This window comes from Panthera onca, chromosome B3, assembly GCF_046562875.1.
Source record: "Panthera onca isolate mPanOnc1 chromosome B3, mPanOnc1 haplotype 2, whole genome shotgun sequence".
NCBI classification, from domain to species: Eukaryota; Metazoa; Chordata; class Mammalia; order Carnivora; family Felidae; genus Panthera; species Panthera onca.
The window spans coordinates 52,803,367-52,874,060 of record NC_138344.1 but is presented as its reverse complement, the minus strand read 5'-3'; the positions used below and the strand labels follow the sequence as shown (position 1 = coordinate 52,874,060).

Genomic DNA, 70,694 nt, shown 5'->3' with positions numbered 1-70,694 from the left:
AATGCTCCAACCAAAAGACATAGGGTATCAGAATGGATAAAAGAACAAGGCCCATCTATTTGCTGTCTACAAGAGACTCATTTTAGACCTGAGGACACTTTCAGATTGAAAGTGAGGGGATGGAGAGCTATTTATCATGCTACTGGAAGTCAAAAGAGAGCTGGAGTAGCCATACTTATATCAGACAAACTAGACTTTAAATTAAAGGCTGTAACAAGAGATAAAGAAGGGCATTATATAATAATCACAGGGTCTATCCATCAAGAAGAACTAATAATTATAAATGTCTATGCACCAAATACGGGAACCCCCAAATATATAAAACAATTACTCACAAACATAAGCAACCTTATTGACAAGAATGTGGTAATTGCAGGGGACTTTAATATCCCACTTACAACAATGGATAGATCATCTAGACACAAGGTCAATAAAGAAACAAGAGCCCTGAATGACACATTGGATCAGATGGACTTGACAGATATATTTAGAACTCTGCATCCCAAAGCAACAAAATACACCTTCTTCTCAGGTGCACATGGAACATTCTCCAAGATAGATCACATACTGGGTCCAAAACAGCCCTCCATAAGTATACAAGAATTGAGATCATACCATGCATACTTTCGGACCACAATGCTATGAAGCTTGAAATCAACCACAGGAAAAAGTCTGGAAAACTTCCAAAAGCATGGAGGTTAAAGAACACACTACTACAGAATGAATGGGTCAACCAGGCAATTAGAGAAGAAATTTAAACATATATGGAAACAAACAAAAATGAAAATACAACAATCCAAATGCTTTGGGATGCAGAGAAGGCAGTCCTGAGAGGAAAATACATTGCAATCCAGGCCTAGCTCAAGAAACAAGAAAAATCCCAAATACAAAATCTAACAGTACACTTAAAGGAAATGGAAGCTGAGCAGCAAAGACACCCCAAACCCAGCAGAAGAAGAGAAATAATAAAGATCAGAGCAGAAATAAACAATATAGAATCTAAAAAAACTGTAAAGCTGATCAATGAAACCAAGAGTTGGTTTTTTGAAAAAGTAAACAAAATTGATAAACCTCTTGCCAGGCTTCTCAAAAAGAAAAGGGAGATGGCCCAAATAGATAAAATCATGAATGAAAATGGAATGATTACAACCAATCCCTCAGAGATACAAGCAATTATCAGGGAATACTATGAAAAATTATATGCCAATAAACTGGACAACCTGGAAGAAATGGACAAATTCCTAAACACCCACACACTTCCAAAACTCAATCAGGAGGAAATAGAAAGCTTGAACAGACTCATCACCAGCAAAGAAATTGAATCAGTCATCAAAAATCTCCCAACAAATAAGAGTCCAGGACCAGATGGCTTCCCAGGGGAACTCTACCAGACATTTAAAGCAGAGATAATACCTATCCTTCTCAAGCTATTCCAAAAACTAGAAAGGGAAGGAAAACTTCCAGACTCATTCTATGAAGCCAGTATTACTTTGATTCCTAAACCAGACAGAGACCCAGTAAAAACAGAGAACTACAGGCCAATATCCCTGATGAATATGGATGCAAAAATTCTTAATAAGATACTAGCAAATCGAATTCAACAGTATATAAAAAGAATTATTCACCATGATCAAGTGGGATTCATTCCTGGGATGCAGGGCTGGTTCAACATTCACAAATCAATCAACGTGATACGTCACATTAATAAAAGAAAAGAACCATATGATCCTGTCAATCGATGCAGAAAAAGCATTTGACAAAATTCAGCATCCTTTCTTAATAAAAACCCTCAAGAAAGTCGGGATAGAAGGAATATACTTAAACATCATAAAAGCCATTTATGAAAAGCCCACAGCTAACATCATCCTCAATGGGGAAAAACTGAGAGCTTTCCCCCTGAGATCAGGAACACGACAGGGATGTCCACTCTCACCGCTGTTGTTTAACATAGTGTTGGAAGTTCTAGCATCAGCAATGAGACAACAAAAGGAAATCAAAGGCATCCAAATTGGCAAAGATGAAGTCAAGCTTTCACTTTTTGCAGATGACATGATATTATACATGGAAAATCCAATAGCCAAAGTAATTTTGAAGAAGAAGACCAAAGCAGGAGGTATCACAATCCCAGACTTTAGCCTCTATTACAAAGCTGTCATCATCAAGACAGCATGGTATTGACACAAAAACAGACACATAGACCAATGGAATAGAATAGAAACCCCAGAACTAGACCCACAAACGTATGGGCAACTAATCTTTGACAAAGCAGGAAAGAATATCCAATGGAAAAAAGACAGTCTCTTTAACAAATGGTGCTGGGAGAACTGGACAGCAACATGCAGAAGGTTGAAACTAGACCACTTTCTCACACCATTCACAAAAATAAACTCAAAATGGATAAAGGACCTGAATGTGAGACAGGAAACCATCAAAACCCCAGAGGAGAAAGCAGGAAAAGACCTCTCTGACCTCAGCCACAGCAATTTCTTGGCGCATACCCAAAGGCAAGGGAATTAAAAGCAAAAATGAACTATTGGGACCTCATGAAGATAAAAAGCTTCTGCACAGCAAAGGAAACAATCAACAAAACTAAAAGGCAACCAACGGAATGGGAAAAGATATTTGCAAATGACATATCGGACAAAGGGCTAGTATCCAAAATCTATACAGAGCTCACCAAACTCCACACCCGAAAAACAAATAATCCAGTGAAGAAATGGGCAGAAAACATGAAGAGACACTTCTCTAAAGAAGACATCCGGATGGCCAACAGGCACATGAAAAGATGCTCAATGTCGCTCCTCATCAGGGAAATACAAATCAAAACCGCACTCAGATATCACCTCACACCAGTCAGAGTGGCTAAAATGAAGAAATCAGGAGACTATAGATGCTGGCGAGGATGTGGAGAAATGGGAACCCTCTTGCACTGTTGGTGGGAATGCAAGCTGGTGCAGCCGCTCTGGAAAACAGTATGGAGGTTTCTCAGAAAATTAAAAATAGACCTACCCTATGACCCAGCAGTAGCACTGCTAGGAATTTACCCAAGGAATAAAGGAGTACTGATGCATAGGGGCACTTGTACCCCAATGTTTATAGCAGCACTCTCAACAATAGCCAAATTGTGGAAAAAGCCTAAATGTCCATCAACTGATAAATGGACAAAGAAATTGTGGTTTATATACACAATGGAGTACTACGTGGCAATGAGAAGGAATGAAATATGGCCCTTTGTAGCAACGTGGATGGAACTGGAGAGTGTGATGCTAAGTGAAATAAGCCATACAGAGAAGGACAGATACCATATGTTTTCACTCTTATGTGGATCCTAAGAAACTTAACAGAAACCCATGGGGGGAGGGGAAGGAAAAGAAAAAAAAGAGGTTAGAGTGGGAGAGAGAGCCAAAGCATAAGAGACTCTTAAAAACTGAGAACAAACTGAGGGCTGATGGGGGGTGGGAGGGAGGGGAGGGTGGGTGATGGGTATTGAGGAGGGCACCTTTTGGGATGAGCACTGGGTGTTGTATGGAAACCAATTTGACAATAAATTTCTTATGTTAAAAAAAATGAGCAACTTAGCTAAAAGATAGGTTTTGTATATGTTACATATTACAGGAATAATTTATGTACTAAATGTAACAAACATTATTTTCCTCACAAAGAATAGACAATATTTTCCGTAGAAAGTAAAACCCAAGTTCAAAGTATATGTGGAGAAATTCATTTTCAAAAAATAAATTCCATGTTGTTTACTCTAGTTTTTAGGATCACTGATGAAAGTGTTTCATTAGCTCTAGGTTTTTTTGATAATCTTATTTTATAAAAATAATTTAAAATTTTCTACTTTTGATTTTAGTATTTGTTTTATTCCCAAATCATACATCTTTTGGTCTTGATACCATGGTCTTATTTACATGGAAATGATTGATGCTATTTGTTGGGGCAAATGTGGATGTTTAAAAAAATGTTGTTGGATGTTTCAGAGTATTTTATATATCTCATCTTTCTATTGGATCAGAATAAAACATACTTCTAAATGAAAAAAAATATTTTTTCCAGTCTGATACTCTTTGGACGTCACCGCCAATCATCGTGTTATGAAAAGTTACCTAAGTAAAATTCTGACACCTGGCAATTCTCTGACACCAGCTGGGTGTCCTACAATTTAATTCAATTCTGACACTGTCCACCTGGAGATAACAGATTCCACAGGTTAAGGGCTCATTCCTACAAGGATGCTCCCGGCCCCAGCAAGGCCAGATTGTCACCTGTGCTTCTGACCACCTGTCTATCAAGAAACAGTATAGTTGCTGGATTACTGGTTTTCTATAAAGGGATGTAATTCAGGGACAGCCAGATGAAAGACATGCATAGGGTATGGTATAGGAAAAAGGCATGGAGCTTCCACACCCTCTTCAAGAGTGCCATTTCCCCCAAATTTCCATGTGTTCACCAACCAAGCAGCTCTCTGAACCTTGCCCTTTTGGTTTTTATGGAAGCTTCATTACATAGGCATGACTGACTAAATCATTGGCCATCGGCACTCAATCTCCAGCCCTTTGCCCCTCCCGTGAGGTCAGGGTCGGGGGGGACTGAAAGCTCCAATCTACTATCCCTGTGGGGATACTATCCAAAAGTCAGCCCATTAACATAAATTCAGGTGTGGTTGAAAGGGGTTTGTTATAAATATCAAGACACTTTTATCCCTCTTATCACTTAGGAAATTCCAAGGGTTTTAAGAGCTCTGTGCGAGAAATGGGATAATTAAAATATGTTTCTCATTATAAATCACAATATCATACCAGGGTATTCTGCTATTCATCTCTTCACACATCACATATAGTCCCACCAAAATCTCTATTTTACAGACAGTCTATCCATCCCATTTCTAGAATTTTCTCACTAAGGCACTGTTGGTATTTCCAAGCCATACATGGCCAATCTATGTGTCTGGAAAGGATGGAAAGGAAAGTGCTTGGTATTCCTGAGTAAGATTTCAGATTCATGCTTTAGAAACAAGAGCTGTGATGGAGGAGGGCTGACCAGTCTTCAGGGGGTACGCTACATGGCTGAGCTCAGGGAGACCTGGCCTGGCAGTGCACAAATATGAGAAACAGATGACTTTGCCTGTGGTCTTCAACTTCTTTTCTCCTCAGATTGCCTGGGCGTCTCTAAAATCTCTGTCTCGTGACTCTGTGGTTAATGAAACCTGCATGTGCTGGTTCTGTTCCAGGGCTCACAGAGTTCTATCTGTCCAAGACTGCCTTTTCCTCTGGCTCCTCTGTCCTTGTCAGGCCGAATGAGCTCTACCCCTCGGAGGCCCTCTTGATGGCAGCTGGACCTTCTGGTAGCTTTCCACACACTCTCCAGCTGTTCTAACCATCCACCCAGAGCCCACCATGCCATTCTTTACATAATGGGATTGCTTTCTTAATGTGAAATCCCAGTTGGGTTCTCCAGTAAGCATCACTGCTTCTGCTTGAAGACCCACAGTTGCAATCACATTAACTGCCCCTAAAAATGACAATTGTGGAAACAGCTCTTATTAGCCCATACTTGCTTACAGTGTTAGAAACCACAGCCAGATTCCCACAGTAGTAGTAGGAGCTGCCATTTATAGAGAGCTCATGATGCGTTAGGCATCAGTGTTTTATATTATTTTAATCTTCAAATTAACTATCAGGTAGGACCCACTATTTACAGCTAGAGAAATCGAAGGTCAGAGAGGTTAAATAAATTACTGAGTGTCACACAGTTGATAAATGGTGGGGCAGGACTGTCTAACTACAAAGCCAATATATTTCCCTCCCACTGCCAGAGCCACCATGCTATATAATGTCCCACTGCTGCTATCTGTGATTGGATTCCTCTTCTGGGCAGATGGAGGGATGCCCCCGACACATGGGATTCAGCATGGCTATGCACGGGAGGATGAGAGTCCAGTTAAGATCAGCCCAGGGAAAATTAATGTTAAGAATCCTCACAGGATCTAGAACACCAGGCCTGACTGGTGGACCTATTCACACCGCCATCTTTCCTCTCCCTGTGTTGGCCATTGGGACAACGAAATGCAAGGAAGAAGCAATGGCCAGGGTCTACTTGTGAATGAAAGTTGGCCTTTCTGCCACCCTTGGCATATTGGTACAGTTTTTCAACCCCTAGTGTAGGCAAAATTGTGTTGCGTTTGGCAGTGGGGTGTGAGGGGGATTTCTCAAAGAGGCAGAAAGTAATGTGAGCCTTATCTTCAGAAGCAGCCACCATCTCTTGCTTTCCTATCAGCCTGGCTTTGCAGCCAGCCTGTGGCTAAAGGTGTTGCTCAGGCTCTTGAAAATAAGGCTTGTCCAAATAAGATATGGGCTGGCTGGAAGGCATATTTCAAGAAAGAATTGCCTATACTTTATAATTCAATATATACGGTAATCCTAGTAACTGTTCTGTCTTTACTAGAGGGAGGAAGAAGGAAGGTTTGTTAAACTTTCTCAAGAAGTGAACTGCAGCATGGAAATCTATTGACCTGTGTCCCATTCTCTCTTGAAAATTCTATGCTGTCAAAGGCAGATAGCTTTTCCAACACAGCTGCATTATCCACAACAGCAGCACAATAACTCCCGCTGCCCTGCCTATATTGCTTGGGGGATTTTTTGTATGTGCATGTTTTTTATTCTATTTTTCCATCTGGTGACTTTTGTTTTCTTCTAAATGGTGCTGTTTAAATGCTTTCCACAAACGCAATCTTGAAAATAAACACATTGAATAGATAAGAACAAAAGAGGATCCATTCTCGATGCTGCTCACTGCTGAGAGGTTCCCTCAGCTGCAGGGAGATGAGGGCCAAATGGATGAGTGGATTGTCAGTGTAAAATGCTACCCAAGGGTGCTGCCAGGATTAGAATCTAATCAGAACCACATTAACAGTGTCATGACACACACACACAGATAGAGATATAGAGATAGAGATAGAGATAGAGATAGAGATAGAGATAGAGATAGAGATAGAGATAGAGCCTTACCAACTGAGCACTCATAATCAACCAGTGGGCCTTGAAAACTTAGGAGGCTCATCTCCCAATTGGCAATTCTCAAAAGCCTTGGTTTTATGCCTCCAGCGCTTCCCAATAGAGAGAAGACTGTGGCTAGGTTGCTACTTTATCCCTCAGGGACTTCCCCTCCACTTCCTTCCCCACATTCCCTGACCACTCCCCTGTGATCATTGCCTTAGTTTGGGCTCCCCCAGAACAGATGCTGAGACAAAGATTTGGGCACAGGTAATTGGGAAGGACTAAGAACTCCGGTAGGAAAGTGATTCAGGGAAGGAAGGCAGTCAACAAAGGTTGTGTTGCCACACTAGCCATCACAGAGCTCAGTCCTGTGAAAAACAGTGTCAAACACGCACCTCAGAATGCTTGTGCCCAGGGCAAGAGAGCCAGGGCATTTGTACATAAACTTCCAGACCATATGCTGAGGGCTGCTCCTTGGGGTGTTAATTCTGGGCACTAATGAAACTTGCTTGCATGTGAGCTGAAGGGCTTTCCACAGTTCTGAAAAAGAGCTCCAGGCACAGGTGTATAGACTGGCAGTTTGAGGTTGGCTGGAGTGCACTGGACGGTGCAAAGGGATGTGTCTCGGGCACTTGTAGCATCTCTTGTCATCACACATACAGCTTAAGACAAGCAAGTCCCTTGGAGTCAGTGGCAGAGCCACATCTGAAGGATTTTTAGGGTGTTTTTTGTTTGATCCCATAAAGTTACCCACATCAGAACTATCCTGCTTTCCCCCTCCTGCCCCTGAGTGTAAGTTCTTGATAATTGCAAGAATTGATTCCTTGCCTTTACGGATGAAAGTGCCAAGCACCTGAACATGGCTCAGAGACTCATGGCATAAATGGACAGAGGGCCCCAGGCTCCAGCTGGGCTGGGAGGCAGCAGCTATTTGCTGGAAGCAGAACTTCGGTTGTCCTTGGTGGTGACTCCAGCTCCCGCTCTCTTTCCGGGAGTGTGCAGCCCACCAGAGGAGTGGCAGATATGGAGACCTGATTCAATGATGCTGCCTTTAGCAGCAACAGCAGAAAATCTCAGTTCAAACTGGTTTAAGCAATATGGAAAATCCATTTTATTTCGCTGAATAGGATGTTTGAGGTAGAGTGCTCTAGATCAATTCAGTGGTTCAGGTTCTTTCCAGCTCTGTTTTGCCATCTTCAGTGTGCAGAACTTGTTTTGGGGTATCTCCCTTCCTTACAAAGTGGCTGCTGCAGGTCTAGGTCTCATGCATGTATACACACACCACTGTAACCCACCGCCATGATGTGGAAGCCCAAACCATGCCACACAGATATACCGCAGGGAGAGGCCATGTGGAGATGTTCTAGCTGAGGTCTCAACCAACATCCAGGCAGAATGTGAGGCAGATACTGTGGTATTATCCACATTTTAAGTAGGAAGAAATGAAACTTGGGGAATTTAAATAATTTGTCAAGGTTACAGATCTAGGAAATGGGCAGAGAAAGACTTAAACCCCTAAGGGTTCAGAATTCAGTGGTTTTGCCTCCCAGTCAGACCCATTTGTTTCTTTTTTACAGTCCCCTGAGCTACTAGGCAGCTTGGGAGGGTGCCTTGGCTTTGCCAGAATCCATCCCCTCTCAGCCTTCATTGCCAGAGTTTATTCCAAGGTACAGCGAGGCTTCCATTCTCCTTGCCAACCTTGGCCAGGGAGCAGAGCACAGGGCCAAACCTGGGGCCCTGGCTTCAAACCTACCCCCTGAGGGTGATCTAGTCTCCTGCTGGCAGATTTCAGTAGAGCAAAGAGTGGATCTTCCTCAGGAAATCCTGGGGCCACAAATCTGAACCTGTTTTCCATGTGTTAGAGAACTAAAAAAAAAAAAAAAAAAAAAAAAAAGGAAAGTCATGATTCTCATGCAAACATAAAGTGAACACATGTCAAAGATTTTATTTAAGTCACTAATGGAGGGAATTGGTTAGATGTAACTGGTTCAAAGGCGAAGTCAAAAGAACCACAGATTTGCAAGGGATAAAGGAATGTTGAAGTAACTTTATATATGGACTTGAAACTTGATTTATTATGTTTTGTGGGGAAGTGGCAGAGTTTATTTCCATGTCTTCAGACAAGAATTCTTTGCATTGCTATCCCTTGTATGCAATTTTCAGAGTTGTAAAGTAACTTGAGAGCAACAAAAGGCACAGAACTCCCATAGAATCAGATATGCAAAGGCTCCAACATCCCATTGGAAGGTTTTCCAGTAATCTCCTTTGCTTATTCCAAAGTCTTACATTTTTCCTTGCATTTGAATGATTTTCCTTGGGCCATCTTCCCTATTTGTGGTTTCTGGGTGAGAGCTGTCCCTCTTTTTCTTGGGAAGCCTTACACTGTGGGCTTTGGAACCAGGCAGACCTTGGGTTCAGATCTCCATTTGCATTTACTAGGCGTGGAGCTCCACTGAAATCACTTAATCCTAGAGTCTACTTCATATGGCAGGTGTGAGGATTAAAGTGCTTGGCACTGTTGCAAATTTAATGTATTCATCCTATCATCCCCTCTGTTTTATACATATGGAAACTGAGACACTGGGTTTTTAAGGCACTGACCTAAGGTCATACTACTGGGTCATATGGTGGAGCTGGAATTCAAACCTGGGCAGTTTGGTTCTGCTGCCACACTCAAGCAGTCATGAAATGGCAGGTGCCAGGTGCTTCTTAGCCTCTCTAGTGTGACCAAGTTGTGATGTCTGCTTGAGTTGGCTGACTACCCTAAGAAGCCAGCTACTGGGTTGGTGGTCACTCCTCACTGCCTGTTCACCTTCTACTCCTGTTTGGCACCATAGTGGGGTGCCATAGGGTCCACTGCTCTCCTTGGGACCTGCTGTGCTCATGACCCCAGGTTCTTCTTGTGTGGTTGTTTGTTCTGATATTTCATTGAAATCTAATATAGAAAAATGCACAGCTCAATGAATTTTCAGAGTGAACACATATGCATATAAACATGTAAGAACATGGCCAGCACCCCAGAAACCAACTTGTGCCCCTTTCCAGTCAATGCCCTCAAGGACAGCTACTGCCTTGACTTCTGTCACCACAATTTTGCCTGTCTTTGTTCTTTATGTGAAGGCAGCCACAAAGTCAGCCACAAAGTCTGCATTCTTTTGTGTCTGGCTTCTTCCGTTCAACATTTTGCTTATGAGGTTCACCCATTTTGTTGTAAGTACTTGTAAGTTTATTCATTCTTGTTGCTGTATGAAAATGCAGTTCATTTCTCTATTCTATACTTGATAGGCATTTTGATAGTTTCCAATTTATGGTTTCAGCCCATACCTTTTGGCCCACGGAGACACATGTTTTTTGTGGGCTGTGCTTAGTTTATAAAAGTAACGTTGTGAGTTGGATGGTCCTGACATTTTCTTAACAGATGGGTCAGTCTGCTTCTTCTTTGCCACAATCAGCAACTTGGCTTTTGTTCCTTTTCTTCCTTCAGGTCAAGTGTGCTGGCCCATCTGCGGGCCTGTTCAACACGTGCTGAGCAAGGCCAATGGCAGCCCTGCTGTATTTCTAACATATGTGGTAACTGGCTCCTTCTGTGCATCCTGGTTCATGGAAGGAGGGGAGGGTGGGAGAGCCTGGAGGATCAGTGATCTGAGGCCATCTCGCAATCACTGGGGAGTCTGGAGACTCAGCTGTGGGAGGAGCTGAGCCCTTCAGGTCTTTGTTCTTCAGGGACAGTGATTTCTGCTCCCCACTCTTCTTTATCTCTTGATGAGAAACTTATTGCTTCTTGTCTACCCCTTTCGCCTCCCCGCTGAAATGCATACAAAGGAACTTTTCCCCAAACTTGTGCTTGTTAGTGTGCACCTCGGGTGGCCTTCCCTTCCCCCTGTTTTCTGCCACACTAGGAGGTGGCCCTGGGTGGTGTGCATTTTGTATTGTTACCCACTTTTTTCCCCTCCTATAAGGAGACCAGACCCTGTCTTTCTCAGAGGTGTTTTGACTGTTGCTGTTTCTGCTTCATCCCCCTTTCTCTCAGGCCTCATTAGCCACTTCCTTACCTGTAAATAAGGATTTTTTTTTTTCCAGGCTGGCACCCTCCTTTCCCCAGAGTGCTCCATTCTCTGACCAGAGCTTCCTGTCAGCAAAGCAGCAAGCCCACACCCTTAAACGGAACAGGCCAGGTCAAAGATTTATATGGTGACTTAGTAAAATAAGAATATAAATAGAATGTGAGAACCAAACAAAAAGAAAAATGCACATCTGCTGGCCAGTGGGGACAAAACGGCAGGTTGGTCTTCAGATCTGGTACTGAGCTTCCTTACAACAAGGACAATAAAAGAAATCAAAGAGATTATAGAGTTACTGTGAAGATAATAGAAAAAAGATAAAATAGATAAGAGATAATAATTGTGATATTTTTGAAGAAATGTCTTATTCATTATTCTATCTCCTAAACACCTGGCTTAGGGCCTCATGCATAGTAAGTGCTTAATAAGTATTTAAGGGCTAAGTTGATAAAGTTACATCACTATTAGCTGCTGGCTAATACACCTGAGTGCTTGACTATGTGGCAGGTAAATTCTAATCTGTGCCCATCAACAACTCCAAAGGTGGGCACTGTGGTTCCCTTATTTTTCTTTGTTAAATTATTTTTAAAAATCTTTTTTGTCCTCCCTTCATTTTCAAATGTGGAAGTCAAGTGTAGAGAGTAACTCCCCCAGGTCACAGCTCTTCTGTGGTCTGGTGATGATTTAAAATCAAGTGCCCTGTCTGGAGCCAGCCAGCTTAGGCACTAAGGAATCTGAAATGATAGAGCAAATGAACATTTATGAATATTTTCATTTTACTAGACAGTAAAACCAATCATACTGGCCTTTTTACTACTGGATCCTGTCTGGGAGCCCCATTTGGTGAGAGGCCCTGCTGGAAACCAAGGGAGGCCGCCCTCCCGTCTAGGGGAAGCTGCCAAACTCCAAAGCTGACAAACCTTTTCCGTGTCTGCCCCCTGCTGGCAGACATGAGGATAACAGGGCAATCCCTGCAGCTGGCTATAGGAGGTCTTTGATCAGAGTGAGGCCCTGCGAGCGCTCTTCTGCTGGTGTTGGGGAGAGGGGGTATGTTACCCAAACCTCACACTGGGACCTGTGCTCTGACAAATTGAAATGTCTTAGGATAGGCTGTTTAAAATTGGTTGCTGTGTTGGCAAGTCTAGTCCACCTTGTCTCTTGATCTAGGGTGGAGGCAGCATGGAGGAGGTAAATGTCAGTTTTAGAAAGCGTTGGAACAAGAGTCAGGAGACCTGGGTTCTAGTCTCAGGAGGGCCATTTACCCAGAGTGGCAGGTGTCCTCTCCGGGGCTGTTCCCTCATTTGCAAAACAAGGCATTGTATTACTTGGCTCTAGTGGGCCTTTAGTCGTAGATCTCCACCTCCAAGTCCTTTGAAGATCTCCCTCAGTCAGGTCTTCTTGGATCTCACCTCCTAACCCTAAACTTCCTCCACAAACCCTATTCCCGCTCTCTGGCCTGCATCCCTCTGTGGCCAGATAACTTGCATTCTTCCCTACCCTGAGCCAAACCTTAGCACCTTTGTATGAGGTCTCCAGGCTCACACTAACTGAAAATGGGAATCTTATGGTTCAGAAAGTAAACTGGGCTGTACTTCTTGGCATTCAGTCCAGCTTGTCTTCCTCCTACTGGCAAGACCAAATTCAGGATGGAGAAAGAGAGAAGTAGCCGAAACCAACAACTTATATGGGATTTCTTTGGGCACTAAAGATGGCGTCTGATGTAATAACCAATCTTTGCACAATGTGATAATTTGCAAAGCATTCTGAGTCATAGAACAACTCTGTGAGGAAAGTATTTCTATCACCCACATGCGTGTGAGGGAATTGAGCCCAGAGATCTACAAGGTCCACGGTCACTTAGCCAGCATGTGGCTGGGCTGGAACCCAGGGTCAGTCAGGTCCACCCCAGGCTCAGGATTTACCCCGTCAGAAATGTGCAAGGCCTGAGAGTTCAGACAGTGGTCATTAATTCCAGAAGAAGGCAGTGTCAGGCAAGACAAGCCCTCTCACCCCTTCTTTCTGATGGAAACATTTCTTCTCCTTCTGGAATAGTTCTGTACTGGATTTCTTACATATGGCTACATGTCCCTTACTCAAGCCTCTTGGTGCAGACCCTAGTCTAAGCTGGCACTGGCTTGTTCTACACTAACTGGTCTGTACCTGTGTGTATGTGTGTGGCATATTTGGACAAATCTTATCGTCCCTGAACCTTATCTTCCCTGAACCCACTGAGGTGGGGATGGTAATAGTGAAGAATAAAAGCAGGATGTGTGGGAAAAGCTTTTTATAATGTGCAGAACCACAAAGCATTAGAACTTGCTGGGGAGGGAGGTAGAGGAATTTACCTGCCAGCTCCCTTCTGTCTCCTGTTTTACCCTTGTACTTCCAGGTTGGGTCAATGATCTTCTCCAGCAGCTTCTGGGGAAGCCAGACCCCCATACCTAAGCACAGTGCTTCAAAGGATCCAGAAGCAGTGAAAGGGGCCAGAGCCCCATGGGTCAGGTTGGATGACCCGGCATCTGGGTGCAGGGCTGCTGAGGCTCTGGCTGTGGGCAGGAATGATGGGGAGTGAGCTAGGACCAAGCCCTCAATCCAGGGGAAGCTGAGACAGCCAGCAGTATTAGGAAATGAGGAGATGGAAGCTTCTGGCACTTTCCATTTGAGCAAATGGCTGACGTTCTGGGGAAAGCTGGGGTCAAGGAAATCTGGAGAGACACATAAAAGTTGATGTGGTCCAGTGGTGGATACCTAAGGAGCCCTGAAAGAAATGTGGGGGCTGGAGTTCCTGTAGGGCAGGAGTGAGAGTTAGAACCACTGGATGTGGATATTGCTATGAACATGACCTCATGTTCAACCCTGGTAGTGTCTGGGGTAATAAGAGCTTCCAAAGGATTTTTGTATTTCCTTTAGAGCACACAAAGTATACATATTGATTCAGCCCCACATAGGGTCTAAAGCAGAGCTTTTGTGGTGAAGGGCAAATTATTTTTCTTAATTTTCAACCCATCATGAACTGACACCTAAAAAAATGTGATAAGATAAAATACTAGAAAATGAAATTAGAAATGCCTAAACCAGTTCCTACAATATTCATTGAGATGAATCCTCTGATCGTGTATTTGGATAACGTGGTGCTATAAAATTTTTAAATGCTGACTCTCCCTATCCATGTTTATCTCATCATGAGCGCCACTTTGTAAATTCTGATTTCTGGATTCCTTGAAGATGAAATCAGTCTTTATAATTACAATAGAGATAGTACTTTTTAACAAATGGACAGTTTATACAGGGAACAAAAAGGAAAATTCATAGCACTTAGTTTGTCAACACCACATTTACCAAAAGAACAGTCACAGTCACATTAAAGATACATTTGCGTGTGCTGATGGCCATGTACATTGAGGAATGGTATTGAGTACCTCAGTATCAACAAAAATATTGCTTTCCTACTTTAAACTGGAACATATTTATGATACCAGATAATAAAAAGTAGAGGAAAAATAGCACACTACTACATCTTAATGAAACTCTGCCATACTTAGTGTAAAACTCAGAATCCACATGTGGTATTCAGAAAAACATGTCCAGAAATGGGAACAAACAGGAGCTGGCTCTCCTGGGAGAGGGCAGGACTGGACATTGGCCAACTCTGGGACTATCTTTTCTGGTTTTCTGGTTATTTTCAACTTTGGATCTTAGTAACTGAATTTAATCTGTTTCTATCTTGATTTCAACTACAAAGCTAATGACACTTGACTCAGTTGAAAAATAAAAATTGGCACACTAGTCATCTGGTGTCAAAATTATCCTCTTGTTAGGAAATATCCTGAAAATATTTTAAAAAATAGACAGTACTAAGCCCCTGAAGAAGATGTAATTTATAGGAATGAGACTGTTTTTCAGTAGACATCCGAAACATCTATATTCAGCTTGAGGATCATACTAATGATGATCTAATGATGCTGTCACTGCTCAGAACATTTTTGGAAAGCTTTCTTTAGAATTGTGTTCAGAGGACAATACTCTTGGTATTGGCATACATTAATAAACTTTTTCATTACAGTGTCTAATAACTTGAAATTTAGGGAAATAATTCAAATGGAATCTTCTAGAAACATCAACTAACAATATAATTTTAGGGTCTCCCTCAGATTATGTCAATTCAAGCATAGATAAGGGAACCCCTGGAAAATTGTGTGGAACAAATAATTGGAAAAACATATAATTTTTCAAAATCTATCCAAGACCTCTTAGGATAACTGGGATTTAAAATAATGTCATTTTTACTGTTTTATGCTTGGGAAGCACTATAGTGAGGGTGTAGCTTCCATATACTTGTCTGTGTCACGTAGACAGCCTGGATGTCTAGAAGTCCCAGCTCACGTGTCAAATCTGAGGGTCCCAGGGGGCTAATCTGTGTTAGCCAGCACTTTTTTTTTTATCCCTTCTTGTGTCATCACACAACCTACTGCCATCCTCTCATCTGCTTTCCTGTATGCAGAGTGCCTTCTAAGTTCTTCATTCCTTGCCCTCCAGCTTCACTGAGCTAATTTCCCCACCATGGTCATTCCACATCTGCTGCCCTGAGGTAAATGTTCAAATCAGATAGGTAAACCTTTTTCTATTGAACAAAAAGCTGATGTTTGTGTTTGTTTAACTTGAACTCCATAGACTAGATACCAACATCCATCAATAGATGAATAGATAAACAAAATGTGATATATCCATGCAGTGGAATATTATTCAGCCTTAAAAAGGAAGGAAAGTCTGACATATCCTACAACGTGGATGAACATTGAGGACATTATACTAAGTGAAAGCATCCAGTCACAAAAAGACAGACACTGTAGGATTCTATTTATGCGAGGTACCTAGAATAGTCAAATTCATAGAGATGCAAAGTAGAATGATGGTCATCAGGGTCTGTGGGGCAGAGAGAATGGGAAGTTATCATTAAGTGGATATAGAGTTTCAGTTTTACAAAATGAAAGAGTTCTGGAGATGGATGTTGGTGATAGTTGCACAACAGTGTGAATATACCTAATACTACTGAACTGTACAATTAAAGATGATTAAGATGGTAAATTTTATGTTATGTGTATTTTATGATGATAGTAATTTTTTTTATAAAGAAGAAAAGAAAAAGTTTTCAACTCATGTCTCCCCCATCTGTGCATCTCATGACTGTGTTTTTACTGCAAGCTTGATGCCAGACCCTTAGAAATGCAGGATGACTTGAAAACCTCATGTGCCAATACATTTTCCTCAATTTCCCCCATAATGAATAGAACCATAATTCATGGTGAAAAAGCAATTTGAATATGGGCCAAGTAGACTAAGGCTGGCCCACATCCAGACCTTGGTGGAATGAAGCATTGAAGCAGTCAGCTGCATTCATTAAGGGGAAAGAGGTCTTTTTCCATTTCTGCCATTGCTGTGCACAGCTAGTCTGAGGCATAGTCTTGCTTTATGCATTAGGAAGGCAGGGCCGGGGCCAGGCTGGGAGCAGAGGTCAGGCAGTACCCTGCACTGGGAGGTGGCCTCTAAGGCTGAATGAAATTTAGACCTCATCCTTGGGTACCACCACAGAGGCAATGAACAGCCCTCCATGCTAGGCAGAGAGTACCCTGAGCCTTCTGGAAAGGAAAACGAGAGTTTAGTAAGCGTGCACTGGACTGAAAACCAGGAGTCTGAGCATCTTCCTCATCTTGCTGCCTAGGAGCTGTGAGGCCTTACTTAGGTAAAGTTTGTAAACCTCTAAGCCTTCAAGGTTTATAGGTGGTGGATTGTGTCTGCTCCACATTCCATGAAATCTTTGAAAATAGTGAAAATCATGTAATGAATTTCTCTTGAAACCTTGAGATATGATTAATTCCTAACAAGAAGAGATGTAAATGTTTCATCCAAATGAACTTAAGTCACTTTTATTTCCATAATCTATCATTGCAAGAGCTTTTGAAAGAGGTGGTAGATTAACTTATTTTCTTTCTTTTTGTGTGTGTATGATTAAAAGAGGGAAGCTTCTTTGATTGCCTTTATGGCCACTTTTAAATTATCTGAATTTGTGTCATAAATAACTAGGAGCTTTGAGAAGGTATCAGCATTGAGGGTACATCTTCCTAAAGCTGAGTGAAAAGCAGGTTATTCCAAGAGCTTTTTCTTGATCTGCTCTTGTTAAATGCTCCTAAACCAAGTGGTCTTACAGGGAACATGCTCATAAAGGCTTCAGAGGGTGCCTAGCAGGAAGTGTGTCATCTGAAAACATAGTTCATGCTGTGTGCCAGGCACTAAGATGAAGAAAATATGGATGGCTAGAGAAAATATATCGATCAATTTACTTTGATTCCTTAATAGAGCCAAATTAATATAACTGGTTTGACTCACTATTGACTGGTGGTTGGAGAGACAGGACAAGTCCCCCCTCATTGTTTTTGGAATTATCCCCATAGTAACATGGCTGGCCAGGGCTCAGATAGGGGCAAAAATTCATCAGTATTCTCAAGACCTCATTTTCTGCCACCCCATCCCCCAATGTTAATACTTATATCAATGAAAACTTACTATATTTGATTTTAAAAAGGATAAAATCCCACTTTTAGTAGATGTAGCACACAGGAAACAATCATAGATTTTGGGATAAGTCAGAGGGTTCAAATTTCTAGGTAAGAGAGTGTGGGCAAGTTACTCTTCGAGAATCAGCTTTATCATTTGCAAAATGGGGAATAATCTCTTGCATGATTGTTGTGAGGTTTAAATGATATAAGCTGGACATGGTCAGCACTTGGAAGAAGCACTTGTTAGTTGTGGCATCTTAATGATTTATAACATCTCTTTGCTCTTCACACTTGCCTGAAGGACCACACACAAAGGTGTGTCAGGCACTCCTGCATTATCGCAGGCAGAGATTTTTCCAAAGTGAGAGTTCATTTCTCTTGCATGTTTTTGGTTTTTCCTAGAGCTATACAAGCAGTAAAAGCAGCAAGCTGCCTTTGGGAAGGGTGGTAGAGATGCCAGAGAGAGCATTAATTTCAGGAGGGAAGGGAGGGACTGTTGATCTTAGTGATCCGTTAGTTTGAGTATGAAACCAAGGCCACTCAGGAAAAAACTATTTGTTTCAGTAAATGTATTGGTTTGCCTGTGAGTTCCAGTAGGGCATAAAGTGTGAGTGAAATGTGTTCCATGAATATCCCATGGCCTGGCAGCAGTAAGTTAGGGCAGCATTCAGACTTATTAGTGTTTTGGGGCTTGTACTCTGCAGTTGATGTGCAGTGGATGCCCAGATCATCCCTTCAGTGACCAATATGCTCAGTTTATTAGAGCTTAGACATAAAGGCAAAATGGTGTTGTTTATGAAGCAAAGAAACAACTTAGAAGGAAAGCATTGGAAATGACTATAGACTTCCTCTGGTGTAATCCGTGTTTACAGATGGTCCACCAAGGTTCAGATCAGCGAGAGGACACTGAGATAATCTTTAGGAGATGCCCAGCTATGAAGGGGCATTGGGCTGGGTGACTTCAAACAGCTCGTAGACTTGAAGCTGGGATCCCTGGCGGGGATCCTAGATGTGACCCTTACTGTGTGACATTGGACAAACCACATGAACTCCCTGTGCTTCAGTTTCCTGATCAATGAATGAAGTGGAGACTTCTTGTCTTCCTCATTGGATGGCTGGGTGGGTAGGGAGTGCTAATAAAATGATGGATGTGAAAAGGATTGATGTTTCACGCCTTAAACAATGGGCCTGATCCAGCTCAAGGATGACTGGTTTGGCTGGCACTGTGTTTTAAGAACTTTGAACTTGAATACCTTTAGGGGACCCATTCCCCTTTTCTTACACAAGCTCTACTTAAAGCTAGCCCAATCATCTGATTTATGTTACCTGCCTGGCTCCTCTAGACATTCTGATTCAGGACCCCTTACAACCTAGATATCACTGTTTAGGTGAGACCAGCTTCATGTGTGGGTGAAGTAGGTGCTATCATTTTTAAGGGGTTCTTGAAGGTGCTACCTTCTTTTCCCTCCTCTCCTTCCATAAGCCCATCTTGCTGATGTCTGTAATTCTTTTGGGAAATCCTGTGGACAAAAACCTATGTTGGAATGGAGGATAATATTTCAAGCCTTAGCTTTGCTTTACCATTTATAACTTAGGTAGATTTAAAAAGCAGATTAGAGGGGTGCCTGGTTGGCTCAGGTGGTAGAGTATGTGACTCTTGATCTCGGGGTTGTGAGTTCAAGTCTCATATTGGGTGTGGTGATTACTTAAAAATAAAATCTTTTTAAAAAGCAGATTAGATAAAAGCAGACATAAAAAATTTTTTTGAGAGCAGGTTTTGACAAGAGAATCTAAGACACTGACCATGTATGTTGAGGTATGTGTGGGTGTGAGTGAGAAATTCTGGCAAGCAGGTAGCAAGGGAATGTAAATGGATAGATGGGGGAATTTATCTGAAAATGGGAGTAATACCTGCCTCATAATATTGTTGGGAGAATTAAGTGGAATGATAAAGGGCTTAATAGAATAAGAAAGTAAATGCAGTCATTATTGTTTTCTTGGTCTGAAAAATCAACACACTTTCACAATTAACTGGAGTGGGAAGGAGGCAAAAGGGCGATGTGCTCAGCTACTTATCCATCCAAGCTTAAGGCTTGGAAGAGGCTGGAAGAGGCTGCCTCTGTGCCCTGTGTCTGATTGTATCTCCTCCATGCCAACCTCTGGCTACTTGGAAATAATGAGAGAGTGGCTGAATATTTCACTCATACCAGGAATCTTTGCCAAATGAAGAAATTGCTTAACAGCTGTTCATCATAATGGGTTTCTTAGCATTTTTGAATTTGGCCAAAATAGAGGTGATTTTATGGCCATTATAAGGTCTGGTTTGCCCATGGTGTATTTATAGTAAGTTACTATTTTGTCCTCCACTCTCTTATTTTTTCCTATAGTACCACATCTGAAATGAATTGAAATTGTGCAACACTAGAAGTGTTCCTAGTGGTTAGGGACTAGTCTAGGGACTGATAATTTTCTGTTGAGGCAGATGTTGGCATCCACATGTTAGATCCCGCACCTTATACTAAGTGAATTTTTATAGCATTACTTTTTTGAGAAAGATCCTCCAAACATACCTATGTGGGGGGGTGGGTAAGGCAGAATCATCCGATTTTATGGATGAAGAAGCTGAGATATTTCCTGCTTCAAATTCTGTGGGTAAGGAGGCAAGAATTGAGCAAGTCTTGAAAGGGGTTTACCTGTCATCACAAGGTGGAAGAGCTGAGAAGCCAGGACTGGCCTCTTCAGCCTTCCAGCGATGAGTCCCGTTGCAAAGAAGCAGCTTGATGAAGCGGCCAAGGCTTTGGAAGGAGTGGTGGACTTGAGAGCAAGTCTCCCATACTCCCTGACTCTGTTTTCATGGATACAATGTGGGGCTTACTGGGGCAATCATACTAATGTGAGAGTTGTCATGAAGCTTACAATGAGATAATGGATGTGGAAGCATCTGGCACATCTTCTGCCATCTCTACTGCATGAGAAAAGGTTTGAGAATGTCATGAGTCAGCCTAACTACTGAGCATCATCATTATTATTCCTATGCATAGTGAGAGGTTGCCCTGTACCAGACACTATGCCAAGAGCTTCACATGAATCTTCCCTTGTAATCCTCATGGCAACCTTATGAAGTAATTATTATCCCCATTGGATTGATGAGAAAACTGAGGTATGGTGAGATTGAACAGCTTGCTCCAACTATACATTTACAAAAAGGGTGAGTCAAGATTCCTTGTAAAGACTCCTTATAAATAAGTCACAGAGCTGAAAGGAACCTAAAAAAATCACCTGGGTCATAGGCTCAATTTCCATGTCTTGTAACTTAAGATCTTCATTGCAGGAAATATTTTACTAATACAGTAGTCCACCTCATTCATGAGGAATATGTTCTAAGACCCACAGGGGATACCTGAAACGATGGATTGTACCAAAACCCTATACATACTGTTTTCTTCCTGTACAGACATTCCTATGATAAAGTTTAATTTATAAATTAAACACAGTAAGAGATTAAAACAATAGCTAATAATAAAATATAACAATTATAACAATAGACTGTAATAGAAGGTTTGTGAATGTGGTCTCTTCCTGTCTCCCTCAAAATATCTTCTTGTACTGCACTCACTCTGCACTCACCCTGTACTGCACTCACAACTGCACTGTGTTGATGTGAGATGATAAAATGCCTACATGGTGAGATGGATTGAGGTGAATTGATGCAGGCATTGTGACCTAGTACTAGGCTACTATTGACTTTCTGACAGTAAGTCAGGAGCATCATCTTCTTCCTGACCGCCATTGACCGTGGGTCACTGAAACTGCAGAAGTGAAGCTATGGATAAAGGGGGGCTACTGTAAATAAAAATACTGAAGTTTGTGAAACATTTGCTTTTGGTTATGATTAGAGTAGATTCAAGCTTATTCTTTTTTTAAAGTATTTTTTTATTTTATTTTAGAGAGAGAGAGAGAGAGTGTGAGCAGGGGAAGGGCAGAGAGAGAGAGAGAGAGAGAGAGAGAGAGAATCCCAAGTTGGGTCCATGCTGTCAGTGCAGAGCCCAACATGGGGCTTGATTCCACAAACTGGGAGATCATTGACCTAAGCTGAAATCAATAATTGGATATTTCACCAACTGAGCTACCCAGGCGTCCCTCAAGGTTATTCTTATAATATTTTTTATAATTATAGTCTTGTGATAATTCCCATTTGTTTTATGCTTTAAAATAATTTCTTGGGAGAAGAGAAAGGGGCAGAGTATCCCTAATGGGCTGGACTTGTTGACCAGGTTGACTTGTGTAAATGCATTCTGCTTGTTTGATTGGCCTGATGGAAATAGGGTATGGCCGTTGGCTCTCCAGACATGGGCCGACATCTGTTAAAAGCTGCAGAAAGCAAATGAGGGAGTTCACTCAGCTACGCCCTATCTGTTGAGCCCTGGAGAGTTCAGCCCTGACTTTGCTTTTTTTGAGCTAAGTCCAACTGAAAGTACCACAAATTCCATTCCACTTATTACTTTGACAAAATTTAACTTAGCAAATCCTTCTGCAAATATGGGTGAGAGATTCAGTCACAAAGCCCAGCTGATACAGGAGATTGAGGAGGTTCCAGCTAGTATTCTTTTTAGTGGGCAAAGGCCACACACTTACTAGAATATTAGCACCACGACAGGCAAAAGGTGATGTTTAGAAATAAAAGTGACAACTTCCAACTGACATTTCTTGATATGTGGGGCTTTCTGTATGTGATTGTTTTCCACTTGGAGTAGGAAAAAGTGGGAGGTCAATAAAGGCAGAGGGGGATGTCCAGTACACCTGAGGATGGGAGGGCACAATTGTCCTCACAATTTTACAATAATAGAGCCCTTATAATGCATGCATTTCACTGACAATTTATATACTCCAGTTCTTTGAAAACTGGTAAAAACAGAATCCACGGCACATTTAAGAGTAACAAGTACAGGACAATGAGGCAAAATTCTGAAGAGAAAACAGGATTTTCAAATATATGTTGATAAGCCTAATGAAAAATCAACAGTATTCCAAATACTTTAGGCCAAACCTGTACAAACATATGGGATTTGTCGGTACAGGCTAAGCAGAGAGAAAATTTGAATGATTACCCAGATAATTTGATTCTGGAAGAGTTTGCTTGGATCATTCGAACCAGCATTTGCCCTCTTCCTATTCTTCCCCTGCCCCCACCCCCACCCCTAGTTTTTCCCCAGAATATTTTTGTATCCACAATATTGGTATACAACTATATAAACCCTCTGTTTGACTTTGATCATGTAAACGTAGGCCTTGGATACATATATACATACAAAATACAATAGATGTTCCAAGGGAACTGGATGGGTGAAGTACACTAATCTGAAGTCTTTTCCTCTACTGTGAAGCTCCAGCCAGAGGCAAAGTGTGTTAACAGTCATCAAGAGAATTAACTTAGATACATTAAAATCTAAAATCCTGGCCGTTATTTCAGGGGGCTGAACTATTTGGATGATTGTCCAGACCCAACTATGGATATAGTCAAGTACATAGGCATATTTATGTGTATGTTTAGGCCATATGGATGATCCAAATAATTCCAAGTTCAAATATTTTCCTCTTTACTGTTACCTATCCTTGAAATCTTAGAATACCTGACTTCTCTTTAGTTGAATTCTGGGGTCAGTTAGGGGTTCTATGAGCAAGAGTGTCTATTCAGTGCTATCCTTCCTTCTGGGGAGTCAGAATGGGGGATTGAGATGGATTGTAAGAGAAAGAAAAGAGCTGCTGTCAAGGAGCTTACACTCTCATTTTATACTCAGTTGTTATTTTATTGCCAAACAGGAGGATGAGGAGAATATTCAAATGTGGAGTTGGTGGTTGACTCAACGGTAATGAGCTTAATTTTTGCAAATGATGTTTAATTTTTAAATGGCATTCAGCAGATAGAATCATATTGGCTATATAACACAAGTAAAGTGGTATTTGGAAAATTAACTCATCTACTTGATTCTCTTTAAAGAGCTAATTATAAGGTGTGCATTTTATCCATGGCTATGTGTAATGATTCAATAAACTCAATAGCTGTTAAATCTCTAAGATAACTATTAAATCCGAGGTAGGATAAAAGATGATTGCAGGCGTTCTACCCTGACCATATTCTCCACTGATCTGTTGCTATTGACTTTGGGATAAGGGAAAGAAAGAGAAGGGAAGACTGTTGAGGGAGAAAGAAGATGGAATGGGTTTGAGCCCACTGGGTTGGAGAATTAGATATAGATATAGAGGACTTTTCCTGCCTCAAATCACTGGGGGCTGTTATAAGAATTAACAGATGCCATTATTTAAAGTTATCTCTTGGTTAGCACTAATGGAGCTAAGCAAGGATGCAAACATGAAGAAAATAATTTTTATTTGAATTTGAAATGCATTGTGTGATTTTTTCCCCCCTATAACAGATGGGTGGTCCTAATTATATTTTACTTAGGCTATTATTAAATTACTTTGTATCACCCAAATTGATATCTATTGTAGTGGAGGTAATTGGCTGAGGCATGAATTGAGAGACTGGGAAAGGAGAGTCTCCTATTTAACTTTTGCCACAGACAAGTCACCTGTGGATAATCAAGAGTTTATTTAATAATTCATAGGAAAAGTCAAATGCTGAATTTGTAAGCATTTCTCCAAAGAATATGAATGTTGTAGACCCTACCACTAAAAACTAAATAAAAACACTTTTATTCACATTAGCAGGTATGTTTGGCCCTAAATACCCAGACACCAGCCTGGTCTTTCTAATGGACTTGAGTGCTTCCGCCCCAGACATTAAAATGTTCTTGGGGCAGGGCAGTGGGGATTTTGTGGGAAGGCGGACATAAGTTTTGCTCATGGCCTATCTTTTCCAAAGCCTGTTTTGTGGAATTGACCATTTCCCCTGCAAACTGTTGGCCTCTATTTTCTTTGGAAGTCTGTTTCTCTGGTTTGGACAAGAACAGACAACCAATGTTTCCTGGCTTGCTGACAGCCCATATGAGGTATGCCTATAAAATGGCACAGGCCACCAAATGTCCACTGTGAGGATGATACTACCTGGTAAAGACGGGCGATTTCCATGTGAACTACTGATGAGAAATGCTCCAGAGTAGGTACTGATCAACCTTCTTTAGTGTTTGAGGCACTTTTCTGAATGTCTTGGGGTAAAAACCATTTCCAGCAAGTTGCCAGTCTCATCTGGGTGTAAGGACAAGCCATGTTTTTTCTGCATATTTTCAATACACTCTCCTTGCAAAGTCTGCACGTGGAATCGTCTCAGAAGTGTAACCAGGATGACTTTCAGCATCACCATGGCGATGTATTTTCCTGCACAGCTACGGGGCCCAAAACCAAATGGCTGAAAATACCTGTAAGGAACCTATGAAAATGATCAGACAGTTAGCCAGAGTATTAAAGGCTAGAGTTATGCAGTCTCTGATTCACCCTGAAAACACTAATCAGTCAGAATGCTATTTCAGGGTCTAAACGATGAGTGACTGTAACTCAAGTAAGCTCTTTTCTCCATCCAATGTGATTCACCCTCTGTGACATACACCCAGCCTTGGACAGTCCCCACTTTTGCTCTTTATGTTAATGTCCTGGGGTAAAGCAATTACGCACAATCTTATTACAGCCAGTGTTAGCATACTCAACTATCTCTGAGGGATGGTCACAGCTTTACTACTCTTCTGCATGTCACCAAGACAAAGATTGTTTTTGTGCAAAGATGTTGACTCCTGGCATATTAGTGCCAAGCACCTAAATATTTATAGTTATGCAAAAAATTAATGGAGATCACATCTGTCTGTCTTGTTCACATCTGTACTTACATAGTACCTGGCATTTAGTATATGCTTAATGAGTTTTTGTTGACCAATTGTCAACATAGCATGGGTTGTTCACATAGAAACAGAATGACCTAGAGAACTGGATTAATTAAGATCACATTTCTACATCATATGCAAATGGAAAAAGAGGACAGTGAGGGAAATATCTGGATAATTTAGATTAATAAACATCATTGCCTAAAACTGGACATAATAGAAGCAGAATCTACAGTTTCCTTCAGTGAAAGGTGAAGCTCTTCTAATTACTGAGTTCTATTTAGAATGGGAACTACTGTTCATGGGGCCATTTGGTGAACCAAAGGCAGACTGCAAAAGCTAAATCTTTTAGTCTCATTCAATTTCCAACTGAGGCACAAGTGGACTTTCCTTTGCTTAGTTGGTGCCAGAGCTGAATCTATGTGATTACAAAGGGACAGGTTGAAATGGACAAGGTTGTTTGGGTTAAACAAAATTTGCTTCATTGTAGCCAAATTAAGGGCCTGGATTTTTCAAGTTTTGACCCATTGTGTGGCTACATGTGGATACTTCTCAGAGCTGGTGACCCAGCATCTTTGGCTTAAGGATGAATATGGTAGGCATGTTCTAAAGTAGGGGAAACGTGTGCTTCTGGTGAGGCAATACAGGGGAACAGTAAATAGGATGAAATGTACATGGTACAAACAGAACCAGAAAGGATTTAACGATTGACATTTTTAAGAGTGGCACACTCAGTTTTAAGGAAGAGTTCTTACATTCTTTGCAAAGTTTTCAAGAGTAAATTCATTGGGCTTGGGGAAAAACTCAAGTCTATGCATTCTTCCAATATTCAGGATAATGTTAGTCCCCTTTTTCACTGGATAGCCATCTATGACATCATCCTGTAAGGCTTTGCGCATGACCAAGTTCACAACAGGCTGGTACCGCATGCTTTCATAGATAAAGTTTTCCACCACTTTTAATTTTTGCATATCATCAATCCTTATTTCTCTTTCACCTGTGGGAGCAGATAAACAGGACAAGGAGTTAATGATAGTTTCAATATGTGTTGGGCATTTAAACTCCCATAGTTTCCACAGAATAGTTTGCTCCTGGTTGAAAAAAATTTCTTTCTATAATTCTTTTTTAAATAATTTTTTAAATGTTTATTTATTTTTGAAAGAGATAAATAGACAGAGCATGAGCAGGGGAAGGTCAGGGAGTGAGGGAGACACAGAATCTGAAGCGGGCTCCAGGCTCCGAGCTGTCAGCCCAGAGCCCAACGTGGGGCTCGAACTCATGAACCATGAGATCATGACCTAAGCAAAAGCTGGATGCTTAACTGACTGAACCACCCACATGCCCCAAATTTCTTTCCATAATTCTAATGCAAATCAGCAAAAATGGCTTGGGCCAAATATGTCATGTTTGGTTCACAGAGTACTTTATAAAAATTCATATTTGAGGCCAATTACTGTAAAACCTAGGAGATTTCATAGAAAAGCCTGGATTTCTAGAAAAATCAGGAAACCTGATTATACTGGTCTCATATCCCCACATGGCAATGACAGAACTTGAGTGGCCAATAAACCTTTAGAGGGGTATATACCTGCAGTATTTTAAAATTTTTATTTATTTTGAGAGCACACAGTTGGGGGAGGGACAGAGAGAGAGGAGAGAGGCTCTGAGCTGTCAGCCCCAATGCAGGACTCCATTCCACAACCATGAGATCATGACCTGAGCTGATATCGAGTTGGATGCCTAACCCACTGAGCCACCCATGTGCCCTTACCTTCAGTTTTATGTAGACCTACACAGTCTGCTTCGAACATTTGTCTGCCTGGCCTCTGAGGTCCTCAAATTTTGTCTCCTACTCTAAATTCTAGGGGACATTCACTCCTTCTCTAGTCAAAGTGAGGTGGTGAATTTAATCAGTTTCAATGACATTTTCTCCTCTGGTTACCTGTGCAGTCATCTGCCTGGAACACAAAACTGATAGTTCCTCTTCCCATCTGATCAAGAACAATCTATTGTGGTACAGAACCCTTCTCCCTGCCACAGCAAAATAGGTGCCTCAGCTGAGCTCTGGCTGTGCTGGGGATTGACAGATACTCCCACTGTTTCAGATTGGCCTGACACTGGTCAGAGAGGCTTAGATTACTCCCCAAACTGGCAAAGCTTCAGAGTGTCCTCAAATGGGTTACCACTTTTACAGAATCAAAATCAGCCCAGGGTCCTGAGGCAGCTCTCTGTCTTATACAGCTACACCATTCAGGAAACGTCTCTTTTGGTCAGAGAACTCTAACTGCCCTGCCCCTTGCCTCTGGCTCTTTGTACCCTCCAGGGTCTAATGGGGTACATTTATCTGGGGTGGAGAAGTAGAAAGGAAGATGACAGAGAAGGCAACCAAAGGCATTCCCTAGGAAGTAATTACTATGTGAGTATGTCTAGAGGGAACACGAACACATGTACAAATGGTTCAGCTGTTTCCCATCTTTGCTGAGGTTTGTTGAAGCGTCAGGGAGACATCATGAGACACAAGCACTTTTCACATCTCAAGGAAGTTGAATTAAAGGCTCATGGTTTCAAGAGCAATTTGCCCCTTGTTGCCTGAACTCCATCATTCTATGGCTCTCTCTTTAGTCCACTGGGCTTGCTTGTTAAGTTCTCTTTCTCCTGCCAGCCTGTGAGCCCCATAAGTGTAGGAAAGCTGTAGCTTATTCACTGTTGTGCCACTTCACCTGACCCAGAACCCATAACCTGACAGGGGGCATGTGAGAAACCATTCTGGAATTTGGAGCTTGGATGTTATTCTGGCTTCCTGTTACCTATCTTCCCAGGCAATTTCCCACCTACTACAACGCATCTGTAGACCCCTTATTTCATAAATTTAACCCTTTATGAAATTTCCCCTTACTGTCAACTATTTCAAGCAGCACTCAAATGGCTTTAAAAAGATGGTGCCTCTCTACAACCAAATAAGTTGCTTCACAGGAATCGCTTAAGGTCAAGAGAGAAAAGTGTCATTACTGATACTTCTTTACATATGTCAGAAATGTGTTCTTTAAAAGATCATCCATGCAAAGGACATTCCAAACAAGGAATTCTGTTGTTGTTTGTTTGTTTGTCTGTTTGTTTGTTTGAGGGGGGAGGGCCGAGAGAGGGAGAGAGAGAATCCCAAGCAGGCTCTGCATTGTGGAGCTCAATTCCACAAACTGCAAGATCATAACCTGAACCAGAATCAAGAGTTGGAGGCTTAACCAACTGAGCCACATAGGTGCCCCAGGAATTCTGTTTTTCCCCCGGAAAGCAATTCTGACTTCTTTCAAATGTGACACTGTTTCTGTGGAAGGGTGGTGGTGTCAGGATCAATGAGCAGAATGATGCTTAAGCAAAAGCAGATCAGGGAAGACTAGTGTAGGGAAGAGCTGAGCAGGGACCTGGTGGAGGAGGAGAGAGCAGGGAGAGGAAGGGTCCAACATCACTGGATTTTGGGGGAGAAGGAAGCTGATCAGTCTCCTGCCTTTGCTGTCATCCTTTCCTTGTCCTTCTGCCACTGATTGTAAGTTCATTTGTGGACAGACTGCTTGAAACCCAGAAACACTGCTATAGATGATAGCCGTTTCCCTGGGTGAACTCACAAAAGCCTTTTGCCACTGATAAGGTAGGCAGAACATTGTACTTGGTCTTTAAGCAGATACCATGTATCATTAAGCAGACAAATACAACCATACAAATGTGTTTACGTGCAGGTTAAGAAAGACCTTGAAGAACACACAGTAAAGTATTAACAGTGGTTTCCCTGGGGAATGCAAATGAGGCTGGGGAGGAGAGTGGGAGGGATCAGGGAATGTCACTTTCTGCTTTTATATATCTGTTATTTAAATTTTTTCAATGAGAATGCATTATTTTTATAATGAAAAAAAAAACACAGAAAGAACTACCTTTTCAACCTATCTGGCATAATCAAAGTGTGGCAAAATGGCTACTTTTATTGTTCTTTGGGTGGATTGTAATATTTTGTTTGAAATCTGACACTTAGGACATAAAAAGCTGACATTTAGAAAGAATTATTTTCTAAGCTCTTTTATTATTTGACCAGTTCTTACCAACGACAGTCTGTATTTCCTTCATTATTGCCTCTTCAACCTTAGGGTGCTTTGCAATGAGAAAAAGCATAAAAAACACAGAGACAGACATGGTGTCTGGTGCTGCGATCAGCATTTCCAGTATGCATTGGTTCACATTCTCTTTTGTCAGGTCACCACGTTTCTGAACAATTGGAAGAAGGGGAAAAAATTGGAAAAGTGAATCAAAGCTTCAAAAAAGGAGGGGAAGATACAGTTAGGATCAAAAACCATCAACAAAATGAAGTCATAAATATTATGTCTCTGTAATTGACTATGGGCATTTTTCATAAAAATCTTCAGCCAAAGGTTAAAAATTTAACCAATTATCTGTGTGTTTACTGTCTTTGGGCTCCCCCATTTTCATATTTTGTATTGTGCACACATGTAGTTTCAGTCTTAAAGGTCAGTCTTACCAGAATGTTGAATGAGTGGATTGTTTGGGTTATCATTATAGAAGTATTAGAGCAAATACTTAAAAGCATAAGTATGCAACAATTATAAGAGGGAATCTCTACACAGCCTATACACAAACAGTCATACACATATGTTAACGTGGGAATTATGGTTAGTCTGGGTCAGTACCTCAGCAAAAATCAACTCAGTGGCGAAATCCATACAGTCTTCCAGTTTCTCTGCTGTGGAAATTCTGTGTCTTTTCTCTTCTATCAGAATTTCCATGGCATCTTTCAAATCCTTGCTAAAGAAAAAAAAAAAAAAAGAAAATATAATCTATTTGTACTCGGTTAAGACATCTAGGAAAGCAGATTCATTTGCCATTTTTTTAAATAAAATTATCTGCTTAAGTTGAAGCCATTAGCGCTAATAACTGAATTTAAACTTAATTCTTCATAAATATCCTTAAATTGCGTATTCATTATACTTCATGTTAAGGAACCAAATTTAGCTAAGATGTCTAGGTACTGGTAGCAAAATTAAGGCTGTAACCTCTAGTTAAATGTTAAAAGCTGGTACCAAAATGGTCAATCCAATCATGTTTTCTGATCCTTGACTTGGCCAATGCAGTGTTTAAATTGAAAACCAAAACTGAAAAACAGTGAATGTCTTTAGTAAGGGCATGCCCTCTCCAGTTTGGCTACAGGTACCTTCACTTCCTGTTGACTTGTATCCACCCGGCCCACTTCTATTTGCCCAGCCCTGGGAACTACCAAGTTTGAGACTTTCTGTTCTAGCAAGAAAACACAGGTGATCAAGTATTATTCTTGATATTTCTTCTCATACTTTCCAGTTTCTGTCACATAGTAAACATGAAGTAAATGCTTACTGACTGACTAGCTGCATAAGCATGTATAGTACATGCATTTTGACAGTGTGGTAGAGGGAAGAGCACTTTGGAAAGAGAGGGCCAGCTGCTAGTCTGGATTGTTCTCTTTTTATGGAACCTACTTTTAAGTCTCTTAAATCTCTTTTATTTTTTTTTTTTTACTAAAATTTTTTTTTAATGTTTATTTTTGAGAGAGAGAGAGACAGAGTATGAGCAGGGGAGGGGCAGAGAGAGAGGGAGACACAGGATGCCAAGCAGGCTACAGGCTCTGAGCTGTCAGCACAGAGCCCGACATGGGGCTCAAACCCACAAACTGTGAGATCATGATCTGAGCCGAAGTCAGACAGCCAACCAACTGAGCCACCCAGGCACCCCTCTTATATCTCTTTTAAAGTGAAGAGCTCAGACTCAATGAACAATAAGTCCATCTTAAGATCTAAATGCTGTTATTCTGGCCTTTGTCTTGAAGTGTATGTGTCCATGTGTAAGTGTATTGTTCCCCAACCTCAGGGAATGGTATTCTGCCTTACATTAAATATACAATAAATCTTTCTTTCAAATTCTTGTTGACATGGTCACCTGTACACCCTGTTGATGATGCTGACATAAATAGCTGTGTGTTTACTCCAGCTCAGCAGGAAAAGTAAAGGAAGATTCTTTAAGATCCCTCCCATTTTTAAAGTTTTTTTGGGGCATCTCAAAGAAGGTGTTTAAACATTTGAAGAGGTATTCTTCAGGCTAGTAGAGTAATTGTGTCATTCTAAATGAGGATGCCATCTATTGTGTATCTCTGTAAGTGTGCCTATAGATACACACATACCTCCAGATATACACCAAGGATATATTCACATTCATTTATTCATTCATCTACTAATCCATTTATTCAGCAATATTTTTTGAGCAACTCTTACAGACTAGAGACAGATATTCACTTAGTTGGTGAGCTATAAATGCTCATAGCATTCCTACCTGAGCAATGGCCCCCAAATATTCTGGGAGTTGTTGAAATGCCCTTAGACTATGAATTCATAGAGAATTCCTTGATGGAACTGCATCCACTTCTGAACATATGCCTCCACCTGGGGCCAGAATCATGGGCCTGTGAATACTGTTTGGGATCCTTCTTATTCAGGTTAAAAGCTGACCAGCTTTTACATAAATGTAGGCATATGAATTTATATACCCTTAAAAATTAGGGGAATTGTGCTCAGTGACAGTTTTCAGGGAATAGGTAATCTCTGACTTACAAGCATATATTAAAAGAATATATCTGTGAGTCTGTGGTTTGGCACTCTGAGAATATTTTGTGCCAAAACAAGGGTGGCTAGTTTATCAGTCCAGGCCACAGCACCTACTTAAGATATTCTGTGGTTAAAAAGCCTTAAACTTGCCAGAATAAGAAGTAGAAAACAATACTTCTGTAATATTGGAGATTAAGATAAGCAGAAATATAAACTTGAATAAATAGGGATGGGAGTAGATGTCCTAGAATCCTTTCCATCAGTATATTTCTAAAAAGTATTGGCATGACAGAGAAAGACAAATATTATATAATCTAATTCATTTCTGTGGAAAAAGAGGCAAAGAAGGGGAGTGACATAAAGCATGCTAAAGGAAATAATAAGAGAATAATAAATTCATTTATATGTGGAATCTTAAAACAAAAAAAAACCCATAGTTCTTAGATACAGAGAAGAAATTGGTGGCTACCAGAGGTGAGGGGGTAAAGGTGGGCAAAGTGGATGAAGTGGGTGAAAAGGTACAAAGTTCTAGTTATAAAATAAATAAGTCATGGAGATGTAATGTACAACATGGTGACTATAGTTAAAAATACTGTATTGCATATTTGAAAGTTGCTAAGAGAATAGATCTTAAAAGTTTTTATCACAAGAAAAAATTTTGTAACTAGATATAATGGTGATTATTTCACAACATATACAAATATTGAGTCTTTGTGTTGTATACCTGAAAGTAATATAATGTTTTATGTCAATTATACCTCAATTTAAAAAAAAAAGCACTGGCATTATTGTAATGGACATGGATGGGGGAGAAGATTAAAAGATTTCTCTAGGTCTTTACTGCTCCAGGACATAGGATATATAGATGAATACACTAACCATTGGCAAATATTACATAGAGAGGGAATGTTGCTGAGCTAATTTCTGTAGAAAACTCTGAGAAACCATTGTACAATTTCATGCAATATATTTCTATGGCCTGCTGGCCAAAACCAAAGCTAAACTAATGACCAGGAACTATGAAAAGAGACTCTTCAGACCACTGGCAACTTTGACCATAGTGAAGAGGTGAATCCATTATCTCATTGATTCTAGTCACAAGAAGCTCTGGTGGAAACTAAATGAAGTGTATAAAGACCCAAGCATCTAAATCACCCACCTAATACTTATCAACCACATGAAACTATATAAAGCTACATCAAGTTGGCTTCCTCCCTAACATTGTTATTAAATGTAAATACACAAACAGGATAAAGTTGGGGCTTCAAACAAGTTTGGGAACTTTTAGAGATGGAGAATTTAGGATGGTTAGAGACATGTGGGGGAAGATCTGAACAAAAGGAAGGGGAACATATTTAGTGCCTTCTATGTGCCATCCTCTGTGTTAATTGCCCTACATATAGGATCTCATTAACCTATATCCCTACCCTGGAAGGTAGGTAATATTTTACTTTAAATAACTTCCCAAGGCCGTTTAGTTACTAAGTAGTAGAGACAGGATACAAACCAGGTGTGTCTGCCTCTAGATCCCATGGGCTTTTCACTGGTGGTGAGAGAAGGCAGTGTTTAGTGGCTGGCTACTTACACTCTAAAAACCTACTGATTGGCCTATAGGCCATTGGGCACTCGTCCAGTTTTGGGCTAGACTAGTCTATAACCAAAGCAAAGCCATTTAATGACCATTTCAGGATCCCCCAAAGATATAATATATATAACTAAAAAAAGAAAATCACACATTTCATTGAAGTTCATTATAGTCATTGTGAAAAAATTCTTTTGAGACTATGATCAATTCCTACAAGTTGAATTCTGTTAAATTTGTTCAGAAGTAACACGACTATAAAATGATCTTGTGTTTCCTTTTTCCAGATATGCAAAGGGAATTTTGACAGAGAATAATGGTAGGTTCAGCCAACCCTTCTCATCAACTCAAAATACACTGTGGTGTCCTACTTCCAGAGATGGGGCTCCCAGACCACCCACTTGGCCCCCTTGCTGAAAAGCTGCCTGGGCCAAAGGTTTCTCTTACTCTTTGGTCTGGCCATACGCAGCCAAATTGCTGTAAGAAGTGTTTCATCAGCAACTTAATCCACAGCTCCCTTGTGGGCTCTGAAGAGCAGACAGCTAGCTGAAGAGGCCAACAATAGCAAGGACACAACCCCAAATCAATCCAAACTCACTGATAAGTTTTCCAAACTTGTGTTACTTACACAGACTTTTCATATTTTCTGTATAGCCAAGAAATCTTAAAGAAGATGTCTGGTTTGAGAAGGAGAGCTTGCCACGCATCAAAATAACCCTGGATTTTAACCACAATGGCACTTTCTGGAAAAACAAAACAAAAGAGCAGAGTAGTTGAGCAAAAATGTGAGCCCAAGAAAGGTATTTTGAGAAGAGAAGATCCCTTGTATAGAGTCTTTTATCAGCCTGGGGTTCTAAGCTAGGCAAGGTCCCCACTTTCATTGGTGTTTCAGCCATGTGAATGCCACTAGTCAAATAAACGTTAATTTATTCTGGTTGGCATCTAAATTAACAAAATTAAGTAGAGATGTGCCACTTTTCAAGTTCGTGTTAGAGACCTAACCTAGAATGTCACATGCCCTTCTTTGACTGAGTGTCCAACTCCTTCCTGTGTTGTTGGACAATGGGAAATAAGAGGAGCACGAGTAGATATGGCCATCATTGGCCTCAATTCTGGCACCTGGGAGTGCAAAAAGCCATGCCACTTTCCTGTTTACATTTTGGTCCAGAGTATAGAATTCATCTTGGTATCTCTAATGTCTTGCCCTGAGCCTCATGCATAGTCAGCTTTTTTTTTAATGTTTATTTATTTTTGAGAGAGAGAGAGAGAGAGAGAGAGAGAGAGACAGTGCATGAGTGGGGGAGAGGCAGAGAGAGAGAGGGAAACACAGAATCCAAAGTAGGCTCCAGGCTCTGAGCTGTCAGCACAGAGCCTGACATGGGGCTCGAACCCACCAACCATGAGATCATGACCTGAGCCAAACTGGGATGCTCAACCGAGCCACCCAGGTGCCCCCATAGTCAGCTTTTAATGAATGTCCTTTAATTATATTGAATGCTAGGGGAAAGAAAACCTCTGCTTTTTCAAATTGTACAAAAAAGAAGGGGATAGAGATTTATTTTCAACCGCTAAATACCAGTCACCATGCAAAGTGTTTTAAAAAAGAGACCTCATTTAATCCTTACAATCTTGTTTGGGGGCGGGGGGTGTCATCACTTTTTCAGATGAAGAAACTGCAGTTCATAGAAACTAGGAAGCTTGCCTAAAACCATACATCCAGTGTGATAGGCAGGTCCTTATGCTGGAGCCCGGTTCTATCTGACCTCAGAGCAATGTTCCTTCCTCTTTGTTGTACTGGCTCCCTCAGGCAAATTGAGAGTTTAACAAGGGTGGTGTGTGGAGAAGAGGAACAAACATAACTCTGCATGGATTATGCAGGTTCCTAGCATCACAGCCCATATCCCTAGGTTAACCTATCCCTAGGTTTATAATTCCCTTTACTTCATCCTTCCTAAGAACCAAGGCTAACAGGGAACTATGAAGCAGGGACTTATAAAATATGCACTTGCCTAACCTTAGGAGAGATGCATGTAGGACAGGCCAGCTGGGATTAGAGGGGATGGATCAGGCAAGGGGTGTGACTGAAAACAGAGTGAATGGGGCTCCCATCCAAATGACAGTCAGATGACGTGTCTATGGCTCTTGAAGGGAGTATAAAGAGCAGGGGACGTGGGCAAGCAGAGCTGGAGAAGAGAAAAGGAAGGCTTATAGCTTATCTGCTGGTCCAAATGTGGCAAATTAGGCAGCAGGTGTTATAGCTCAGCTGGTTTTGGCAAGTGTTAAAAGTAGGCCCCGGGGTCGCCTGGGTGGCTCAGTCGGTTAAGCGTCCGACTTTGGCTCAGGTCATGGTCTCACAGCTCATGAGTTCAAGCCCTGTGTTGGGCTCTCTGCTGACAGCTCAGAGCCTACAGCCTGCTTCACATTCTGTCTCTCCCTCTCTCTCTGCCCCTCCCTTGCTCACACTCTGTCTCTCTCTCTCTCAAAAATAAATTTAAAAAAACACTAAATTTTTTTTTTTAAGTTGGCCCTGTTCTCATGCCTGTAATGTTCTTCTCTCAAACCTGGATGAGGCTCATGGTCTCACTTAACATTTAGGCTTATGTTCAGGTGTCCTCTCTGCACAGGCCTTTCTGGACAACCCTCTCTGTAATAGCCACATATGCTCCCACCATGGTACCTACGTCTTCACTTTCTAGCCCCTTGCTCTGTTTCTCTTCAAGACTCCTATTATTTCCTGATTCATTATTAGATATTTACTTGTTTACTGTTTATATTGGCACTGAGATGTGAGCTCCTTGAAGGCGAGGACTTTATCTGTCTTGTTTACCTCTCTATCCCCAGAACCTAGAACAGTGCCTGGCAGAAAATAGGCAATTAACAAATATTTTTTGAATGAATGCATGAATCAATGAATATACTGGAAATTCGGGAAAAATTACATTAAGCTGGACAACAGCATAATGGAATTAGCCCAACTGATTAATGTTTATTTTTGATGGTGATAGAGTTACATGTATGTGTTTTAATATTTGTTTCTGTAGTACAGTGAAGAGAGTAGCTTTTTGAGTGAAACAACTTGCCAGAGTTGTTATAAATGCTAAATGATAAACTATGTGTAGAGCAACTTTTTATAGTAGATATTAAATTAATGGTAGCTATTTTCATCATTTCCAGCAGCAGCAGCTCCGGCACCATTATCATCCTATAGACAGAGTCAAAGTTTTCATGCTTAGTAGCTTCGAGGGAGGAGTGTGTATGTATATTTATGTATATATGTATGTGTATGTGTGTATTTGTGTGTGTGTGTGCGCACACGTGCACACCCAAAAGAATGGTTGGAAATGGTTAAATATACCAGTTTGATTGGTGGTAGGGTATATTAATGACCAAATGAACTGGTCACACTTGTTAAGTTTTGACTATGGATAGAATCATATTTCCCAGAGCAATGAAGAGTGATCAAAAGAGGAGATGGCCCCTACTTATAGAAACTTATCTTATAAATGAAAATGGCAGACACACTAGGAAAAAAAAATCTTGAGAAAACTTAGAGATGTTTGAATAAGAGCAATGTAAAAAACAGCATATCTTTCCTTGAGTCTGTTTTCCCCTTCATCTCCATGTTCAATAAAAGGCAGAATGTCAGTTCTCAAATACCGTCCAGTGGGATCCCCAGGAAGAGCATGTTAGAGGTGTCTAGCATGATGCGCCTCATGAGGGTCAACACGTCGATGTAACCCAGTTCGTTGGTGACCTCCTCCAACCTGTCCAGATGTGTTATGACGGATTCAACACAAATTGTCACCATGCGCACGAGTCCAGGGCCAGACAGAGCTGAGGGGAACACATCAGAGAGTGAGCCACCATGAACTCAGGGGGCATACATAATCAGGATATTTTGGCCTTTTATGTTCAGGGTTTAACTGTACATAATTTTTTTTCAGTAACTAGGTTGAAATTTTCATGTTCTTTTTAAAAATACTTTTCTGCATTCTCCTGATTTTCTACAAGCATGCATCACCTTCATGGTTAAAAATAAATGAAAGAATGTATGGGAGAACCTGGGTGGCTCAGTCGGTTACATGTCTGACTCTTGATTTTGGCTCAGGTCATAATCTCATGATTTGTGAGATCCAGCCCCACATTGAGCTCTGTGCTGACAGCACGTGGCCTGCTTGGGACTCTCTCTCTCCCTGTCTCTCTGCCCCTTTGCCACTTGCTCTCTCTCTCTCTCAAAATAAATAAATAAACGTTAAAAATTTTTTAAAATGAATGGATGCACGAAAACCTTATTTTAAACAAAATATTCAAAATTAAACTTTTCTTCACGTTATTGCAAATCATTTGTGATATTGCAATTGAAAAATTTAGTATTGTGGTCATTAATCACAAATCAGTGGTTTTCCGTATTTATTGTATATATCTCCCTCTAAGGAAGGTTTGGATTTGGCCAGGGTGATATTTATTTTATGTTTCAACAGGTGGCAGGGTACTGTTCTAGAACTACACCAATTGGACCTTAACTATTTGATCTAAAGTGCTTCCTATTAATTGTGGTTTATATGTTGACAATGCTAGTCTTATAAATTACCAAAAGTGTTCTTCTCTTAATTGTGATTTCTCTTCAAATGACTTCTAGATTTGTTTTACTCAACGAACATCATGACAGCTAAGCACCAGTCTTCCTCCCTGGCTGGAATTTCTTTAAGGGCAGTGACAGCCTTCTATTAGCACTGTCCTTCAAGTCCACACAGTACATGGTACCTTTCAAATCATATTGGTCAAATAGAGAAATGAATGAATGAATGAATAAATGAGTGAATGAAAGAGTGGGTGAATAGTTGAGTGAAGACAGGTGGTGTGAATTGGCTCTGCCTACCAGCTAGTGGATCCTGGTGGTAGGTCATCTATTCAGAGAGTTTAACACTTGAAGCCCCCCTTTGTCTCTTTGCTCTAAGTTTCTTCAAGCTTTCTTTATGAGTAGTATCTCCTATTTATGTCTTTTATTATTCAGACTTGCTGTTAAAATCAGAGCCCTTGAAATTCAATGAAAAATCCTGGGGAAATTTGTAGCCATAATTCTCTCTTAAAAAAAAAAAAAAAAATCAAGGGCGCCTGCGTGGCTCAGTAAGCTGAGTGTCCTACTCTTGATTTCAGCTCAATCGCTTCTCGGCCTTTTGGCTAAGATCAAGTGTTGATTTCAGCTCAGGTCATGAACCCAGGGTCATGGGATTGAGAACCGTGCTGGGCATGGAGCCTGTTTGAAATTCTTCTCCCTTCTCTCTTTCTCTCTTTCTGTCTCTCTCTGCCCCTCACCGCACTCATATACTCTCTGTCTCTAAAATAAAATTTAAAAATATTTTTAAAAAATCAGTTGCACAACAGAAGCTTCTGAAGGCAGACTTTGCAAATAAGCAAGGAAGCCTGTTAAGCAATTGTAGATTCATAAAATGTATACTTATGGATGAAAAAGAAGGTTGGGGGTGCCTGGGTGGCCCAGTTAAGCATCCAACTTCAGTTCAGGTCACAATCTTATGGTTTATGAGTTCAGGCCCTGCATTTGGCTCTGTGCTGACAGCTCAGAGCCTGAAGTCTGCTTTGCATTATGTGTCTTCGCTCCCCCAGTCACACTGTGTCTGTATGTCTCTCTCTCTCAAAAATAGACATTAAAAAAATTAAAAATAAATAAATACAAAAGAAGGTTGGGTTGGTAGCATACTTTCTGACTGTAGGAAATACTTGGCAGATATGAAAGGTCAGCATGTTGTTCTTTGGGTGATTATCACATTCACAAATGAGACAAATGATTTCTGAATGACTCAGCCCTTTGTGTGGAGCAGTTGACTTCAAATATCACTGGTGGTTTTCTCCCAGATAGATGTATGATTTGCCTCCACATCCAAGAGCTTAAAGCCACATTTCAAATATATAAGCAAAATGTAATATCATTGCTTATAGTCAGTGGTATGATGTAGACATTATTTTTATTTTTAAGTATTTTAAAATGTTTATTTATTTATTTTTGGAGAGAGAGTGCAAATGGGAGAGGGGCAGAGAGAAAGGAAGGGAGATAATCCCAAGCAGGCACCGTGCTGTCAGCACAGAGCCCGATGGAGGGCTTGATCTCACAAACTGCGAGATCATGACCCGAGCCGAAATCAAGAGTCGGATTCTCAACCAACTGAGCCACCCAGGTGCCCAAACTTTAATTTTTTAAATGTGCTAAAAAGTACTGAATCTTATCCAGGTTAAACAAAAGTGAGCAAGAAATCAGCATAATTCTGTCACTATGGACAACTCTCTTGGCAGTTTCAGGAAACACAGGCTATTTTTTGCCCCTCAACCTTCATCTCTCCAGGATGGGCCATTGCCTGGGCTGCACTTCACTACTTCTCCATAGATATGTCCAGGGGGTCAATGCCTTCCTTAATGTTACTACTTTAGATACCAAAATTACTCCCAAATTTCTGCTATATCAGGAAAACTAACAAGAAGTGTGACTCTAAAAGGAGATTCATCCTTTTAGAGCTTGGGACTCTAACACATTATTAAAAATGTCAGAAACAACAGTGAACTTTTCATAAGCAATTCAGCCTCTATTTTTGGCATTTCATCTGGGGAGTTTTGTAATGTTTTTATTAGACAATCTGATCTTTTATATACAGGGCTTATCTAAAAATATGTCACAAGGATTGTTTTGATTGCTTTCCAAGTGCTATAGATTCTACTCTTTTAACATCTCTTACACTGATAACTTCCCTTCCGCACACCCTTTATCACTACAGTAGCTCCCAACATCTTTCACTGTTCACAGTCATGCCTCCTGTCAATTAAACGTTCATTCTGCTACCAGAGGAATTTTTGTAAAACACAAATATGTTCATGTCATTCTGCTTAAAATCTTGAATGATTTACTGTAGCTTTCAGAATAAGCTCAGTTCAGTGCCTTCCCCTGGGCCTCATGCCTACATGCATCTATGCCAGGTACAAGGGCCTGCTTACAGTTCCCTGGACATACAGTGCTGATCTACCCTTCCCTGTTTTGGAGTATCCTGTTCTTTCCTTCTGTGGAATGTGTCCTTATCAAACTTTCTTAATTTTGGTAGCTTTTACCTTCTTTCAAAACTTATCATAAGCATCCATTCCTCAAAAAGCCACCCATGACCCCTCAGTGTACTTTAATGGACCAATTTTTTCTGTGCTCTGTGGTGCTGTGCACACAACTCTAGCATAACACATCACCTAGGATGATATTTGGTGATATATTGATCTGCCACTCTGCTCCTCCCCGCCCCCCCCCCCCTTATAAATTCCTTGGGGGCAGGAACCATGTATTGACTAACATCATATTCTGGGCACCTAGTTCAATGATGAGAACACAGTAGTTTGTTAAACAAATGGATGAGTTTAGAAAATTCTGTTAATTAAAAAAAATTTTTAGGGGTGCCTGGGTGGCTCAGTTGGTTAAGCATCCGACTTCGGCTCAGGTCATGATCTCATGGTCTGTGAGTTCGAGCCCCCCATTGGGCTCTGTGCTGACAGCTCAGAGCCTGGAGCCTGCTTCAGATTCTGTCTCCCTCTCTCTGACCCTCCCCTGTTCATACTCTGTCTCTCTCTGTCTCAAAAATAAATAAACATTTAAAAAAATTAAAAAAAAATTTTTAATTCTATTAATTTTGGGGGCACCTAGGTGGCTCAGTTGGTTAAGTGTCTGACTTCAGCTCAGGTCATGATCTCACAGTCCATGAGTTCGAGAACCACGTCAGGCTCTGTGCTGACAGTTCAGAGCCTGGAACCTGCTTTGCTTTCTGTGTCTCCCTCTCTCTTTGCCCCTCCCCCACTCATGCTCTGTCTCTGTCAAAAAAATGAATAAATGTTAAAAAAATTTAAATTCTATTAATTTTTGCATGGCAAGGTAAACCATGTTGGTATGTGAGAGTTAATTGCTCCTAAACACTAGTTCACATATTCCTAATGCACCTGGGCCAAACAGCAAAGTAAAATAAAACTTACATTTCAAATCTTGTCATTTGCAACAACATGGATGGACCTAGAGGGTATTACGCTAAATGAGGTAAGTCAGAGAGAAAAAGACAAATGCCACATGATTTCACTTTATATGGAATATAAAGAACAATACAAATGAACAGACAAACAAAAAGAAACAGACCCAAATACAGAGAACAAACTGGTGGTTGCTAGAAGTGAGAGGGGGTGGGGATGGGTGAAATAGGTGAAGGGGGTGAATAGGTACAAACTTCCAGTTATAAAATAAGTAAGTCATGGAGATATAATGTACAGCATAGGGAATATAGTCAGTAATATTGTCACATCTTTGTATTGTGACTACACTTATCGGGGGGAGCATTTCATAACATATATAATTGTTGAATCACTCAGTCATATACCTAAAACTAGTATAATATTGTATGTCAACTATACTTCAACAAAACAAACAAAAACCCCCCACATTTCTATAGGGTCTTACAGCATTATTTCACTTATTCATCACAATAACTCTAGAATTAATATTCTGTGGTATCACCTTTTATGGAGAAAGAAACGGAAGCTCAGAGAGGTTGAATGACTTGTCCAAGGTCACATAGCTAGTAAAGTGGCAGAGCTAGGACTTAGACCCACCATTTATAATCCTGAGTCCTATACTCTTTCCATTAATCCAGTCTGCAGTTTTGTAAGGTATCAGAGTATTGAACTGCCCAACACAAGTGATAGGCAGGGTAATAGCCCCCTAAAGCTTCCCAGGTGCTAATCCCTGGAACCTATTAATATGTCACCTTACATGGAAAAAGGGACTTGGTCCATATGATTCAAGTTGAGGAATTGATGGGGAGATTACTGTGGATTATCTGGGTGGGCCCAAGCTAATTACATGGGTCCTCAAAAGCAAAGAACCTTTTCTAGCAGCCTTCAGAATCAGAAAGTGATGTGATGAAAGAAGGATGGTCTAGGAGATGTGATATAAAAAGGACTCAACCTGCTGTTGCTAGCTTTGAAGACAGAGGAAGGAGCCACAGGCCAAGGGATGCAGGTGGCCTCTGAAGCTGGAAAAGACAAAGAAACAGGTTCTCCTCTGGAGCTTCCAGAAACACAGCCCAGCCAACGCCTCGATTTTAGTCCATTGAGACCTATGTCAAACTTTTTATCTATAGAACTATAAGATAACTGATATGTTGTTTTAAGTCATTAAGTTTGTGGCAATTTGTTACAGCAGCAATAGGAGACAAATACAGTGGAGTCCACAATAGAGTTGTACCGAGTCTTGGTGATAGACGACTCTGTAGAGGGAATCAATGCTCAACTGGGATAGGCATAGATTCTCCCTATCTCAGCAGCACATGGGAGGCATCCAGGTTCACTACAGAGGCTGGCTAGAGGGAAGAATATTGGTGGTGGAAGGTCAGACATAAAATCTATCTAGCCCCGTATTCTATCACTGAAAATGGTCCCAGGACATGATTATCTTCATTGATGTTGATGTCAAAGACTGGTCATGTATATTCCCCAACCTCTTCATTTCCAGCAAGATATAGTAAAGGGGAAAATCACTAGATAAGGAGACTTGGGGTGGGGTATCTGCTTATCTATTACTTACTATGTTGCCTGGGCAAAAATCGCAACCTTTCTAGGACTGTATTTTCTCAACTATAAAATTCAGAGGCTTAACGAAATGACATATACAGTCCTTCCTAGTTCTACAATTCTCTAAGTTTTATTCACAAACTGTTTTCTGTTAAAACATCTGGAATGTTAGTCAGTGATCTAGCAAGCACATTGCTTGGCTGTGTTTAAATCAAACATGTGACTGACACACTACATTCTTACTAAATTTTTTTTTTTTTAATGTAAGCTCTATGCCCAGCATGGAGCCCAATGTGGGTCTTGAACTCACAACCCTGAGATCAAGGCTCCAGACACTTAACCAACTGAGCCACCTAGGTGCCTCCACACTAAATTCTTTCTTTCTTTCATTCTTTCTTTCTTTCTTTCTTTCTTTCTTTCTTTCTTTCTTTCTTTCTTTCTTCCTTATTCTTAAAGTTTATTTATTTTTGAGAATGAGCATGTGTGCATGCCTTTGCGTGCATGATGTGCATGAGCACTCAGTGGGTGGTGTAGGGATGGTGGAGAGGGACAGAGAGAGAGAGAATCCCAAGCAGGCTTTCTGCTGTCAGGGTAGAGCCTGAGGGGAGGCTCAGCCCCACAAACTGTGAGATCATGACCTGAGCCCAAATCAAGAGTTGGACACCTAACTGACTGAGCCACCCCTTCCACACTAAATTCTTAATTGAAATGATCCTAAGTGTAGAGCTCCATCTCTTCTTCATGTCTATGAAATTGCTTTGTGCATCAACAGGAAGAACAGAATTTGTGGTGGTTAAAAATGCAGGCTCTGGGGTTGTCTCCTGGGCCACTCTTTATTAATATTGGGACCTTTGGGTAAGTTACTTCACCTATGTAAACTTCAGTTTTCCCATCTGTAAAATGTAGGTGATAAGAGTGTGTACCACATGGGGTTGCTGTGGGATTAAAATATCAAGTGCTTAGAACAGTTCCTACCATATCTTATTATTTCAAAATAAGTGAAGTGGCAAAATTTAAATTCCAAAATAGTGGGCACATTTTTAGACAAAAGAGCAGAATGTAGCCAGCACCTGATTACCTTTTGTAAAGAAAGGTCGAACAGCTTTCCAGAGGGTTGGATTGTTGTTAAATATGATGCCATTTTCATGCATGCCGATGCACTGCAACCCAAGTTTGCTGCCGAATCGGGAGCTGTAGTGACTGTGTTTCATTACATGGAACATACTTGAGGACCTGCAGAGACAGCAAACCTTAGTGTGAATTTGTAAGGGTTAAGAGAACTCATCGTGATGATTTTGATACCAGGTGACTCTCTTAGCAAATTCATGTTGATCTAAATGCAGTGCATTCTAGAATTCATATTGAATAAACACTTCTGTTAGTGGAAGAACATCCCTCTCCAGTTGAAATACTTCTACCTCCTGACACCCTGCTTGAGCACCACGAAAGATAGAACACATACACACATACACACACACCATTCTTTATTTCCCTCTTTTCTAATTCCAAGTCATTAAAATACTACCCACAACTGGGATCAGAGCTGCAAGGCTTTGAGAAGCCAAGCCCTCCACTCCACCAGAGGGTCCTGAGAGCCTCCAGCCCCACTCCAGACAGCACCACCCTCTACAGGAGTGAGTCTCGGAATCCAGAGTTCCTGGAATTGCTGATGTCATCTTCATTTGGAACCAGTAGTCTGGCCTTGTACCATCTATCCCCAGAGTCTCTAATCAGACCTGGACCCTCCGGTGAGTATCATTCTGGGCTTGAAGGACACCTCCTGGTCACTCCAGGCTCTGGGCTTAGCTGGCTGGGCTGGGCCTTGACAGCTATCTGTGGTGGTGACAGCAGCTATCCTGGGGCTCTGCATTCCATCCTGACTCATCAAGGCCTCCAGGGTCACAGAGTTCTCTCAGGATATAGGACATGGTGAGCCATTAGATAGCCCTTGAGGTAGCAGCACTGGGACCTTGCCAACAGGCTTCCCTGAACTTCTCAGCTCCTCCTCACTGTTTTGCCTCCATTCTGCGCCACACACCCCCCCCCCCCCCACACTCAGTTTTTTTTTTTTTTTTTTTTCAGAATCAAACTATCTTTCTTTTTATTCTTTTTTTTAAATAGGAAATTTATTGTCAAATTGGTTTCCATACAACACCCAGTGCTCATCCCAACAGGTGCCCACCTCAATACCCATAACCCACTTTCTCCTCCCTCCCACCCACCATCAACCCTCAGTTTATTCTCAGTTTTTAAGAGTCTCTTATGGTTTGGTTCCCTCCCTCTCTAACTGTTTTTTTTTTTCTTCACCTCCCCCATGGTCTTCTGTTAAGTTTCTCAGGATCCACATAAGAGTGAAAACATATGGTATCTGTCTTTCTCTGTATGACTTATTTCACTTAGCATCACACTCTCCAGTTCCATCCACGTTGCTACTAAAGGCCATATTTCATTCTTTCTCATTGCCAAGTAGTATTCTATTGTGTATATAAACCACAATTTCTTTATCCATTCATCAGTTGATGGACATTTAGGCTCTTTCCACAATTTGGCTATTGTTGAAAGTGCTGCTATGAACATTGGGATACAAGTGCCCCTATGCATCAGTACTCCTGTATCCCTTGGGTAAATTGCTGGAAGTGCTATTGCTGGGTCATAGGGTAGATCTATTTTTAATTTTTTGAGGAAGCTCCACACTGTTTTCCAGACCTGTGCTCAGTTTTAAGGCCTAGGAGGAACTAGGCAGGAGAAAGCAGTTCCTTCTTCCTCTCCCCTCCCCACCATTTCTTCTTCTAGGAGCTGCTCCCTTCCCCCCACATCCCAGGGGTCAATTTGGGCATGATGAGGCACTTAGAGTTATGAAATGTTATAAAATTCTAGCTGAAGAAGTTCTAGAAGCCTGCACACATGAGGAGAATATTATCTTCTTAGGATAGCAGTACAGAATTCTTCTGCAGGGAGAGACCAACTCACCTTGTTGAGATGTTTTGTTAAGACTGCTTAGAAGTTATCCTGTGGCATTGGAAGGATAAATGGATAATTTAAGTCATTTAATAATCAGCAGGATAAAGGATAAGAGGATAATTGTGCTCTTCAGTATAAATGGTAGGTGGGTTTACTGCAGGGTATACTTGCAGCTAGCAGCATGGGGAGGGAGAGGAAAGAGAGCTGAGATGAATGCTACAGAGTGCAGATTTGGGGAGGAGAGGACTCCTGGATCAGTGCTCAGAAAAAGAAGTCTGCTGGGAATTTATGAAGTTAAGAATTGTGGGGTGGATGGAATAAATTCATTTTTCATCTGCCAAGAGAGAAATTAAGAAACACTACAAGTGACTGCACTTCCTATGGCAAGGGGCTTTGGCTGGAAAAGAGGTTCATGCAGGGCCCAGAGGGAAACAGGCTAGCTGGACAAAGGCTGAGTGACAGCTGAGGCCGCGGACCACATGGGTCAGAAACTGGAACTCCAACATGGCACGTGCTCATAAGCTAGGTGGCTACCCTTCATATGCTGAGCAGAAGGGCATTACATGAAGACAGGCAGGATAGTGTTTGTTGGAGAATAGAGAAGATAATAAGCAGGACATGTGGTGGCATTTTCATAAATGCCAATATCACATTGTAGGCATAGACCGGACACAAATACCACTCATTTGGAAAAATCAAATGAGATTATCTGAAGGATATGGAAGAAAGTATGTACAGTGAGGATAAGAGGCAGACAAAACAGTGCAGGAGGTGGGAGTGCAGGCAGCTAGACCCCGAAATTCTCACTGACAGGGGTACATGGTTGTGGTTGAGTGAGTGAGGAAAGAGAGGTCATATGTCAGCCACCTCCGTCCAAAGCCCAGCCTTTCCATACATAAGGCTGGAGCATACCGCCTCTGAGGCCTAGGGCCCTCAGACATCCCTGTGCTGCTGAGTGGACAATAAGAACACAGAGTACACAGAGGACCACAGAGGCTGTGCTTAGCCCCAAAGTCTCATTTATTGTCCTCTACCTCCCTACGCTAACAAAGCATGTTCCAAGTACATACATTACCTAGACTCCTGTGAGGAGGCATGATAACAGGCTCTTCAGATTACAAGGCCTAGGTCACAGTATTTATATGTGGACGACACGGCCAAATGCAAATTCCCCTTAGTAAATTGTCAGCATAAGCAGATTTACTTCTCTCCATATATATTTTCAGCAACTTCAAAAATTTTCCACTTAAATATACTCAAATTGATAGCCATTTTTCTTGGAGATAGGGAGAAAAGGGGAGCAGGGTTTGGGAATTAAAAAGAGGGGCCAAGTGGTTAGCAGAGAAGGAGTAGAGGTTTTCTGTGGTGCAACTATGGGAGGCAATGAAGAAAGCTGAGGCAGGGTACACTGTCATTAGTCTGACTTTCGGCCATGTTTACTATACTGGAGCCAGGCCATGTATCAATGTAGCTTACCTGTGTATGCTCTGCTGGGGATCACGGGTAGAGCTCAAGTGACATAATCCTTGACTTTGGGTCTTGGGAACTAAACTGCCCAGGTCTGCTAGGTAAGTTGAAATAGACCCCCCAGGGTTTTTTTCACTTAAGGATTATAAGATACCCCATGTCTCTGAGACCAGAGAGGAGTCCAGAGACAGAGATCATAAAATTAGGACTAAACATTTGAGCAGAGGAATCGGAAGAGAATATTATTGCAAGAAAGCAAAATATATTTATAAACATCTGTCTGATACTGCCAAGGGGGGAGAACCTGGGCATTTTCTGGTGTGGGAGAGAGAGAAAGAGAGAAGAGAAAGTAGCAGCATAGTGCCCAATTGTGCAAATTCAAGATACGTAAAATATCATCAGTGCTTTAGACGCCATTATTATTTTTGGTGAACTTAATATTTATACAAGTTTTCATGTGTTCATTGCAACTTTGGTTCTTCCTCCCCACTTCTCCACTGAAATTTTGTTTCTCAGCTGCAAATTCTCCTCCTCTGCAGTGTTTCTGAGCACATAACCCTCAAAGATGGGGAGTGGTGATTATAGTATGTGCACTGGGCTGCAGTGACCATCTTACCACTTGCTTCTCCTTCTTAAAGTTGATACTTGGCTCCTAGAAGGATGAGTGTGCCTTAATTAGGTTGTTCAATTAATGCCTGTGAAAACACATTCCTAAGAAGACATTGGGCCAAAGGCGCTGTGCTCTGGCTGAGTAGTGGGCTAAGTATTAGCCAAACCCTCACATTTGTGATGGTTCCATAGTCCTATTTAAATTTTAAAAGAAAGGCCCTGAAATGATGGAATTGTCAGGAAATTAAAACATAATTATTATATGAATAAATTGTCTACTAGATTATTTCTTTCAAGGAAAAACATCTTATTTTCAAATCAAAACACTCTCTATTAAGTCAAATATTCTCTTGATTTAATTCCAGGTATTATTCATCAAATGATCCCAAGTTTTGGACAAGTATTTCTCTTCCAAACAACAAAAATAAAAACAAAAATACAGATGCTTCTCTTTGTATTCCAGGGAATTAATTTGACTGACAAACAGCTAAAATTTTTTCCTGTATATAGAAGTCATGCTTTGAGAGGGCTGAAAAGATTATTAATAGATTTTAGGACTTTAGCTTCTCTCACCTTCCCCTACCTTATTCTGTAAGTACAGCAGAAAGTAAGTAATTTGTATATTCTTTATTCACAAATTTGTATCTAAGAACTTTAAGTGCCTAGAAGTAAAGCAGAACGCTATTCTTTCCGCTCTGACCCCTAGAGCTGTTATATACTGCTTTAACCACATTAGCATGGCCACTTACTTTGAGAAATTAGTAATCGATTTTTAAAAAAGAAACAAGAAACCCCAAACTTAAACCCAACTAAATGTGCATTACTTAATAAAGAGCTAAGTTTAAAAATAAATGTGTTCTGTAGGGGGCGCCAACATCTCAGTTATTTCGAGTCAGAGGCTCCAACTTGGCAAGGGACAAAGCTGTCAAGACAGAAGTGATACACAGTGAGAGTGAAGAGTGACCGGCTGCCGGTGAGCAATTTAAAACAAGGCCTTTTTTCAAAAGTAGGTTGGCTTTATATAACCAGAATAAATTGGGAAAGTGAAGAAATAAAGTTTGGTGAAGAACTAGGGACTCCAGCCCAGAGCACACAGGGTGGTCACGAAAATAGTAGAGACCATGCTCCAGCCTTGTGGGCCAGCCTATAACACCAGTTGAAGGAGATGTTATATTGACTGGGGGATACACTGAAGAAGAGAGACCAGGTGAGTCCCCAAGCTCAGAAGGGACACTACCCTCAGAAGGGTAGTGTAAATTGCATGGTAACTGGGGTCATTATTTCTTTTTTATTTTTTTTAACGTTTATTTATTTTTGAGAGAGAGACAGAGCATGAGCAGGGGAGGGGCAGAGAGAGAGAGGGAGACACAGAATCTGAAGCAGGCTCCAGGCTCCGAGCTGTCAGCATGGAGTCCGATCCGGGGCTTGAACTCACGTACTGCAAGATCATGACCTGAGCCAAAGTCGGTCACTTAACTGACTGAGCCACCAAGGCGCCCCTGGAGTCATTATTTATCCTTCCTTCCTTCCTTCCTTCCTTCCTTCCTTCCTTCCTTCCTTCCTTCCTTGAGTATAGTTGACATACAGTGTTACATTAGTTTTTAGGTGTACAACACAGTGATTCAACACATTTATACATTATGCTGTGCTTACCACAGTGTAGCTACCGTCTGTCACCATACAATGCTATTACAATACCAGTACTGTACTCCCTATACTGTACCTTTCATCCTTGTGATTTATTCGTTCCATAATTGGAAGCCTGTTTCTCCCATTCCCCTTCATTGTTCTTCTTTAAACATGACTGAAGTCAAAAGACAGCACCAAAGATGGCAAACCTATTGTCTATTCAAAATGAAAAGTGGCCAGGAAATAAGTTATTAGGTAGTGAAGAGGAAGCCACTTTTCAGTTCTGAATTTAAAGGACTCACATAGGGGATCCTGGATGGCTCAGTCGGTGGAACATGCGACTCTTGATCTCAGGGTTGTGAGTTCAAGACCCATGTTGGGTGTAGAGATTACTTAAAAACACAACCTTCAAAAAAAAAAGGACTCACACATCTGTGGCCAGGTTCAAGAGTGATGAGTACTAGAAATAAATATGGAGGAGAAAATTAATGGAATAATTGGTACCAAACATTTAAAAACACTTGCCCATATAGACCTGTTTTGTGCCCGAGACTTAGTCTCTGTTGATCCCATTACCTTCCCCTTGTCCTTTGCCCCTCTAATATCCTCACATACCCAGCTAAATACTGGAGTCACTGCAAGAGGAAAACAATCTTTATAATAGAGAGATCTGACTGTTACTACCCTACCCAAGTGATCACATTTAGCATCCCTAATAGTGGGACAACTTTTCCTTGTCTCCTGATGTGATGCAATATGAAGTGCCTAGCCCTACCAAGGAAGTATTATTACAAAAATGTTTCACCTGAATGAAACTGAGACATAATTTTCAGTTTAGGGTGTCTAGGTGGCTCACTTGGTTGAGGGTCCAACTTTTGATTTCGGCTCGTATCATGATCCCAGGGTTGTGAGATTGAGCACTGTGTAAGGCTCCACGCTGGGTGTGGAGCTTTCTTGGGTCTCTCTCTCTCTCTCTCTCTCTCTCTCTCTCTCTTCTCTCACCTCCCTCTCCTGCTCACACTCTATCTCTCTAAAAAAATTCATAATTTTCAGTTTATAAGAAACACAGGGAGTAGAGGACTATGTTAAGTGACATCATAATGTAAAGAGAGAAATTCAGAAATGTGAAACACATTCTATAAGACAGTTGGCCTGGTCTCTTCAAGAGGTCAATGTCATGGGGGCAAGGAATGGGAAGACTGTTCTTTCAACTTCCCTATTCATTTAAACATTTTCTTAATAGAAAGTTGGAAAAAACATTTTGTTGTCAATCATTAAAATCACTCTCTTCCATGAATCCTCAACTCCCTTGACCCTCTCCTTACTTTGTCATAGTTGCCTGGTAAAATCTTTTACCCCTGGTAAAACCTTACCCCTGGCTAAATCCAACTCTTAGCTTACTCTGTGCTTGTTCCTGGGAGCTGAATGTGGCTGGGAAAAAAAAACCACACACACATGCACACGTACACACACGCGCGCACGCACACACACACACACACACACACACACACACACACACACACACACACTGACAAATCCCAGTTAAATTCAAGTGGGTTCTTAGCGCGGCTGGCAATTCTACTACATTTCCCCAGTCCATTCACACTTACTGTTCTAGATGACTATTAAATCCTGCCTCCTCTCTCCTCAAACATTCTACTTCCCCAGTCTTAGGTACGTATGTATGTATGTATGTATTCACTGAGGAAAAAGAAGCAAGAATCTCTGCAAGCTCCAACTACTAGGATCTGTGCTCATATATTCAAACTTCTCAAACTTACTGTGGATGAACTTTCATGTCCCTATTCAACGCCAACTCCACCTGTCACCTGTACCCCCTTTCACATTTCACCTAGCACACCCCTTTCTCTTCCATCAACAATTTTGCTTTATAATCCATCATTGCCATCATAACACACATGTTGTGATTTCTCCTATCTTAACAAAAACTCCTTGGACTATATATCTCTTTATATTTCTTTGTTCCATTTCTCTGCTGCCTTTATGACAAACTCCTTGGAAGAGTTGTCTTCCTCCTGTAGCCTCTAATTCTCTCTCCTCATTCTATACTACAGTGAGACTTTTGCCCTCACCACTCCATTGAAATTGCCAAGGTCACCCATGTTGCTAAATGTTGCTCAAATCTTCTTCCATTAACCTGGCGCTATCTGGCATGTTTGACAATTCCATCCTCCCTGATATACCCTCATCACGTGGCTTTCAGACCACCATACTATCCTGGTTTTCCCTTCTCTGGCTGTCCTTCTCAGCCTCCTTTTCTAGTTTCTAACTGTGGTGGAGGGTCAAAAGACTCAGACCTTCCTTCACAACACCCTACTCAGCTGTACACTGCACATATCAAGTCAAAATATCCCAAATGGAATCCCAATTTCTCCCCATCCCAAACTTACTCCACCTACCTGAGGTAATGATACCCTCATTCTTCTAGGTATTCAAGGCAAAACACTATGCTACCACCTTAATTCTCACACCCAACATCAATCTCTTAGCACCTTATTGACTTTGCCTTCAAAATATACCTAGAATTTTACTTCTTACCACCTCTACTGCTCTCACACGGACCAGACACCATCATCTCTTGTCTAACTGCCCTCTGTGCATTCATCCTTGTTCCTTTAACACCTAGTCTCAAAGAATGTGGGTAGAATGTGGGTAAAGAAGTCAGGAGTCTGCTGAAACATGAATGAGTTAGATGTGTCACTTTTCTGCTCAAACTCTTCAAAGGCTTCCCATCTCATTGCAGGGTAAAATTCAGAGTTGTTACAATGGCCAGCAAGGCCCAGTATTATTGACTGTCTTGATACCTTTCTAGTGTCATCTCCACTATTCTTCCACTAGCCACACCGGTGTCCTTGTTGTTCCTTGAACATTTCAGACAGGCTTCCACCGCAGTGGTTTGCATTTGCTGTTCCTTCTGTCTGGAATGGTTTTCCTCTACCTCTCTGCATGACTCCTTCCCTCACTTCCTTTAAGTCTTTATTCAAATGCTGTCTTCTGAATTAGGCCTGCCTCGACCACCTATTTATAATTGCACTTCCATCCCTGCAACTGGCTGTCCCCTAATTTAGTTTCCTATATAGCACATATCTACCTGAAGATAGTGTGAGCAACTATCTTGGTTTGCTTGGGACTGTCCCAGTTTTAACATTCAAAGTCCCCCATCCTAGAAAACCCCCTTGTTCCAGGCATACCAAGACAGTTGGTCACCCCACTGATACACTCATTTCTTGTTGGTATATTAACAATACAACAATATATTTCTCTATGATGGTAGGAATTTTTGGCTGATTTGCTCATGATACCCAGTGTACATAGTTAAGTTCTCAATAAATATTTAATGATTGAATGGGGGGGCAATAATAATTATAAGTTAGGATCATCCAGTGCTTAGTATATAGTAAATTCTCAATAAATGCATGTTAAAAGAATAAATTAATGAATTTCCTATAAATTTACATATGATTAAAACAGATACACAAATACAACCCTAATTAGTATGTTCATTACTATATGACCATAATTAGCATGTTAATTACTAACCCCCTTTATTAATGCCACCCACATTCTTTTTTTTTTTTTTTGTATTCATTACAAAAATTGATACATACACACAACATATAGTATCATGGGCAACATCTGTAGACCCTCATTAATTTAGAGCTTACCTGCCTGGGGAATTGTGAGTGCTTTTTCTACGGATGCCCAGATGAACCTTCCCCCAGAGTTCAGAGTTGTTCAGGCAACATCCTGGAAGCACTCAGGCCTGACTCCCCCACCCCCCACCTGACCCCCACCCCCCACCCCCGCTGTGAAATTCTGCAGCCCCCACCACTTCAAGACTATGCTGGTAGGAAAAGTTGGGCCATAATCTCTAGTCAGCTGTAATGACTAGAGATCTCAAACTTTTCAAAAGAAAAAAACCTGGCAAACTATTCAAATAAAAATAAAAATCTTTCTGAGGTCCAATTGGGGTATTTTCAAGAGGCACGGGTAGTTCTGGAAGGGACCTGAAGAGCAGGCGAGGGAAGGAGATGGGGACAAACATGTCCTATTCCTGCAGGGAGCTCAGCCCTTAACAACAAAATTGAGCGCTCGAGGCAATTAAGGAGAACACAAAGACTCCAACCAGTGAAAAGCGGTTAGGACAGGATGAGAAGAGAAGTGGGAGAGCTGGGGGAGGGGCGGGATGGGTTGTGTGTGCATCTTGAGCATGAATCAGCACCTGAGTTGGTCAGGGTTGCTAAAGTCACTTTCCTCATGAAGACAGCAGAGTGGTCAGATGCCACACTGCACTGTAACAAGGATCCTACTTCAGGAATGGCTTTGGGCTTCCAGGACTGTATCTGGTGAGCCAAGTATGTAGTATCTAAGAGCCATTTCTGTTTTGGTCCTCTGGGCCCTTGCCACATTCTTCACTCAGGTTCTTATCTGACACTAGCTCAGCACCTGAGCTAGACTAAAGAGTAAGATGTTAAGACAAAAGCACTCCAGCCCTGCTTATTGGCTCCCTTACCCCCAAGGAGAGACCCCTTTGTGCTGGAGGCAGCTTACCTGCTCTCCTGTCTTAGGCTCCGCAGCACACTGGAATGACTTGGGAGCTCTGAACACTACTGGTGCCTGGGTCCCACCCCCAGAGATTCTGAAAGCTGGGGTGTGGCCTGGGCCTTGGGGTTTTTATAAGCTCCCTGTGCAGCCAGGGTGAGGACCACTGCTCTAGATTCTGAGCTGTAGATGGATATCCTTTTGGATAAGTATCCTGCAGGTCCCTTTACTTGTCTGCCAAATAGCGCTGGAAGGCAACTGGCTATGTTGAGGGATGCAAGAGCAGGGCCAAATGGGCCAACGTCCCAAGCAAGCCCCCATCAGTCTCAGGACATGTTGAGACTGTATTCAGTTGCCAAAGTGATTAAAGTATTGGATTTTTTAAATAGTAATTTAAAAAAAAATTTTTTTTTAACGTTTATTTATTTTTGAGACAGAGAGAGACAGAGCATGAACGGGGAAGGGTCAGAGAGAGAGGGAGACTCAGAATCTGAAACAGGCTCCAGGCTCCAGGCTCTGAGCAGTCAGCACAGAGCCCGACGTGGGGCTCGAACTCACGGACCGCGAGATCGTGACCTGAGCCGAAGTCGACGCCCAACCGACTAAGCCACCCAGGTGCCCCAAAGTATTGGATTTTTAAAATGAGAACATATCGGGGTGCCTGGGTGACTCAGTCAGTTAAGTGTCCAACTTTGGCTCAGGTTATATCTCACGGTTCATGGGTTCGAGCCTCATGTTGGACTCTATGCTGACAGCTCGGAGCCTGGAACCTGCCTCAGATTCTGTGCCTCCCTCTCTCTATCTGCCCCTCCCCTGCTCATGTTCTGTCTCTCTCTCCCTCTCTCAAAAATAAATAAACATTAAAAAAAATTTTTTTAAGTGAGAATGTATCAAATTCACCTAAATTTGGCTGACCAGAGCTCAGTATCCCAAGAGAAGTAAAATCTAAGGATAATTATTGGTCCCCCACTCCCTTCTTTCAGTTATTTGTTTCAAAGAATTGGGCTCAAAGATTACCGTGGTATTTATGAAATGATGTATATCAGCTTGGCTTGAAAAAAATCCATGTGGTTTCCAGAAATGCTTCACTTACCTCTGGGCAATAGTCTGTGTATCTGGACAAATAATTCTAATTCATCGGTAAAACCCTAGTTGGTCTTAGTTCTGGGTAAAGCCCTGTCAGAGAATCTAAAAACTCATTAATGAGATAGTGTTGGCATATAACATTGTTAAATATCTAGTAATAATAGATGAAAGTCTAGTGATATATGCTTTCTTTGAAATTCTCCATGTTCTATGATCAGTGAAAACGAAAACTAGTATTTCACAAAGCTAGTTCTCTATAGTCGATGCCTATTTGGTTAACCCTGGATGAATTCAATGCTAAATTTATCCAGAGAATATAACAAACCATTTTTTTTAAATAGGCAATATTCCTGAATTTTTTTAAGATCACTCAGCTGAGATACTGGCACACAGTCGTAAATAGAATCAGAGCATATGAATAGCATTTTTTTCTACTCTTTATCCTGCTAGAGGTGCTCAGTAGCCTACTATTAGAAGCACATTAGCAAATTGGTACTGATTTCTTTCTCTCAGGTGTTTTGTTTTGTTTTAAATGCTTACTTATAGAGAGAAGAGCAAAATCTTAGGAAAGCAGAGAAGATAATGCCTCTCCCTAAAGTATGTTTTATCAAACCCAAATCATCTGTAGAGAAATTTTGAATAGTTTCCCACCTTTCCAGAGTGCTTTATCTGTGTACCTCTGGCATTAGGCAAAACCCAATTATTTCACTTGTATATAGTGATAGATTTTCACCTGGGAATTGCCCACCTCCATTTCAGTATCAAAAACATACCCTTAGAAACAAAGGATCAAGATATCAAAATAAGTTTGCTTGTTACTTAATAGGAAAAAATGCAGCTTTAGTTTTAAAAATATGTCTCCGATTCTTAACAGACTTACTTGCTAATAATGAGTGTTTCCTCTCCACATATCCAGACTCTCATGAATTCTCCATACATCTTGTTGTAATAGTTACAGGCACTGCCAATCCCCATCCACAGGAACCTGCAGTGGGAAATGAGGGGCCCAATTCCCATGCAATAGCCAGGACCTAGGAAAGGGAAAAGATCACATTCAGAATTTTAGCAACACCAGAAAGAGCAACTGCTTTATGTTACTGCTATTCTTGTTCTTTAATATCTAAATGCTCTTTTACATCTTCTGATGTGTATCTGTGAATCACTAAAAACCCAAATAAGCTTAACATGTGAAAACAGTAGTTCAGTGCCTATACCATGCTAGTTCCATTTGATCTTAATTCAGTCTGAATGAACCAGGGTATGTGTCTACTATTTTCTCACCATGTTAAGCAGTATCAGTGAGTTTCAAATACAAGTCAGTCAGTCCATCTATTTACAAGCATGGAAGTCAGGACATGTGACAAGCTGACAGGTCTATTTGGCTGCCGAGTTTTGTCTGAAAACTTTTGGTTTGGATCCCTAGCTGACAGAATGGGAGGCTTAACATGAGTTTGTAGTTTTGGTGTAATTTTTTTTAATGCTTATTTGTTTTTGAGAGAGAGATCGAGCATGGGAGGGGCAGAGAAAGAGCGAGACAGGGAATCTGAGGCAGGCTCTGCTCTGACAATGTGGGGCTTGGACTCATGAACTGTGAGATCATGACCTGAGCCAAAGTCGGACACTTAACCAGCTGAGCCAGCTGAGCCACCCAGGCACCCCTGGTGTAATCTTTTTAACTGACAGACATGGTCTGCAAAGATAATATTCAAACAGAGAATATCCATTTCTTTTTTGTTTACCTTCAAAAAGGACTCAGTTTAAGAAAAGAATCCTGAGCTAAATCTCATAGGTAATGAATCTGATCAATGTCTAGATTAGAATTTGAGTCCAGTGATGTGGTTTTACTCAAGAGCAGTAACTTCTCATGTCCTTGCTTATGTAGACAATGGCAGAACTGTAAAGAACATAAATCCAGTAAAAACTGGGGAATTTGCTGCTGCCTAGACCAGAGAACAAACTTGCTAGCTTGATTTTACTGGTGGTGGTAAAATGTTAGACAGAAATTTTTCGGAATGGTTTTTGTGAAGTAGTAGCTTTTCTAAATCTTTCTCCTTTACTTTCATTCTGTCAGTAAAATATGAAGCTGCCATGCACAACTGTATGGTGCATGTTCTCACTCCAGGGGCAAGAGTTGTGTAAATAATCTAGATAATCTAAGCTTTTGCTTGAGTCATCTAAATTGCATGTTTAGTCCCAAATTCGGCAAATAAGATTTAGTCCATAACTTTGCAATACCTGGGTTAATGGGAATAAGACTGTCAGCTTTTTTTTTTTTCTTTAAAGTGAAGGTCTTGGGCATTATATGTAGAACCAAAACATTTTCAAAGGGTTCTTCTTAATCTTATGATTGTTCCAATAACACTGAATTATAAGTAGATGATTGGCTTTATATTAAAATAATTTCATTAAATTCTTCAAAAGATTAAAATGAGCAAATGTGAATATGTATTTCCTTAGAATGTCATCAGATATACAGATCTCTAATCAATTAAGCTGTGCATAATAACAAACTATTTTGCTGGCTATTTATAGCTTGAAACATTGTAGATGTTTAATAAATGTTTCCTGGGTGAATTGTTTAAAATTCTTTTAAATGTTTATTTGTGTGTGTGTGAGAGAGAGAGAGAGAGAGAGAGAGAGAGAGAGCGCACAAGCAGGGGAGGGGCAGAGAGAGAGGGAGACACAGAATCTGAAGCAGGCTCCAGGCTCTGAGCTGTCAGCACAGAGCCTGATGTGGGGCTCAAACCCACCAACCATGAGATCATGACCTGAGCCAAAGTCGGATGCTTAACCCACTGAGCCATCCAGGAGCCCCTGCTGGGTGAATTTTTAAAGTTATTTAGAGATGTGTGTATAATATGAAGGATGAAGTTTTAAACGTGATCCTCATTTAGAGTATTTTAGGTTGTATTTACATTTTGATAAAAATGGAAACATATCACTTTATCATGTACATTTAGTCCATAGGAGGTCAAACATCTGGCTATTTGGGAATAGCCTTATTTGACAAACATTTACTTACATAATATGCTAGGCCCATGAAAACCAAAGGCATACAAATGAAAGGCTGAACTCTTTACTTTTTATCTAAAAGTTTGGCGCCATATAGAAGGTCTTACTATTGGGGAACCACCATTCAAGTTTAAAATATGACAGTGCAGATCTCTATCCACTAAAAAAGGGAGATTCGATGAACTTTGCTTAGGTTGAAAACCTGGGTGTTCTAACCAGAAAAGAATCCAAGTTTGGGGTCCCTGCTGACTAATCACATGTCAGCTTAATTCATCCAACAAACACTTACTGAGACCCTACTAGGTATAGACACTAGCTACAGGTTATGGACAGGAGATGCTGTGATAAGGAGAGGAGAGTATGTGGGCGGGGTGGGGGGGGGAAGTACTATACCAAATAATTACAACACAATGTGAGCCTTTCATTTATACGTATATCTTATACGCTCCAGCTGAGAAAAGGATGCTTTAGGAGGGGAGAAACTTTGGTAGGATATTAGGTAAATATTCTGGTTGCATCCACATTAAGCGGCTCTCTGCTTCTTAGATTTGAGAATGCGTATCTAGGCATGCTGCAATTGTGGGAGCCTCTTTCATGCCCAAAGAGGAGCAATAAATACTGCACTGCATTTTTGTGCAGAAACAGCCTCTGGGAAGCCAACAGCTGGGATCTCTCACCCACTGTCCTGATCAAGAAGCTGTTGCATTCCATGCTGGGTATATGCCCTAGAGAAACTTGTGCACGTGAATGTTCATAGCAGCACTGTTCACGATATCCCCAAAATGGAGACACCCAAAGATCCACCAACAGTAGCATCAGTAATTAAACCATGAAATGTTTGTGTGACTGGATACCATATGCACTGTAGCTGCATGTTGCAATGTGGATGAATCTTACAAACATAATATTGAGCAAAAGAAGCAATATAGAAGTAATGTCGGACTTGATTGCTAAAACATTTAACACCAGGCAAAAATTAATCTGTATGGTTTGGGGATATGAAATTAGGTAGCAAAACATGAAAAAGCAAGAAAGTGGTTGTCACAAAATAGAAGAATGTTTACTGCTGGGGATGAGAGAGGGGGTATGAGTGAAAAGGCACAAGAGAAGTTTCTGGGATGCTGCTAACATCCTGTTTCTTGTCCTGGACTGTGATGACATAGCTATTTTACCTTTCTGTGAAGTTGTTTTTTAGTGGGAGTTAGGGGAATGTGTGGCCACGTCCTTTTTGCAGTGCCGCCTCCGGGGATGTGGTTCCTAAGTTAGAGAGAGGCTCTATGCGAGAGAAACCATGTGCAAGGTTGGGGATGGCTATGTGCCCGCGGGGAAAGGAGAGCTGCCAGGGGCCAGGTAACTGTGGGTCCTGGGCAGAGATTGGTGAACTTGGGGCAGTTTCCCAGAACTGACACTTAACAAAACCCCCAGGTAGGAATGACTCTGTCCTCCCCAGACTCCCATAGCTCTCGCAGTACTAAGTCACCTGCCTGTTGGTGCATAGTCCTGGCTCTGAACACAGCAGGGCCTCTCAGGGAACGTGGATCAAGGAACTTAGCTCTGAGTCTTATTTTCATCACTTACTAGCTGTGTACCATCTACCCTCTAATCTCAGTTTTTTCATCTGCAAAATGGGCATAAACACACCTACCTCACCACAATGCTGTGAGGAGCACAGGAGAAAATGAATATGACACTCCTTTGTAAATTGTAACTGACTTAAGGGCTTGTGTGTGGGGCAGGGGCAAGAGGGGAAGAGGAACAGAGGGGCAGAGGGAAAGGGGCAGAGGGAGAGAGAAAGAATCAAGCAGGCTCCACACTCAGTGGGGAGCCTGATGTGGGGCTCAATGCCACAACGCTGGCATCATGTCAGACACAATGGACTGAGCCACGTAGGCATTCCTGACTTGAGGGCTTTTAAATCATTTTACCTTCTTCATTCCCTTTGGCTTTCCCTGACCCTGAGCTTCTCCCAAACCTGTAAAACTAAGAGCGCAGAGAACCAGTGATTCAAGGAAACTGACAAAAGGAGTTCAGAAGTACTGGTTGGGAAGAACCACCCTGACAAAGCCAATTGTCTCCCCTTTCCTCCCCCAGCCAGGAACCAGGGACCTTAGTCTGTGCCACCAGAGCCCACATTTTCAAAGGGAGAGCATGGGACCACAAGGTCCCTGGCTAGCAAAATGATCATCAACCTGGGATTCAGGAATTCTTGGTTGCCTCCCTGCCACCCATCCCACCTCCCACTTTCTTTCAAGCCGAGATGCTGACAAATCATTTCCTTTCTCTGGGTTTTAACCCCTCACCTGTAAAACAAGGAGTTTGAACTCTATTGTTTCTTATACTTGTCATGATGGTTTGCTTGGGCAAGGCAGTTCATTTCTCTGGGGCTCAGTTTCCCCTTCTGTCAAATGAAAGGGTTCGGAGTCATAACCATGGCTCTCAATCCCGATTGCTCGTGAAAAATCACCTGGGAAGATTTTTTTCTTAAATATCCACATGGGGATCCTGCCTCAGATGTGGCTGAGAACCATAGTACTATGCGATCTAACTATCAGTGTATGATGTCTGTCCCCAGGCCAGGAGTGGTGGACAGAGTGAGCTGCCACCTAGGCTCCTGGCCCAGAGCTTCAGGGATGCCAGTTCTTATGCTTGCCCCCCAAAGGCTGACCTCCTTCTTCAAAGGTCCAAGGGACTTCTTCCAACACTTGCAACATAAACATCTGGGGGAACTTGTTAAAAATACTCTCCACCTCACCCTCCATTCATGGATCCTGACCCAGGACCCTACTGTGGAAGAAGTCCAGTGAGGAAGGGGCAGTGTGGGGAAAGGAGTTCAGGTTAAAGACCATGGGAGAGTCTTCCCTCAGACCCCTCAGGCAGTAGAGAACAACATTAACTGAGTGCTCTATTTAATTAGACATTAAAGTAACCTAAAATATCAGTCTGAGTCAGACAGACAGTTCTCTGGAAAAATTTGAAGCATCCAGATATGAGGCACTTTGCACCAGCTTCATACTCCTACCCTAAATCATGCTATAATGAAGCCCACCACACTTGGAAGTGTGTAATGACTATGCTTTTCATATCCTTATCAGATATCTCATGGGACTGGGAATGGATGTCTGCCATGAAGAATTTTCACTGAAAACTGAATAATAGTCGGGTATTTCTGATATTCCTGAATTAATCTGATAGTGTGGAGTGGTGGGAGTTTCTACTGGAATTATCTGGATAATTACATTATACTCTACTTTTGATTAATCCATAGACCTTGCTGAAGATTCTGTCAGGGAATGATGTTCCAAGGGAATCGTAGTGGCCCCCATTTTTCTTCCACCGTCCAGGTCCCAGCCAGCCCTTATGGTGGCACCACCATCACACTCATCCCCAAGAATAAGAGAAAATGAAGAGTGGGATAAAGAGAGGGAATAAGTTCAAGAAAGGAAGAGGGCAGAGCACATGGATGAGGCATAATGGGAGGCAGAAGAAGAGGAGTATAGAAAGCATTCCAGGGGCACCTGGCTGGCTCAGTCAGTGAAGCATGCAATTCTTGATCTCAGGGTTGTGAGTTTGAGCCCCCCACTGGGTGTAGAGATTGCTTAAGAATAAAATTAAAAAAAAAAAAAGAGGAGGCATTCCAGAGACATTTTTTACCTTCAGAGCAAAATTAGAATGAATTTGAATAATAAAAAAAATACCTGGCTTACTTTGCTTCACTTCATCTCAAACTTAGAGGATACTTGTGCCAGGTCTACTTTACCAAAGCAAAGTGCAAAATGGAAGGGATCATCTGAGATATTTTTGAAATTCTTTCATTTGAAATGTGCAGCTAATTGGAATAAAATTTTTCACCTGAGTTTTTATTTGCTAACATTGCCATGGGCTTCAGCCATCTCCCTGGGTTTGCTCTTTGTCCTTTTGCAAAAGTTTCTTTACCCTCATGGACCAAAAGACCAAGTACATAGTCTCCTTAGTTACAGAACTAAATGACTGACTTACCTGGTATTGAAGATGTGTCCTCATAATTCCAAACCAAAAGAAGAAAGCCAGTGAGCAGCAGGATTGGCATGGTGGCCACAGGCATGACTTCGGGCATCATGCTGGTGATGTTGTAATGCATTGGGTTCAGCATTTCCAAAACCATCTTTTGTTTCTTGAGCTCAGGAAAAACAATTTAAAGCCCTATGTAAATCAGAGCAGAAAAAAAAAAAAAAAAAAAAAAGAAGAAGAAGAATATCTAGGACTCCTGTTGGTTCAAAGGATGCTGTACTATAGAAATCAAGCATTTTGTTTTATAATGTGATTGGACACCTAGACAAGACAAAGTTGTGGTTACAAGTCAAAACAAGCAAGCTGAAGAGAGATCTTTTGGCTTGAAGTGCAGCATTTCTGACCTTGGTAGAGTCTCAGGTTCGTTTAGACGCTTGGTCTGATAGAACCTTATCATCTTGCCCTTGAGTGGGTAGAGTGGCTGAATTCCCAATTGAGAGTCAAATTTCTAACCAAAATACAAGAAAATGAAGCTCATTCCAGAGGTGGAGTCATTCTGTGACTTCATCAGCAGATATTGTTTAGGCAATCTGTTTCTTTTGAAGCCAAATCAATTTTTTAAAAAAGTAATCCCCAACTCCCTTGATCAAAATTACTTCCCCCAAAGAGTAAGCTTCTCCAGCAAGAATGAATTTCTTGGAGATTGTTGAGGCATCCTCAGAGCTTCTTATTAGGTTGTTCAGTGAATTCAGCGTGACTCACTCAGGATAATCTTTTTCTATTGACGTTAATAAGGCTAAAATCTCTTGCACTATGGCCTGGATAAAGCAGTGCCCATGGGGGGCAATGTCAGCATTAGCAGGAAAAAAGAATGGGAGAAGAAGAATAAAGAGAAGGAATGGGGAAGGAGGAAGGAAAGAAAGGACAGAAAGAATAAAATCCCATCCACAGTAGGCTGTGGCCTCTTATGTTTTGCCCACAGCAGCTAACATCCTATGCAAGAGAGTTTTTAGTTTGATTTGCTGGTTCTGTCATGATTCTCAACAATGTAATGTTGAGTCTGTCTTTTCAGTAAGGTTTTCTAATACCAGTACTCTCAGAGGAAAGTTTCAGGGATGGAGGTTTGTTGAAGAGACCTAGATTGAATAAACTTGTATAGCCAGCAAGAGCGACCATTCAATGCACTCCTGGTACCAGATGACTTCTCCAAGGATTACCCTTCCTTGGAAAGTGACCTTAGTTTGCAGGACTTATAATGGCTCTGAAACAGATTTTGGCAGGATCTTATCCAGTAATAATAGTTCTAGATTTGTAACCAGGGCTTCTAATTGGATTTCAGGTGCTCTGTGAACTTCCTGACATGCTGCATAACATGTTGTATCTGCTCACCTGAACTTTTAGGGGGAAAGAACTTTCATCAGATTCTTAAAGAGTATGTAATTACATTTCTCCTCTGATCTATATGATATCTTAAATATCCAGTTAAAAACTCATTTCTGACAATTACATACATTTCATAATATAGTTGAATTCATTCACTTGCTTGATTCATACTGTTGATTCATTCTATTCCACCATTTAAATAATTATCAACAGTTAAGTGCAAGGCACTGAAAATGCTTGCACATGTGTTGGGCAGTTTGTTTGTTTGTTTTAAAATATATATAAGCTGAGTCTGAAAAGTCAGCAATGTGTCATCATCTGGTTCCTTTGTTAATAAGTAGCTGCTCTGAAGAGGTTGAATTTTTAGGTATTTAATTTCCTAAGTGGAATTTTATATCATTTTGAGTAAGCTCCCTGTGACTTTATGACAGCCAGGACCTTCAAAGTTTCCGTTTTTAATGATGAAACCTGAAACCAATGTTAAAAGCATAAGTGAAGAAAGTGATTGAGACAAAAAGAAGGAAGATATCCCAGAGGAAGTGATCCTGGCAGAAAATTTTACATTAAAGGAACTCTCAGGAAAAAAAAATGTAGTAAAAAAACCTTCAAGAGCTACTTCATAACATTGAAATCACAAAGGGTACAATGTTGGAAGCTGATGCAAATGTATAAAAGAGTATGACAGTTCATGAAGGCGTGGAAAAGATGCTCCTACCACATAAGTTATACAAAGAGAAGGCAGCAAGAAATGTTCAAATACTCTCAAGTTTTTTGTTTTGTTTTGTTTTTACAAAGAAAACACTTTTAAAAATTGCAGTGTTTCTAATGTTTAAATTATGGTATATTATAATTTTTGTCTTACTATTTTTTTCATTTCCATATATGCTTAAAACCTATAGAAAGAGAGTTTTTAATGTTTCAACAAAAATTTTAAAAGCCATGGAATACTTGTATTTTTTCTCTTGATTTTTAGGGTTGCTTGACAGTTTCACTTTGCATGGTCATTTTTATGGTCTTGCACTACCGTGTAAAGCAAAGACTGTATGTCTAAATGGTTAATACGGCTAAGAAGCCTCATTGCTCATCTTTCCCAAAAGTATGTCCTAAAGATGCCTCAAAGAATATGAGATTTTTTTTAGTGCTTACAAAGCATTTACTATGTGTCAGACATTGTTCCAACTCTTTACCAATAGTAAGCCATTTACGTTCACAGCAACCCTAAGCTAATTAAGACAATCCCCATTTTGCAGATGAGGAAACTGAGGTGTAATAAATAGGGCACCCAGGTTGTTTGTTACAGAGCTGGGATTAGAACCCATGTGGTCTCTCTCCAGAGCCCATGCTTTATTTTTTTTCAAGGTTTATTTGAATTCCAGTTAGTTAACATGCAATGTAACACTGGTTTCAGGTGTAGAATCTAGTGATTCATCACTTACATACAACACCCAATGCAGAGCCCATATTCTTAATCATGCCGTTTTGATGCCTTATTGTGGGATTTATTTGGTCTCTACAATCAGGGACTTTTCAATCCTAAACTATCTATGTTCATTTCTAAGCTATTCAGACTGACTTACTTTAAAGGAGTAAGCTTTTCAGACCTCCGAATACCACAGCTGGAAAGGTCCTTTCAAATTCTTTCCTCCTTGCATGTTGGTTTTCCTGCTCAGTAGAACATTCTAATGGGCCACACAGACAGGTTAGTTGAACAGAAGACTTTGAGTGGTGGTAAAGGAAGGTAGGAAGATCCTAGAACTCCATAGGGATTCCTGGTATGTCCTCTGTGCCAGGAATACCTTCACACACACCCCCAAACATACACACACACACACACACACACACACACACACACACACACACACGGCCCTCAAGTGCCATGTTCCTTCAAATGCCATCTCAAATGCCTGGATCTCCAGGCATTTGTTTGCTGAGTGGTCTTTACACTTCATTCATTGGGGCATCCCACACTGGGCCCGGCACCCAGCAGGGGCTTTGGCATCCTGATGAACCAGGCCTGTGTTCCTTTTCTGTGTGGAGCCACAGGTATCCTAATACCTTCACTTACTGCCCCACAACCTCAGGATAAGGAAATACCAGTCCTACACCAAGAGTCCCCAGTCTGAGCCAGGGCAAAGTCTGCTGGGAACACAGCAGAGCCTGAGTGTCCTGGTGCCTTGGGTTCAGGACACACTCTGGGCCCTGCAGTGCCAGAAAGGGCTCCCGATGTCCTGGTACAGCCTTGACCCTCTGCATGGTGGGGAAACAGGCCCTAGCCTTGCAGGAGTGCCCCCCTGGCCTGGTCAGACCCTACCAAACCCTACCTTGCAGCATGGGGATGACCTGTTCAGAGTACCCAGCCTCCCTGGGCCTGAGGCCAGGTGCCAAGCCTGCCCTTCCTCTCTCCATCTTCAGTACACCTTGTCCATCCTTCCTTCATGTCCCACTTGCAGAGAAACGTGACCCAGCTACCTTGGGTCTCCCTGCTGCACCTTCTGATTTTGGGTCCCCACAGGGGGCTGCTTCCTGGGACTGCCTTTGCCTAGTCATGCTTTGGTGCCAGGCCATAAGCTGACACTGAATGAATTTATAAGATCAGTTGTACACAACTCACTGTTTTATCTAAAGAGAGGTCAAGGATAATAGATACAATCATTTACATTTATCCTTATGAGTTGGATGTGTTTTTGTAAGTTTCCTCAAACCCCTTACCTAATAAAATGGGCTACTTGATCTTAAAAGTCCTCCTCCTCCTTCTGTGACCTCTCCTTCTAGGTGAGTTCTCCAAGGCCAGGGTACTATGTCTTCTCCTTCATGGCTGTATCCCACTCCTAGAAGTGTGTCCTGGAGTTTGTAGATGCTTCACTACAAACCTGTGGCCTGAATTTGCAGTTTCTACCTTTGTTCAGATTTTACTCCCCAGTGCCGCCTCCCCGCAACCCGTCTCATACCTTGCCTTTCAGTTTGTCTTACACGCTGCAGCCATGCTGTTTTTCAAGTCAGTTTTCATTACCTCAGTTCCTTGCTAAACCTTCTTTGCTTCTAGTTGATTGCAAGGCTTCCAAATTCATCCTCATTCAGACTTGTGTCTTGGTTTTCTGTACCAACATTCTGATTCCTCATTGACCCACAGACATCCTTACCTGGGAGTTCTCCCTCATGCCTCCCCCACATCTCTCCAGCTTGGCTGGTTCTGCCCCACAGGCCTCCCAGGAAAAGGTTTGCTTCCTCCCCATGCATCTCTGAGCCTTTACTTACAAGGTTTCTATAAATACCCCTCCTCCTTTCTTTGACAGGAGCCTGGGACACTCTTGCTTTTGACTGCCAAATCACTCTATAACTCAGAGTCATGGAGAGTTTCATTAAATAAACATTTATTAAAGCTCCTGTCTGGGCGAGGTGAAACATTCAAACATGAGAGGCATAAGACAAGTTCTGAGGAAGGTGCTGTTAAGCTAGGCCCTGGTGTGAGGACCACAGCTCTCTGGGATGACAGGCAGAGCTGCTCCTGAACTTCTACATCAAGGAAACACAGGGGGTCAGAGCTGGAAAGAAACTTTGAGGTCTTCCAATAGCGCAGTTATCTCCCTTGAAAAATTAACCAACTACATGAGATCCAGGGAACTACTGTCACTTGTCAATTGTCCCTTAAAAGTGGGAAACGTTTACCCACATTCTGTGATCTGATTTCCATGCCCTCTTACCAGGGTCATGACATTGCGGGTTCTAGTCATTCTTCCCAGCAAGCTTTCAAGTGAGTCCCTGGCAACATTTTGTTCAGGAGCTGGAGAGATAATAGAAACCAACAAGGGAAACCTGGAGGGATAAACATTGTGTGGTTCGCCTGGACCCCCCTTTAGGGATCACTGACAAGACCTCAGCCACTAGCATTCCAACCAAGTAGGGGAGACTATTGACAGTGCATGACAGGCAAGTTTCCCTCTCTAATAAATGCACAGGCTGCCAAAATCCACATTTCACATGAGCATGTGGATCCAAAGCTCTTGGGCATCAGGCAGGACTGGGGATTTCTTTGTCATATTTGAGATCCCACAACTGCATGTTTGTGGAAATGCTCCTTTACCATAGCTTACTGTCCAACTACCAGTTGGTCTGGCTGCTCTTTTACTTCAGCTTTCAACTTTGCCCCTATGAGTGTTCCCTCTTGTCCCTCACACACCTACCCCATTGTCTCCCCCATGGGTTGTATATGAGATCCTCTGCCAAGAGAATTTGTTTTTAAAGTATAGTCAGCAGTGACCCCCTGCAAATCCTCTTAGATCTTGATCATTAAAAGCCTTTCTGGCCATGAGACAAGGGAGGGGTATTGTGAGACCTGAGGCCCTCCATGGGGCCCTCAGACCCTCTCGTACAGGTGCCGCCTGACATCAAACCATATCTTCTCACTAAGACCTGTCCCATGGAGGAGGCAGAAGGGGCGGACTGCCCACCATTCCCACAGCACAAGTCCTTTCAATAAGAGGTTTCCTCCCACTTCACTTTGCGATTCCATTTTACAAGACCTAACATGTTGTCTGGCCTCTGAGGAAATAGGTAGTGGAATTTTTCAGCCTATTCTTAGGCTTTTAACCTGAAGAAGGAAAGATCAGAAGTGAGAATATCACAAGAGCAGGATTTGGAGTTGGGGCCTGAGTTCAAGTCACAGTGGCTAACTAGCCCCCTTGAGCTCATTTGCTTCCCAAGCCTCCCTAAGCCCTGGCTGAGGAAGCAAATTCTCTCTAGCTCAGGACATGGAGACAAGGGCTAAAGTGAAACTTTCAGAACCACCACTACTGGCTAAAATCCTCAGGCTTAAGATCTCTGTGGTACAATGGGCTTGTGGGACTCCATGACTCTGGGAGCAACTATGCAAGGTCCCGAAGTAGGACTGCCTAGATAGTAGCTGGAGAAACCACTGAATCCCATTCTTGTGGCAATATCCAGAGCCCTCCCTGAGCCTTGGTGTACAAGATTTACTGCAGTGAGGTCCCAGTGGCCTTGCTTTGGCTCACCTACCTGGATGTGGTAACAACCGGTCTCCTATACAGAACACCCAGCTGCCCATGCAGTGGGATGTCTTTCGTCATTACCACAGCATAGTTCTTCCAGGGCTAAGAGTCACGTCTTTCTCCTGTCTGTGGCCTCCGTGGAGACCACCATGAGTGCCTTGTACCTAGCAGGTGCTCAGTAAATGTCAGTGAAGTGAATGGTTAGCAGGTTAAACTTTTTGGGCCTAGGGTCAGCAAAGCATCCCCAGGGGAATGTCTTCCATATCTTATCTGTGATTCCACATGCCAAGTTTCAGTAATGCAGTGGCCCACAGTCACCACCCAAACAGTCAGATAACAGGAGCATTACTGGCCTTTCCTTGTGAGCTTATCTGTTGTTGAATGAACAAACTGTGAGGCCATAGAGATGGCCTAGAGCAGGGTCAGTCTTTGGCAAGAGAGCTGCTTGCTGACCCCAAGTGTTCGGGTTACTTAACCTCTCTGGACCGCCTTTCTTTATCTCTAAAACATGGAGATTGGGCCATATGACCTCTTTTAGTTCTGATGCCCAACATTTTTACCCTTTATCTTAGGTTCCCCTCCTGGCCCTCTCCAGTGCCTTTGCCCCTTTTCATCTTCCTTTGTTCTTTCTCCTTGTGCACCATTGCCTTAGGCCAGCCAGTGGTGCCTGTAGGGCACCATTGCCTAGGCCAGCCCAGGTGCCCAGAGCAAAACTGGGATGTCAGAGAAACCGGGGTGCAAATGGCTGGTTTTGGCTATCTCCTCCAGCTCTTCTCATTCTCCTTAAGGCCCCAGACCCATTCTGAGAACCTAATGAAAGAACTTGTGGAACTTCATTTTGGAGAAACACACTTAGGAATCAACATGCGATGCTTCTGAATATAATTCTGGGTTCTGGACCCCCCTGAGGCCCATCCACAGACTCCAAATTAACAACTCCTGGGGCCAGTTCCTTCCTTCACCTTCCACCTCAGGTTCCCAGTATCTCAGAGGCTCTTTCCAGATCAAAACCACCTTCACTGACCAGCAGAGTGTGATTTTCAGATTGTAAGTGAACAAAATATCCTCTGGGAAATTTTACATTTTACCTGGATCCCAAATCAGGTGAAGCCTTGATGATAATAAGGTGGTAGATTGTGCCGCCAATGGAATCGGTGAGAAAAATTTAAGGGGAGAATTTCTGATACCCTGAAATCCCATCTGTGGCCTAAACCTCACACAGACACTGTCCATGGCTATACTTTAACCCTCTCTAGGCATCTAGGCTCATGTTATCTCTGTATCTCTGCCATGGAAGGTCCCATCTCATGGGAGAGAATACACGCACATGCCGACTGCTGTGTTCATTCCAAAAATTTAGTATCTGCAACATCCTGGACACTGTTCTAGGCTTTAGGAATATAGCAATGAACAAAATGAGGTCCTTGCCCTCAAGGAGTTAATTTGGACAAGACACAGCCACCCTGTATTACTAATAATATAAGTCAAATTATAAGAGTTTAACCAGGGGCATAAACAACCGTGAGAAGACAAGAGAAACTGGTTATCCTGGCAAGGTTGGGTATAGTTTAATGAGTAAGCCTTGAAGGAGAAGCATTATTTTCAAGGTATCAGGTTGAAGGAAAGGCTTTGCAGGTGAAGAGAATAAGTATTGACAGGGAAAGTCAAAGCTGCTCCTGCATCCCTCCCCATCCCATTAGTTTTCCTGGGATCAGATGGATCCCCATCACTG

At 41.6% G+C, this 70,694-nt stretch overlaps 1 protein-coding gene across 1 annotated transcript; it reads right to left on the bottom strand.

Moving 5' to 3' along the window:
- Positions 1–23,984: 23,984 nt before the first annotated feature.
- Positions 23,985–64,829, bottom strand: CYP19A1 (cytochrome P450 family 19 subfamily A member 1). Its single transcript, XM_060618531.2, has 9 exons — positions 62,583–64,829; positions 56,455–56,605; positions 44,338–44,492; positions 37,317–37,493; positions 34,288–34,402; positions 30,137–30,251; positions 29,534–29,696; positions 26,201–26,442; positions 23,985–25,000 (listed from the first exon to the last, which is right to left on the bottom strand). The coding sequence occupies exons 1-9, from the start codon at positions 62,725–62,727 to the stop codon at positions 24,752–24,754; spliced, it is 1,512 nt and encodes a 503-aa protein (XP_060474514.1). The 5' UTR covers positions 62,728–64,829; the 3' UTR covers positions 23,985–24,751.
- Between the last annotated feature and the right edge of the window lie 5,865 nt (positions 64,830–70,694).

Coding starts and splice junctions, on each gene's coding strand:
- CYP19A1 (XM_060618531.2), bottom strand. CDS start 62,727: ATGGTTTTGGAAATGCTGAACCCAATGCATTACAACATCACCAGCATG. Junction 37,494..44,337: donor TCGACCTTTCTTTACAAAAG/GTAATCAGGTGC, acceptor TGTTCCCCTCAG/CTCTGTCTGGCCCTGGACTC. Junction 25,001..26,200: donor TTGAAAACTTTGCAAAGAAT/GTAAGAACTCTT, acceptor TCATTTTCATAG/GTTCCTTACAGGTATTTTCA.